This window comes from Dryas octopetala, chromosome 8, assembly GCF_963921425.1.
Source record: "Dryas octopetala chromosome 8, drDryOcto1.1, whole genome shotgun sequence".
In the NCBI taxonomy this organism is placed as follows: domain Eukaryota; kingdom Viridiplantae; phylum Streptophyta; class Magnoliopsida; order Rosales; family Rosaceae; genus Dryas; species Dryas octopetala.
Genome location: NC_141373.1, coordinates 12,177,155 through 12,249,243, shown reverse-complemented (window position 1 = coordinate 12,249,243; position 72,089 = coordinate 12,177,155). Strand labels below are relative to the sequence as shown.

At 35.1% G+C, this 72,089-nt stretch overlaps 5 protein-coding genes and 1 non-coding gene across 9 annotated transcripts; 5 read left to right on the top strand and 1 right to left on the bottom strand.

Moving 5' to 3' along the window:
* The first annotated feature begins 14,969 nt into the window (after positions 1–14,969).
* On the top strand, positions 14,970–23,355 carry LOC147277285 (uncharacterized). 4 transcript variants are annotated; one of them, XM_086254733.1, is made up of 14 exons: positions 14,975–15,182; positions 17,243–17,581; positions 17,864–18,199; positions 18,517–19,480; positions 19,564–19,776; positions 19,869–19,961; positions 20,045–20,161; positions 21,022–21,381; positions 21,896–22,146; positions 22,255–22,425; positions 22,506–22,610; positions 22,700–22,769; positions 22,849–22,947; positions 23,119–23,355. In XM_086254733.1, exons 2-14 carry the CDS (start codon positions 17,244–17,246, stop codon positions 23,203–23,205), a joined length of 3,204 nt encoding a protein of 1,067 aa, XP_086110859.1. In that variant the 5' UTR covers positions 14,975–15,182; position 17,243; the 3' UTR covers positions 23,206–23,355. The 4 variants fall into 4 exon arrangements, 3 of the variants coding, with proteins under 3 accessions (XP_086110860.1, XP_086110859.1, XP_086110861.1); XM_086254735.1 differs by having other exon boundaries at positions 14,978–15,182; positions 17,375–17,581; XM_086254734.1 differs by lacking the exon at positions 22,255–22,425 and having other exon boundaries at positions 14,974–15,182.
* A 13,380-nt stretch (positions 23,356–36,735) lies between these two features.
* On the top strand, positions 36,736–42,095 carry LOC147277283 (uncharacterized). Its single transcript, XM_086255618.1, is given in 2 exon segments — positions 36,736–39,097; positions 39,100–42,095. Coding segments are annotated over 2 exon segments (5,358 nt in total).
* LOC147277284 (small nucleolar RNA R71) lies at positions 37,240–37,346 on the bottom strand. Its single transcript, XR_015124129.1, has one exon. It is a non-coding gene; the product is annotated as a small nucleolar RNA R71 (small nucleolar RNA).
* Positions 42,096–55,778: 13,683 nt separating the features above from the next.
* Positions 55,779–61,493, top strand: LOC147277282 (bifunctional riboflavin biosynthesis protein RIBA 1, chloroplastic-like). Its single transcript, XM_086254305.1, has 7 exons — positions 55,779–55,951; positions 57,357–57,750; positions 57,868–58,089; positions 58,552–58,874; positions 59,258–59,387; positions 59,698–59,994; positions 60,850–61,493. Exons 1-7 carry the CDS (start codon positions 55,899–55,901, stop codon positions 61,117–61,119), a joined length of 1,689 nt encoding a protein of 562 aa, XP_086110431.1. The 5' UTR covers positions 55,779–55,898; the 3' UTR covers positions 61,120–61,493.
* A 1,707-nt stretch (positions 61,494–63,200) lies between these two features.
* Positions 63,201–63,746, top strand: LOC147277281 (uncharacterized). The gene has a single exon (XM_086255394.1). The coding sequence runs from the start codon at positions 63,288–63,290 to the stop codon at positions 63,675–63,677; it is 390 nt and encodes a 129-aa protein (XP_086111520.1). The 5' UTR covers positions 63,201–63,287; the 3' UTR covers positions 63,678–63,746.
* Positions 63,747–67,744: 3,998 nt separating this feature from the next.
* Positions 67,745–68,331, top strand: LOC147277280 (uncharacterized). Its single transcript, XM_086255395.1, has one exon. The coding sequence runs from the start codon at positions 67,806–67,808 to the stop codon at positions 68,178–68,180; it is 375 nt and encodes a 124-aa protein (XP_086111521.1). The 5' UTR covers positions 67,745–67,805; the 3' UTR covers positions 68,181–68,331.
* Positions 68,332–72,089: the final 3,758 nt, after the last annotated feature.

Below are 72,089 nucleotides of genomic sequence, written 5' to 3'. Positions count from 1 at the left end.
TTTCTTTTTTTTCGGTCACTGATTATACTATAACTGGTTGCCATTTCTATTGCTAAGCAAAACAGTTTTGTATCTTTAAATGTCTGTAACTAGTTAGCCAAATTTTTGTCTAACTTTGTATTTGTAATAGGCAAATAGAGAAAAGAAGGTAAAGATAAAAAATTTATTGTATGTGACCATAACACCATGTGGCATGATAACATGATGTTATTAATTCACTTAGATTATAACACGTGTACGATTTTAAAGATTTTTTTTAGGATTTATGGTTTTAGAAATTAATTATTAACACATTGTTACAATTTAATTAAATTGGTAATATCATGTCATCATGCCACGTAGTATTACGGTCACACAATAATTTTTTTGATAAAAAAATAAGGATGGTGTGCTTTTCGTTCGTTGGACAGGATCTTCTACTCAATCATAGGCACAATTGTCGCCCTCACATCCCAATTCCACCTCTGTTAGAACTTGAAGACACTACGACAACAATTTTTTAAAAGGGTCTAAAAAATGAGGGAATAATATTTAGGCATGTATTGCATGAACATGTGATCGAATGAAAGAAATATTGGGAGATCATGATTAACTTTTTAGTTTTCTTTTTTATCAGCCGAAAAACAAAAAGGTCCTAATAGGCCAATTGACTTGAGAAACACGGTGATAGGCCAATCTGCTTTTAATGAGCGAGCCACACGCTCAAGGTATGAATGTTTTTTTTTTTGGTGTTACTGTTGAACAATAACAACCAAAATATTGCATAAAAATGATAACAAATTTCAAGCTTATGGAGTTGTATGAGTCCAGTGGCATTAAGGTCGAAGTCTAGAGTCTGTTAGAAGAGCCGCCGAAAGTACATCTAGCTCATTTTGTTTTGAACAAATACAAATATATTAACCAAGAAAATAGAATAAAAATTGTAGTATATTCCTTACATCAACTAAGAAATAGAATTTATTATAACCAAACAGCCATCAACAAGCAAAACGAAAAAAAGAAAAGAATTATTACATGTGTTGTGCTCTGTTCCTTAAAGTCATCTATCATATAATAAAAAAAGGGTGATGCTATTTACACACCATTTTTTTTTCTTTTTGCACACACTTTTTTCACTTTACACCTATTTTTCTTTTCAATTTATTAAATTTCTCATTACACACCCTTAATTTTATTAAAATACCCTCATCAAAAAATTAAAAATCAAAACCTAAAACCCAGCCACCCAGTCCTCCGACCACTCAGTCCTTCCGCCATCGGCAAGTTGGCTGTCGACCTCCCTTTCTCTCTCCCCCTCTTTCCTTCATCTCTCTCCTCTATATCTTTCCCTCTCTCTCTTTGCTCTCCATTTTTCTCTTGTCCCCCTCTTCTCGGTCTTCCCCCATTTTCATTCTGTTTTCTTGTTTGATGCAGGGGATCTAGTTCAATTTTCTGTTATAAACAATTTGTTTTTTTTTTTTTTTGTGTGTTCTAGGTGATAAGAAATCTCACCTTTTAATTATAGATTAGAGGTGCTACAAATTTTCTGCTTCATGGACTTGCTTTTCTGCATATTAGAGATTGCTTTTCTTGTGCAATCTCAACCATTTTAGTTTTGGGAATTGCTTTTCTACAATCTGCTTCTTCAGATTGCTTTGCTTTTCAAATTATCTCAAAGAATTTCTGTGGGGGTTGAAGGGAATGGGATTGTTTTGATGTCTTAGATCTGTGAAGTCTTTTTTGGAGTTGGGGAGAGGACAAAGAGGGACATGAGAGAGAAAGGGGGAGAGGAGAGAGAGGGAAAGAGTCAGACAGAATGAGAGAGAGAGAGAGAGAGAAAGGGAGGCCAGCGGGATGGACCACCGGCGACAGTGGCGGCTGGGGGTTGGGACTTGGGGTGGCTATGTTTGTGTGGTTGTCCTTTATGGTCATTTTATGTTAGGTTAAAATTGTAATTTATTAAAATAGAAGAAAAAGGTGTGCAAAAAGAAAAAAAAACATGTGCAAATAACAGCACTCATAAAAAAAATCATAGCAAAAAAGTGTGAATGGGAAAGAAAATATAAGTTTTTTATCGAGCAAGATCATAATGATGAAGCTAACAAATTCATTTGAATAACAGATCGAAAAATAAAAGACACCTAAATATTTGCATGAAGAAAACCCACAACTATATTCAAAAATAGAGAAAGAGAAAGATGTTTAAAGGGGGGATGCTATAGAAATGTGAACACATATTTGCATTAAGTTGTTCTCTACATCCCCTAGATGGATTTTTTTTTTTTTTAAAGTAAACTCTTAAATAAAATAAAAATAGAAAATACATGCAACATTATTGATCAAATATCAATATCAAGGAAATAGAAAACAAAAAATTGCAGAAACTTACCCAATGGTGAAGCCCAAGCTTGGTGGAAGGAAATGTCAGAGGAAGAGGTGGGAGGGTGGAGAGTGGCTATGAGAGTGGTGGGAACAAACCACCGTTTTGGCCATTTAACAAGTGAAATCCGAAACCCAACATCTTTGTCACGTGATTCAACCTTTCTTCTTCTTTTTCAATTCAGTTTTTCTCTTTGTGGCATTTTCACAAACACTTGCAACTCGTCTTTGCCCCTCCATCTTCAAGCATCAACCATGGTTTCATGGGGTCAAGATTGTTCGCATAGGCTAAGTTTTCAGATTTCATAGGGTCAATTGACCCCTTTGACCTCATTGTAGATCCGGCCCTAGTTGTATCCATCCTAATTTCAACAATAACAATGATTGTAATTGTTGTGGCAATCTGTCCAATACAAAAGAAAAAAGAACACTCTAAACAACATCTCCCAATTATGACGCAAACTTCTTTATTATTTTTCTAAAAAAGTGGTGGACATTTTGAACATTGTAGAAGTGGATTGATTTAATATTAGAGAGTTTAGAGTGAACTTATTAATCACTCACTTTTTTTTTTATCAACTTTAGCGTATATATGGAACAATGATAATCTACATATCCTAAACTATTTTTCTTTTTATCAAACATAACGTGAGCTTTTTGATTTCTTTTTTGGGCCTAATTAAGCTCTTTGATTTCTATAGGGGTATAGATATATATGTTGTGAAGGTGATGATCAAATGCTATGAATATTGTAACAAAGAAACATTTCAAGTTAAGGAAATTACAGATTTGGTACACTTATTTTATATCTAGTTCAATTTTGGTTCATGATATTTTTTAAGTTCTGTTTTGGTCCACTAATTATTTCATTTATTCAATAAAAGTCCAAATTTTTTACTTTAAATCCTTTGGGAATGTCACTAGGTACAATTTGAAATGCACCAAGAGTATAAACATTTAAAATCCTTCAAGTTACAAACTGAAATTCTCAAGAAACGACTTGGGTTGCCCTTATGAACGACTTCAGATGTCCTAAGGAACGACTTGAGAAACTCTAGGGTATGACTTGAAAAACGTCAAAACATGATTTGGAATGTCATTAAGTACAATTTGAAATGCACCAAGGGTATGAACATTTAAAATCCTTCAAATTACAAACTGAAATTCTCAAGGAACGACTTGGAATGCCCTAAGGAACGACTTCAGTTGTCCTAAGGAACGACTTGAGAAACTCTAGGGTATGACTTGAGAAACATGAAAACAAGACTCGGAATGCCACTAGATCCAATTTGAAATGCACTAAGGGTATAAACATTTAAAATCTCTCGAGTTATAAATTGAAATTCTCAAGAAATGACTTGAGATGTCCTAATGAACGAATTCAGATATTTTAAGAAACAACTTAAGAAACTTTAGGATATGAGTTGGAAAATATCAAAACATGACTTAGAATGTCACTAGGTACAATTTGAAATGCACCAAAAGTATAAACATTTTAAATTTCTCGAGTTACGAACTAAAATTCTCAAGGAATAACTTGGGATGCCCTAAGGAACAACGAGAGAAACTTTAAGGTATGACTTATAATGTCATTAGGTACAATTTGAAATGCACCAAGGATATAAACATTTAAAATTCCTTGAGTTAGGAACTAAAATTCTCGTGGAACGATTTCAGATGCCTTAAGGAACGATTTCAGATGCCCAAAGGAACGACTTAAGTAATTTTAGGGTATGACTTGGGAACCGTCAAAACATGAATTGGAATGTCACTAGGTACAATTTGAATTGCACCAAGGGTATAAACATTTAAAATCCCTTTCTTTACGAATTGAAATTCTTAAGGAACGATTTCATATGCTCTAAGGAACGACATCAGAAACTCTAGGATATGACTTAGAAAACGTCAAAATATGACTTGGAATGTCATTATGTACAATTTGAAATACATAAGGGTATAAAAATTTAAAATCCCTCAAGTTATGAACCGAAATTCTTAAGGAATGACTTGGGATGCCCTAAGGAACGACTTGAGACACTCTAGAGTATGACTTGGGAATCGTTAAAACATGACTTAGAATCTCACTAGGTATAATTTGAAATGCACCAAGGTTATAAAGATTTAAAATCCCTCGAGTTACGAACTGATATTCTCAATGAATGACTTGAAATGTCCTAAGGAACGACTTTAGATGCCCTAAGGAACAACTTGAGAAACTCTAGCATATGAGTTGGGAACTGTCAAAACATGACTTGGAATGTCACTAGGTACAATTTGAAATGTATCAAGGATATAAACATTTAAAATCTCTCGAATTACAAATTGAAATTCTTAAAGAACGACTTGAGATGCCCTAAGGAACGACATGAGAAATTTTAGGATATGACTTGAAAATTGTCAAAAGATGACTTGAAATGTCACTTTGTATAATGTGAAATGCACCAAGGGTATAAACATTTAAAATAATTCGGGGTTGGAACTGAAATTCTCAAGGAACGACTTGTAATGCTCTAAAGAACGACTTGAGATGCCCTAAGGAACGACTTGAGAAGCTCTCGGGTATGATTTGGGAAGCTTCAAAATATGACTTGGATTGTTACTAGGTATAATTTGAATTGCACCAAGGGTATAAACATTTAAAATAACTCGAGTTACGAAATGAAATTCTCTAAGAACGACTTTGGGGACCCTAAGTTTCTTTGGGCATGAAATGTGGTATCACATGCATTACCGGTATTGCTTTCTTGAGCCACTACTCTAACGTCTAATCTAAGCGTGTAAAACACTTCGATATATCTCCACCTTTCAATACTATTTATATCAAATACAGCTTGCCCTAGCTCTTGACTTTTAATTTCTAGTCTTCTTGCTATTAATCCAGCTGTTGTACATTATACAATGGCTTTCAAACCTTTGCTCCTCCCTCCTCTTTCTCACTCATCGATCTCCTAGTTACTACAATGGTAATTCAATATATAAACATTTCACACGCATGCACGTGCATTGCCTTTATCATTTATTTTTATTTTTCATATGATTAATTTGTTGACATCCTTTATCTTTGAAGGTTTCATCTAATGATCATCTTGACGAGAACCTCAAGGCGAAGAGAACTAAGTTAACGTTAACTTTTTATTTTTGTATAATTTTGATGCATGCATGCATGCGATGCAACTAGTCAAAAACTTTAGGTTATTAATGGACTACAAGTCTTGAAATTAAGACTTTGCTATACATTAATACATATAAGAATGTGTGGCATGCTGCGACTCATCCACATATTAAACCTTATGATTTATAACAATTTCCTTATTGTTTCAACTTTTAGAAGCCTACATTATTTAAACTCTTACTATCGCTAGAAGACATAATTGCTTTTAGATGAGAATAGAGGACACCTTAAATAAAATCATGATTAATTATTGCTTCTTCTTTTTCAAGAAAACAATAGTGTTGAAAATTAAATATTTATAACACACCATACTTTGTGTTATATTTTAAATGGTCCTTCAAGAATTACTAAAAACTTTATAATACCTTTTGGAGTAGAAGAATGGCCTCTTTTAAATACCAAATGCAAAAGGCCTCCCTATAAATTTTGAAAATGCACTTGAAAATCTTACTAATATTCCAACAACAGTTAATTAACTACAGAAAAAGAAAATGGAAGTGAAAGTTTTTATTATGGTGATGACAATAATAGTATTGTTGCCGACGCCAGAAGCAAGGATAATTGTTGTGGGAGGAGAGTTGGGATGGGCTGCACCTCCAGACTGTTTAGGGTTGCCTATTTATCAATTTTGGGCGAACAAATATATATTTTTTGTTAGAGACATTTTAGGTAAGGTTCTTTTTTTCTTTTCTAAATTTTTAGTTTTTCCTCTATAAAAAATAATTTTGCAATATTTGATGTTTTTTAATAGTAAATAAGAAAAATCTCCTTCAAATTCTTATTTTTTACACTAAAATTCAGGTCATTATTTTTTTATGTATTAACATCCATCTGAGAAATTATTTTATATAATCGATACACTGTCATGTGGTAAAACCAACTTATGTGTTATTAATATTATATCCTACAAATATAAACATGTTGTCCAATAATACCCTTATACATTACACCACTTTGTGGTATATTAGTTATACACTCATACCCAATAATTTTTCCATCCTTTGACCACTTACCAACTCTTCCCACTTTCCATCTACAGATTTTCCAATTAGCATTTTTTTAAATTCAGATTTTGTAATCCCCTTATATCACCTCAACACCAGTTTAGACTTTTTTTTTTCCTTTAGTTAACAACATCTTGATTGAAATGTTTGTATTTACTCCTTATATTTATGGTGATTTAAATGCCGATGATTCATTATTGGGCGTTTTTATGAATGGCAATCATGAATCCCGTTTAAATTCTAGCAAATCCTTTTAGTTTTGCTTCTCCATATATGATTTTTTTAGGTTTTAATCATCATAACCAAATAAATAACATAGGCGCAAATTCCCATTAACCTACAAATAAAATTATAAATATAATGAATTTTATAGACAAAATTATAAATATAATGAAACTACAGACAATTCTCGTAAGCAAATATATAACTTAAAATAACTAAGGAACCTACATGACCTAGACCAACAAATAAATATAAAATAATATTAAAAAAATATATATATAATCAATCTACACACAATTCTTAGTTGTAGGTTCCTTCTCCTACTCTATTTGCCAACACTTTTAGATAGAGATTACATTCATATGAATTTACCTGTTTAATTATATTTTGGGGACGAAATCACACCATAAAATGTGTTTTAGATCGATTAAGTATTTTAATGAATAGCTTATATTAAGGCATTTTTGTAACAGGAGAACTAACGAAAATTAGAGAATGGCATACTATAAATAAACTAATTGGTCAATTACACTTTGCACCCCTCAAGTATAGGTCATTTTTCACTTTGGTACATAATGTTCAAAACGTTTCAATGTGAAACCTAAAGTTTATGAAAATTGCAAAGTGTCCATTCCGTTAATTTTTCTATTAATTTTGACTGCATATACCATATGTGGGATTCATTTACACTTATATAGACAGTAAATTTACGTCATGTGGACAAATAAAATAAACTAAATAAACAAAAAAGAAATTAGAAAAAAGCCTCTAAATTATTATATATTAAAAAATTTAAAAGATAACATTAAAACTAAATATAAAAAATTATCTCCTTCATCCATACCTCTCATTCCTTGCTCATCTCTTTCGTTCCTAGTTTTTTTGTTGTTTTTAATTTTTAATTGATTGTTCGTTTTCTAACCAATAAAATTTTAGCTGGTTTTTTTATTTTTAATTTTTTTTTTCACGTGGCGTAAATTTACTGTCCACTTTAATATAAATGAATCTTACACATGCTATATGCTGTCAAAATTAATAGAAAAGTTAACGAAATTGGCACATTGCAATTTTCATAAACTTTAGGCCGGTTTCACATTAAAACGTTTAAAACATCGAGTACCAAAGTGAAAAACGACCTATACTTGAGGGGTGCAAAGTGTAATTAACCATAAACTAATATAATATGGGTTATAGCCTTATAGGTATCTTATGTACCTTAGAATTTTGAATTTTGAATTTGGTCCTTACCTATTGATTCCCCATTTTGTGTTTGTCGAATATTAGTGAATCCTAACATGACTCATTTACTCAATCAGACAAAATGTTCCCAAGACTAACCCAACCTATTTACTAAAATTAAGTTTGAGTTGACGCAAGTATATACATTGAACCCTAAAATAATCTAAATTCTAATTATATTTAAACCAAACCAATCACTTATACCTTACTTATAAATTAAAAATTCAGTTGATCATGATACTAACAAAACATACTAAGAAATGAGAAAAATTAATTATTTTCTTCATTATCTTCGAAATTCATGTTTACCATTTACTATACTTGTTTATTATTCGTTTGAGCATGTTTGTTATATATGGGTTCGTGCCAAGTAATGATTAACCCAAATCCAAGTTTTCTAACTTCGTATTGGATTCGAATGTCATAAACTGCCGCCTCTAAACATTTCATTAAATTACAATTAGAGGCTAAATTATGGTTTTGGTACCGTAGTTTGGGCCAAGTTTCTCATTAAGGTACTTGTACTTTCAATTGTCTCAAAGATGCTTATATTTCTACCATTTTATCCTATTTTTTCACTCACCTTATTTTTATACCCCCTATTAAATTTTTTAAAAATAGCGTGAATAATGATAGCTAGTTTGATGGAATTTCTTGATTGTTATTCTCATCTTGAGTCACTTGATATGCGATCCCTATTATATTTTTACACCCCGTATAATATTTTTGAAAATTTAATATGGAGTGTAAAAATAATGTGGGTGAGAAAATAAGACAGAGAGGTGAAAATATAAGTACTCTTGTCTTAATTGCAGTACTGTAGTTTATTAATTGTTTCAATTGGTTAATTTTGTCATGTTTTTTAACCTAAAAATTTCAATTCACCCCAAAAATGCAACTTTTTGATGGAATGAACTCATGAGAGGCACATAAGGGAATAAATTAGAATTTTTAAGTAAACAAAATTGACGAAAATAGGTAATTGACCCACAAATGAAACAATTAATAAACGACAATACTAAAATTGTGACAATTGAAACTACATGTACCTTAGTGAAACTTGCTCAAACTACAAAGTCTACAAGTGCCAAAACCATAATTTGACCAATTACAAAAGTAAAAAGCTTTAAAATTCTTCTAACTCGAGATTGTATCCATAAAAATTATACCCTATATACTGTAATTTTTTAATTAAGTAGTTATAGGTTTCTTTATAGAAAAGCCTAATTTTATAATTAATAGTTTATGTCCTTACTATTTGTACTATAGCAAAATTGGGCCCATTGGGTTATAGCTAACTAATTTTATGATGATTTTCTTGCATAGATTTCAATAATAAAAATGGAAATATTGACTTGGCTGAAGTCAACAAGGAAGATTTCGAACATTGTAGCATCAACAATCCATATAATGTGTGGTATGAACGACATGCCTATCAATTTACTAAAAGTGGCAAGTATTACTTTATTAGTACCAACCGTGAGCACTGCATTGGAGGGCAAAAATTAACTGTTTCTGCCCACATCATGGGGACAGTATAAGAAAAACGGTTTACCAACATGTAATGTGCATTATCAATACAATATATGTAATACTCACCATGCATGGAGTGGAGATCGAATTGCACACTTGATCCAAAGGACCAGTTAATTAAAGAGCTCTTTAACTTTTACAATCATCAATACTATTTCTTATAGTATCCTTTTAAAAGAATAATTTAAAACTGGTCATCAATACTATTTCTTATAGTTTCCTTTTACAATCATCAATACTATTGGGCGTCATTGATGGCTTTGACACTGATCTTTAAGTCGTCATCAAGAACCTACTAATTAAAACTGGTTTCTTTTGGGACCTATAAATAGAGTTGCAGTTCAACAACCACCTAAATTGGTTTCTTTTTAGGCCTATAAATGTTGATAGCTCAAAGAGCTGATTGAAGTTAAAAGCATATGACCATTGAAAACCCATTCTTTCTCAAAGACTTGCATTTTGGGTTTGTTTCTAATTGATTTATTTTAATTTCCTTGTTTGGGTGAGTCCTTTTGTTGCCAAGAATTATTGTAATTGTTCCTAGTCTAATTAGAATTTTACTTTCCTAAGAGCATCACCAATAGATGGGGCAATTGATGGGGCAAAGTTTATTTGTGGTGCCATGTCAGATTTTGGAGCTCCAATGGATAGGGCAAACCAAATGTCAAATTTGACCCAAGAGAAAAACAAGACAAATTTGACCAATATTAAGAAAAAGAAAATTGGGCCCCACATATTTTTTAATAATATTTCACCTACTATTTTAAAAGAAGGAGCTGCCGTCGGACTCCACTTGACAACAGGGACCGTTGCAATTGAAAATAATATATCTTTTGAACTGCAATAGATACAACGTATACCTCCAAGTTTCCAATATATACCATTACTGCAACTCCATTTTTGTACGTAGCTTCCTCTTCTCCATTTTTAAAGTTCTAAATTTTATATCTTCATCTTCTATCTTTTCTTTTTTTTTTTTCTTTTTTTTTTTTTTAATTTTTTTTTATATCTCCATTTTTCATCTTTATTGTCTCCATTTTTAAAGTTCTAATTTCATATCTTCATCTTCTCATTTTTTTTAAAGTCATTATTTGTAATTTCAAAAGTTTATTGTATTTTTTAATTTTTAAAAGTAACAAAAGAAAGATAAACAATAAAATAATATTTAGTTCAAATCATTTGCCTTATCCATTGGATTGACAAATTTTTGAAGTAGTAAAATGGTATGTCAAATTATAACCCTAGCCGCCACCTCTGTTTTCTCTCTTCTCTCTCCTCAAGCCCTCTCACAGTCGCACACTCTAGGGAGGGTGAGGGGAGCTGGCCTTCCTTCCCCTTCCCTTCCCCTTCTCCCCCCAACTCAGGGATACTCTCCTCCATCAATAGTGAGAGTTTTTTCATACTTCCATTTTGGAAGTCTTTCCTACTGTATCTTGCAGCTTTGTTTTTCTCCTTTATTTTCAATTGTTTTGGCTTGTTTGGTGCTTTGATACTCTCAGGTTTTCTCGGATGCTCATCTCAAAGTGTTTGGTTGGCACTATTTTCACCTGTACCGGTCATGTTTCCACTGGTTACTACTGCTCAATCACCCACTATGAGCTACTACCGGCCTCGATTTAGAGTTGTTGGTAGGATCGTGGACCCTAACACGACAAGTTCACTAAGTCCTTCAGCGTCTCACTGGCTCTGTTTGGTGGCTATAATGTCTGCTCAACACCGCTGTGATATGATCTTGGAATTTCTGTAGGTTTTGATGCTCCACTTCTATAGGCTTTTGCCTTCTTGTAAGCCTTTGGGCTCTTTCTTTGTATTTACTCTGTCTTTTGGCTGATCTAATGCAATGAGATGCTTTATCAAAAAAAAAAAAAAAAGGTTTGTCAAATTGCCACATAAGTTAGTAACGTACAATTTTGCCATGCTCATTTGCCCCATCTATTGGTGATGCTCTAAGTTTTTGGGAGTCTTTTCTTGAAAGCAAAGACTTTCATTGTAAATAGTAGTTCTCTTAGCTAATTAGGTTTGATTTTCTTTAACTAGTGGAATAAGCTAGGTTTTTGTTTTGTATATATATAAAACCAAAATATGAAATGTAATAGTTAGCCTTTGATTATGAATTAGTGAAAATTGAGATGTTTTTATATATCTATGGTTCCTATTACTTTGATAGTTTAGTAAATTATTAGGTTATAGAAGTTGATGACAGTTGTGACAAAAAATTTTGTGAGAATAATTGGACAAAAAGTGTTGTGAGGTTAATGATGAAGTTGAGTTTGATCAAATTTTGAATGAAACAACAAGGTTGAAGACAAAGTGGTTCGAGCAAATCCGGAAGCCAAAAAGATTGAAGATTAATTGTACAAGATTTTTTTTTATTAGCTTTAGCGCATATATGGGACAGTGATAATCAATATAATCTCTTGACCAAAAAAAGATAATCAATATAATCTAAACTACTTTTTGGATCCGGATCCTCTCATAACCTCTTTAATCTCCAAATCTAACTAATCTTTCAATTATAAAATGACAAATATCCATTATAAGATCCTATAGTCTATAATAATTTAGAAGGATTATAACTTTTTTTTTTCTAAATTAAGAAACGTGAATTTTACAATTTGGCTTGGCTGGCCATAGTTTCAACTATTGGCTGCCATACTTTTTCTTTTCCTAGTAAGCTCTCTTTTCCTATTTCTCATATATATTTGCAAAGCTCTCTCTCTGTAAGTTTTGCAATATCATTATTGTTTGTCACGTATATGAAGAATACCTAAATTGCAAAATCGTCCACAACCCATAAAGCTTGCGATATCATTAATTTTGGCAATATCGAGGGGCTGGAGAAAACTAACAGGAAAATTTGAAGAATAAATATAATAAAGTTCAACAAGCAATCGCCATGGCTGTAGATCTCTGTCATTGCATGGACAAAGATGGAGAAGAGTGGGGAAGAGATTTCAAGGGGGCAAATTATTTTTCCTTCACATTTTTGTTGAATAAAATGGGAAAGGGTATTATTTTAACAAAGACGTTTACAAATTAGAAAGATTCAAATGAAAAAATAAAACACTTAAAATTATTTCAGCCATAGGATTTGTTATAAAACACTTGTCATTTTATAATTAAAAGATTAGTTAGATTAGAAGATTAGGGAGCTAAGGAGAGGATCCAACTCTTTGATTTTTGGGCCTAATTAATCTATTTGATTTAAAATATGTTTGATTAGCTATTAAATGTAATAAAAATGTATTACACTTTGTTAACATATAAGTATCTTTATTTTGAATTAAACTAATGGTATAGGAGTACGTATTCTTGGATTTTAGAAAAATAAATTCATTTTGTAAAAGTTATCGTATTTGGGTTTTTGTTCAATTACCTCAATTTATTATTATGAATATTGATTACCTAATATTTATCATTGAGAGCAAACCATCATGTAGGCGTTGGCACCAGAGATAATGAGGTAATTGGACAAAAACCCAAATACGATCGTTGATTTTTTTTTAATTAGATGCAAGTGTCACAAATTTTTGGAAATTAATAAAAACATTGAAATTCAAAATTATGAGTAATAAATGCCTAAATTTAGGGATTTCTAATTTATTTCCATTATTTATAGCAAGGGGCAAAATGGACATACAAAAATAAAAAATGGGTTAAAATCCAAAGACAAAAATCGTTGGGTTAAATCCAATATTGTATTGCCAAATGAGCTTATATCCAAAGCTCTCTAATAAATTAATTACCAATTACATGTTATACGAAACCAACTTAAAATAGAATGTAATTATTAGGAAAATCATAATTAAAGATTGTTTAATATAAGGAATTAATTGACACATGCCGCATTAAAACTAGCAATTTGTCAACTAAAGGACAAAATGAGCATTCAAAATAAATAAATAAATACAGCAAAAATAGAAATCCAATGTGTCAAGATAAAATAAGACCTAATTTGATAACCCAAAAACGGTGGGTTTAATCCAAAATTAACGATTGTTTTGGGTTTTTGCCCAATTACCTCTTAATTAAATTGGACAATATATTTAATTACTTTTGCATATAATAGTTTGTTACATGAGAATACTTCTTATTTTCTCCTAAGTTGGTTACAATCATAAGCAGATTAATATTTTTTATTTTATTTGGGGAGGGTGAATCTAATTTCGAACCTCTTCAAATATTAGGAATATAAATACTATTAAACTAATAGTTAGTTAGAAAACTTGACAACCTTGTGGAGAAATTATTCTTTATAATCGTATCAGAGCCATGTTTACTCTACCCTATAAGTATAAATTCGTCGTCCACCTATATTATTAGTATATATGAAAAATGCTTTTTTACAAATCACTCACCTGAATTATATCCCGATTTGCAAGTCACCACTTAAATTAAAAATTGAATCAATTTGCCACCTGAATTAAAAAAATTTGCAATGTTACGCCTCCGTCCAATTCCGTCAATATATATGTTAAAAATAAGGGTATATTGGTCTTTTCAAGTAAATTTTAAGGGATATTTTGGTCTTTTTGAATCCCATGAGATATGTTTAAGAGTGATACTATTCATACCCTAAAATATTCTTTCCATAAAATTTTTTCAAAAAAAAAAAAATATAGCAACTCCCTCCCTCCAGCCCCGACCCACCCCACCTCCCTCCGCCGGCGACTTCCCCCTCCCCCGGCGGCGACCCTTCTCTCCCATGTGCCCTATCTCTCTTTTTCTCTTTCTCTCTCTGGTTCCCTTATAGTCCCCCCACCTTGAAGAAGAAGCGATCATTCCAAATGGGGTTCTCACTGTCGATCTTGTCGATTTGGGTTCGGAGCTTGTTGTCGGAGTCGACCCAGGCGGCGGCATAGGTGCGCATGCGGCGCAAGGTAGCATGTGACGACTTGAGGCCTTGAGCGAAGGTGAGGTTGATCTCCAGCAAGTGCGTGGTCTCTCCTTCCCTTTCTCTCCTCATCGTCAACATTCTTCTCAAGTGAGATTGAAATGGACGGCTTGAATTCGGTGGGGTGGGTCGGGGTGGCGTTGGTGGGTAGGGAGTGGGGAGTGGCTGGGTTGCTGAGCTCCTAGCCTTTTTTTTTTTTTTTTTTTCATTTTTTGTTTAATTATTAATTATTTATATATTTAATAATAAAAAACTAATCTAAAATTGACGGACTTGGACAAAGGTGGTAGGCAAATTTTTTTTTTTTTAATTTAAGTAACATATTGATTCAATTTTTAATTTAGGTAGTAACTTGTAAATTGGGGTACAACACGTGTGGTGATTTATAAAAAAACATATGAAAAATCACTTCGTCTCTTTCTTTTTCGCTGACAATATAAGACGGTTAAGCTTAAACAATACCAAGAGGTCATTGCTTACATTTAAAGAAGACGGATCAGATAAAATAAAAGATTTTAAAAAAGAAGACGCTTTTGAGTCTCCATAGTCCATACGCCCTAAACATTTCTCTGCTCTACTCAGCTCTTCACTCTCATCCTCGAACCCGCTTGCTCTCTCTCTCTCTCTCTCTCTCTCTCTCTCTGCTGCATAGTGGTTCTTTTAGGCTGATGAACTCGTACCGTTTGCTCGTCCATTCGTTACGTCGTCTTCCTTATATCGTTTGCTGAATCCTCAAGGAGGCGTCGGTTCGAGGATTTAGGTACGGAAGCTTTGAGCATTTTGAGATTTTAGTGTTTCATACTGTGAAGTAAAGCAGCGTTAACTATTGTTTTTAAATTTCTGTTCTCATTCCCAAAATTGTTGCATAAAAATTCATAGAAATGAAATTTTTACAGAAGGGTTGAGTGACATTGGGTGACCTAAGGCTATAATGGGTTCTGCTTTGATTCTTTAGAAACCCTTTTAATGGGGTCTGAATTAGATGCCTCAAGGGCTATGTAGAAACTGATTTTTCATTAAAATGTTAAGAATTATGGCTTCATATCATTAAGTGAGAATTGGATTCTGCTCTTGCTGCCAATTGACATAATTTCCTTACTGAAATTATCTTAACCCTATCCAAATGACCTGCACTTTTGAGGAATCAAGGCTTGTCAAATTTAATAGTGCAAACTTTAGGACTCATTGGTTGTGTATTTCATTTTTACTGAACTATTCAAAGATGGTCTAAGCTGTGGAAAACCTATTGAATATTTGACTTAAGTCTTTCCAGACCCAGCAGATCGTGTCCTATTCGCCTAAGTTTTGTAACATTGAACTTTTATGTTTACTACAGTACATTCCTACAATTCTCTTGACCAATTTGAATTTCTGCATATTTCATTTATTAGTTTTTCATACTCTGATTATTAATTGAGCAAATTTGTATCTAAAATAGTGTGTGAAATTTTCTATAAAATGTACCATTTGTCCTCAAAGTTTCACATGTTTTGGTTGAAAGCTTGATTTGTTATAAATTTGAGAAACATCTTATTGTTAATTCTTTACTACCTGTTTAGAAAATGTCCGACTTTGAGCTGTAGATCTGATTATTTTCATTGAAACCTAGAAAAGATGTTAATGTCTCTGAGATTTGTATTTTCCCTGTTTGTTAGCTAAACTACATGGAAAATGAGTAGGTATTTGATTTGAAATGGTTGTTGAGCTGTAAACAAAGAATTATTAGAAACGTTTGACTATACTTGAATAAATTATGCGCACTTTTTCATACCAAATAACTTGCCGTGTATTGAGCTGATTAGAAGATGGGCCTTGTACGCGAGCTCAAATACAAGTAATGAGTAAACATATGCATGTATATCTTTAGATGATTTATATTGATGCTGTAGTGAAGACAGATGTGGAATTAGCAGTCATACATTATGGTATTGCTACCATGGTTTAGGTCATATTTTTGATTCATTTGATCCTATGTATAGCATAGTTTGACAGTTTGACACCTTTTTTGGTGAGAGTTGGGGCTACAATGGCTCAAACCAAAAAAAGCTACACTATGCCTCGCTGTCTCCAGGCCCCAATATGGTCCTCCATGATAAAAGGCCCAACACTAGACAGAGGACAACTAAAACTAGCAAATCCCAACTCAAGAGAAAGGCCCAAGCTAGCCATCCTGTCAGAAACCATGTTCCTTCCCTATATATGACAGTTTGACACCTTCAATTAGTGGAAAAAATGCAAATATACAGTTAATGTGTTACTAGCCAAAAGAGGGGGGCAATGCTCACCATAAATAAGAAGTTGGTGTGTGTAAAGTTTTAAATTGAAGCGAAGATATGAATTCACTCTGCAGAGTAGTCATTTATTGCATTGCTCTCTCCTATTTTCTGTTGCAAATTGTTGTGAACTAAAAAACAGATCTTTCCCTCTTCTGTCCATAACAAGATCACATTGCATAGGCATAGGCATATGCACTAGTCTATAGCTGGAATAGGTATGATAATACAAATCAAAGTCAAGAAATTTCCCTTCATATTCATAATAGTCTCGCTGGAACATGTTGTAAACCACTCAAGTAGACTATTTAAGATCTTGACTGTGATATACTGCTGATATATCTATTATTTGTAAACCACTAAAATAGACTATTTAATGAATTTGATATCTCCATTATTTGTAAACCGCACAAGTAGACCATATAAAATCATGAATTTGATATCCCCATGATTTGGTTATGCGAACTTTTTGATTGTATGACTTATAGATCTGTAAGTGAATGCACCATAGTTTGTTTGATTTGTGGGGATTATTGGATTGATTCAGAATGGATAAATCGTGGATGTTTGCGGATAGAATATCTAAAGAATACAATGATGGAGTTGAAAGTTTTCTGAAGTTTGGATTACTCCATGTGAGCAATCCTAATTCCATACGCTGTCCATGCCAAAAATGTAGGAATTTGAAAAATCATACCGCTAGGGAGATAAGAGAGCATCTGTATTTCAATGGCGTTGATCAAAGTTATCACACTTGGATTTGGCATGGAGAAGAACTTCCTAGAGAGCCCTCAACTAGAAGAAATGTACAGTTTCAAAGATGTAATTCAGAATCAGAAGAAGATGAGGTGGGTCCATCAGAAGTGGGCCCAAGTACCAGAAAAAGGTAAGCTTGTTTCTTCACCATTCTTATATAATAAGCATTTTGGTTTCAATCCTTTTTTTAGGTTCCATCTGTTCGACTTTCTATTAAGTAGTCATCTTAAAACAATCCTGATCATGTTTTAGTATGCATTGTATAGTGCATGTCTAATCCTAGTGATCGATGTTTGTCTAGTTTGATATCTGCATTATTTGGTAATGCAAACTTTTTGGTTTTATGAACAATAGACCATATGTGTATGTGTCATATTTTTTGTGACTAGTGGGCTTTATTGGATTGATCCAGAATGGATAAATCTTGGATGTTTGCGGATAGAAGATCAAAAGAATACGATGAGGGAGTTGAAGATTTTCTGAAGTTTGGATTATTGCATGCAAGTTATCCTAATTTCATACGCTGTCCTTGCCGGAAATGTGGGAATTTAAAACATCATACTGTTAGGGAGATAAGAGAGCATCTGTATTTCAATGGTGTTGATCAAAGTTATCACACTTGGATTTGGCATGGAGAACTTTCTACAGGGTCCTCAAAAAGTAGGAATGTACAATTTGAAAGATGTAGTTCAAAATCAAAAGAACACGAGGTAGGTCCATCAGACGTGGACCCAAGTACCAGAAAAAGGTAATCTTGTCTCTTTCACCATTTTATATATGCATAATAAGCATTTGGTCCCAATCCTTGTTTAGGTTCGATCTGTTTGATTAATTATTCTGCAGTCAACATACAACAATCCTGTTCACGTTTTTGGTATACATCGTACACTGCATCTCTAATCCTAGCGATCCATGTTCTTCTAATTTGAGATCTTCATTATTTGGTTTCTTCTCAATTATTGTCTTCATTTTGGGTATGCAAACTTTTTGTTTTTGCATAACCAATAGATCTTTCAGTGTACGTGTTGTAGTGTGTGATTAGTTGGGATTGTTGGATTGTTTCAGAATGGATAAATCTTGGATGTTTGCCGATAGAAGATCAAAAGAATACGATGAGGGAGTTGAAGATTTTCTGAAGTTTGGATTATTGCATGCGAGTAATCCTAATTACATACGCTGCCCATGCCGAAAATGTGGGAATTTAAAACTTCATAATGTTAGGGATATAAGAGAGCATCTGTATTTCAATGGTGTTGATCAAAGTTATCGCACTTGGATTTGGCATGGAGAAGAACTTCCTAGAGGATCCTCAACAAGTACGAACGTACAATCTGAAAGCTGTACTTCAAAACCAGAAGAAGATGAGGCAGAACCAGAAGAAGATGAGGTGGAACCAGAAGAAGTCGAGGCGGAACCAGAAGAAGTTGAGGCAGAACCAGAAGAAGATGAGGCAGAACCAGAAGAAGTTGAGGCGGAACCAGAAGAAGTTGAGGCAGAACCAAATGAAGACGAGACAGGACCGGAAGAAGATGTGGTAGGTCCATCAGTTGAGGCAGAACCAGAAGAAGATGAGGTAGACTCATCAGAAGTTGAGACAGAACCAGATGAAGAGGAGACAGGACCAGAAGAAGATGAGGTAGGTCCATCAGAAGTGGACCCAAGTACCAGAAAAAGGAAAGGCAGAAGTCCAACTAACCTGTGTCAGGGGTTCTCAACAAGTACGAATGTACAATCTGAAAGATGTAATTCAGAACCAGAAGAAGATGAGGTAGGTCCATCAGAAGTTGACCCAAGTACCAAAAAAAGGAAAGGTAGAGGTCCAACTCACCTGCGTCAGCTTGTGTCAAATAAGAGAAAGGGAGCAAAACTGGTTGTTGAGTTTAACAGTAAAGGACAACCATTTGGCAAGGTGGCAACACAATTTTCTAGCTACCTTGGAGTATTGGGACGTAAGATGGTTCCAATTTCGTATGCTACCTGGAAGAAAGTGCCATTAAAACTAAAAGACAAGATATGGTCTAAAATACAGGTATGTATGCTTTGTGTACATGAGTGAGTCTAAGAAATTAATTTTAAATTTCCTTTGTTGAATTTGTTGTGTGGATTTTGTAGATGTTATACGAGGTAGAGGGTGTGTATAAGACTCGTGTTCTGTCTTCAATTGCAAAAAGGTGGAGAACATTCAAGAATGCTCTCACCACCAAATTTATACTTCCATTCAAACATCAACCGGAGTTCCTTAAGCATCCCCCTTCCATGTATGATTTCATTAAGCAAACACATTGGGAAATTTTTGTGAGTGCTCGGATGACCGGAAAATGGATGGTATGAACCACATGTTTGATTATTTTATTACAAAGTATTAAAATTATAGTTTATGTGGTGTTTTGCTTATTTTCATTGTCTCAATTATATAGAGACTTAGTCAACTCCAAAAAGAGAGGCGGGCAAAGAATATATATAACCACTGTCTCTCTAGAAAGGGCTATGCTGGATTGGAGGTGGAACTAGTAAGTGTTGGTGAGATGTCATTGTATTTTACTAATAACTTGTTATTTTTTATTGTCTAACTTTATTGTATTTATGTTAATAGCAACATTCTTCTGGAACTGGCGAAGGAATTGATCGCTCTGTCCTATGGAAAGCGGGACGAGTGAATAAAAAAGGAGAATATGCCAATGATGCCATTAGAGAACGGGCTGAAAAAATAGTAAGTGGTTTCGCTTTAGTGTGTTTAGATTACCTGTTAAGGTTGCTAGGAGGAGGAGAAATTTAAGTGATAGGGAATTTGTTGAATTTTTTGACTTAACCTGACTTTCCATCCTTCACTTCCTGATAGAAGAGTTTGGGTTGGGCAGCGATCTGGGTCTTTCTCTTTGAAATCCTTCTTTATTTTCTTGCTAGATGACCCGAAGCTTCTTCTCTTCGGTTCTTTGAAGTTCATTTGGAAGTTGGGGGTGCCTACCAAAGTTCAATTACTAGCTTGTTGGTGGTTCATGGAGAAACCAATACCTGTGATATGCTTCAAAAGAGTTGGCCCTACACTTCACTTTCTTCTCATTGGCTTGACTCTTAAATACTGTGGGTGATTCTTCTGACCATCTCTTCTTGCATTGGTTTGGGTAGTTCTGACAAGCTGCTCCTCTATTCTGGATGGATTTTTTTTTTGGGAATGGGAGTTAAGAAGAAGGCTCTATCCCTGTGGTGTTTGTGCTGTCTTGGCCTCTTTTTGAGTGGTGTGGTGTGAAAAGAATAGAAGAATCTTTAATAGTAGGGAGGAAGAGCTGAGTTCACTGTGGGATAGAGTTAAATTCCTTGCTTCCCTTTGGGCCTTTCTGTCTAAATGTGTTAAGGATGTTCCTTTTAGCTTGATTTATCTGGATTGGTCTGGTATTTTGAACTAAGTTGCTGTTGAGTTTAGTTTTGTCTTGGTTTTGGGGGGGTTTGTTTGGTTTCTATTTGATGCATTCCTTATGGACTTCTTGTCTATCCTGCTTTGTATTTTCTTGTCTCTTAAATAAAATTTGTTGTTTCTTAAAAAAAAATGATTGTGTTTTACAACTTTTGCAGGATGAGTTAATGAAGCAAGTTGAGGAAGGGGAGCTATCCATCGTTGGAAGCCAAGATGTTCTTTCCTTGGCTTTGGAGACTCCTGAACATCCAGGTCGAGTTAGGGGTGTAGGACATTTTGTCACACCAACCTCTTACTTTGGACTGGCTAAACATCGTTCCTCGACAGACGAGATGAAGTTAATGAAGGAGAAAGTAGATTCTTTGAACGAGACTGTGGAGAAACTAGTAGCAGAAGTGAGGAGTATGAAAGATCTTAGACAAACTGGTCAAGGTATCTCTCATTCTGAGAAGGTCAACTGCAACCCAGACTCAAGGGATTACATGGAAAAGGATAGGCCAGGTGGATCTTCGCAGAAGGTATCCATATTGTTTAGTGTGATACAATTTTATTTATTGAAGGCATGTGGATAAGGTTTTTCTTGTTTTTTTTTTTTTTTTTTTCTGTTTTTCTTTTTTTTTGGCCATTGTCTTTTCTGTTCAATTTTGAGTATTTTGACCATTTACTTTTGCATGAAAGATAATGCATGTTGGTCTTGGGCACCATTGATAATGTGCCCATGGCGTGATGTTTCAGAGAAATCCCAATGCGGTAGACAGTAGAGCATTGAGTTTTGTTGGCAACCAAAAATGTATGTGTGCCTGTTGTTGCCAATTCTAGTTCATTGCTAACTAGGTCTTGTTGGCCAATCCATTGGATCTTATGTGGCTTGGTCTAAACAATTTTCTCGATGGATGTGCTTTTTTTTTGTTTAATTTTTCCTCTACTTTTTTCTTTTCAAATATCTTGATGGCTGTTGAAGTATGTTTTTCTGTTATTTTATGTTCTTGAAATGATTAACACTAGTTGATTTTCGTTTGCTTTCAATATTAGGGTTCTTTAATAAAACCTCACAAGGTTTCAAGTAAGCAACTTTCTGAACAAGCATACAAACCGCCCACATCAGTAAAGTCTCTCCTTAGGTATGCAGAGACCCTTATGGGCGCAGATGGGACCATACAAATTCCATTGGAGTCTGGTGTAGTTGCCATGGAGTTGTCTTACATCTATCTAGCAAGGGACGATGTAATACAATTTTGTAAAATGAAAGAAATAACAGTGACAACAATACAAGCTTACATGAGGTATGCAAATATTTATCTCTAAGTAATCAATAACCATTATTTTAGTGTAGTAAAATAATAGTTATTTCTTTTTCCAATAAGAAATAATAATTATTTCATTTGAAATAGGATACTACAAGATGAGTTGGACAAGTCAAATCTAGTTCAAATGTATACATTTACCGATCCTTTTGCTCTCTCTGAAGGAAGTGGGCTTAAAAGCAAGAGAGCTCGTGCACTTGCAGAGAGAATGGAAGTTGTTAGACCTGGCCAGTTTATGCTTTTCCCATATAATGCTTTGTGAGTTATTTGTTTGATTGGATTACATGTTTAGGCTTTAGTATTGTAATATATTAAGCATTATTTACTTCTATATGTAGGGGGCACTGGATGTTAGTGGTCGTGGATCCACATAATAACGTTGTCTACTTCTTGGATCCAACTGAACACAATCCCTGTCAAGACTTGAAGAATCTTATACTAATGTAAATATATTGTTTTCTTTTTTTACATATATAAGTAGTATTTGTCAATCTAACAATTTCGACTAATATGTGTTTCACTTCTATTGAAGTGCTTATAAGATATGGGCTGCTCATTTGGGGAAGAAGGTTCGAAATGGCCTAACTTGGAGAAAGGTCAAGGTAAGCAATTATTTTTAGCATTTTTAATTGCAGAGTATAATTAGATATGGTATTAACCCATTGTTCTTTTGTTATGTAGTGTCCTAAACAATCCAGAAGTTTAGAATGTGGCTACTATACAATGAGATATATGAAGGACATTTTTGGTTCTCACGAACATGGTCCAATTACAAACGTGGTAAGACACTTAGTTCCTAAAATTGAACTAATTAACTTTTATTCCAATTCCAATATGGCAACTGAAAATTGTTTACGAACAAGAAACTTACCATTCCAAAAAATTGACTATGAACATTATTATGGTAGTAAGTGGTGCGTACATTGATTGTCTTATGTGCCATTTTTGTAGTTTGAAGAAAGAGATGCCTACACTGTGGCAGAGATTGATGAAATTAGATCGGAGTGGGCCCTCTTTGTTTGGCAGTTTTGTGAATAGTTCATGTATTGTTTGTTTTACTACATATATATTTTTGTTGTACTTCAACTTGTGTTTTTCCCACTACAATTACTTAACGAAATGAATTTTCATTTCAATTGTAAGAATGCATGTGCTACTGGTGGGATATATTGTCATAATGGAGCTAAGTGTCTCTCAGCTATTTTGCTTGGATGTGTATTTTAGTATTTATCACTGAATCCCAACCAAACATAGTGTATTTTAATTTTTCTTTTATTTTTTTAACATTTACCCCTTGAACTATAAAAGGGGTACGACTTCCAAATGCTTGATGTGATAGAAACTAACATCAAGTAAAACGGCTTCTTCTTTAGCCACCAAGAAGCTTTAAGTTGAGCTCTTCCTGTTGTTCATACCAGTTCACAGAGCTCAAGTCAAGTGGTACCTCACTGGTAGACTTTTCCCTCCCTACTCCGATTGCTAGTCATATGGTTGGCTCTCTTTTTGACTCTCATCATATTATAGGGACTACTCAATGTCAAAAAAAAAATTAAAAATTAAAAATTTCTAAAGATTTTGGTTTTATTTGCAACGGCTAGTTCACCTAAACTCCCATATATAGTTGTTTCAACGTTTGTTTTTCTTCACACCCATTATCTTTATACAAATCTTTGTCCAAATTAAGCTTTTGTTTCCAAATTTCTTAATGCTATCAAATTGGGTAATAATTTAAAAATATTTAAAAATAATAAAAATTAGTACCATTTTAAAGATCTAAAAATATAAACATGATATTCAACAATATTCTTATACGTTGAATTGGTTATACAACGTGGTGATATATCGGTTCTACCCAATAATTTTTCCTCTTCGAGATAACAACAAAGGTATAAAATTTCAAATTATTGGGTCCTTAATAAAAATATGGAGGTCAGAAACTCCTCTATTTTCACTCCTCCCCCACTGGAGGCTCTGGAGCAGTGGAGCATTCACAATTATTATTCCACCTGTCTCATATTCCAAAGGCCAAAGGGTCTACAAAACTTAAATCGAAGAAAAAATATTCCTTAACAATAACCTTATTTATTATATATTTTAATAATTTTCCTTTGCTCATTACTTTAGTTTTAAAAATATAGATTATTTAAACTCATATGCTCATGGACTTGATTGCTTTTGGACGGGGAGAAAGGGCAACTTAAATAACATCATGATTAATTAGCTTCTTTTTTTTTTTAAGAAAAAAATAACATAGAAAATTAAATATCTGTAACAGTTAATACTTTATATATGTTATATTTTAAATGACCCTTGAAGAAGTACTAAAAACCTTATGATACTTTTGGAGTAGAAGAATGGCCTCTTTTAAACACTAGATGCAAAATATACCAATTTATAAAACGTGAACTATAGAAGGTCTCCGGATAAATTTTGCAAATGCACTTTTAAACTAATTAAATTTAGAAAAAATAATAAATGACATTTAAATTGATAAAATATTTCAATATTACATAATGGTCGATGTAAATTTTCTTTTCTCATAAAAGTCAATGAGTTTTGAAATTATATCACACTTTAGTCACTAAGCTCAATCCACTTAATGATGTCATGTATTTTGGTGCATTAAAAAATACCAATTTGCCCATTTTTTTTTTTTTCATTACTAATGAGCGTAAATTATGATGTTGCCCTTGATTTAATTTAGGGTATAAAAATGAGATTTAGGGTATACAAATGGGGTGCATTGTATATAAATGAGTTAGGGTTTAGAATTAGGGGTTAGACAAAGTCCAAAACTCGAGAGCTAAACTCTAAGCCGTTTTGTTGTGTAACAGTCAAATACAAACCTAATACAAATCTAAATCTAAATAATATTGTATGTTTATTAATCTATTGTAATTTATTTATTTTCATTTTGGTCAATAGTGACTAAAACAAAATTATGAAAAAGTGTATTGATTAATATGTAATTGTGAAAAGTTTTATTGATTTATTTGAAATCGACCACATAAAAATAATGAAATTAAGTTAGATACTATCATGATTAATTAGTTTCTTTTTTTTTTTATTAAGGAAAAAAAGAACATAGAAAGTTAAATATTTATAACACTTAATAATTTTGTATATGTTATATTTTAAATGGCCCTTGAAGAATTACGGAAAACTTTATAATACCTTATGGAGTAGAAGAATGGCCTCTTTTAAACACTAGGTGCAAAATATACCTATTTTATAAAGAGTAAACTATAGAAGTTCTTCCTATAAATTTTGCAAATGCACTTTTAAACTAATTAACTACGAAAATTTAATGAAAGTTTTTGTTATAGTACTGGCAATAATAGTATTGATGCCCCCCTACGCTAGAAGCAGGGGGAGTGTTTGTGGTGGGAGAAGAATTGGGTTGGGCTCCACCTGTGGACTGTTTAGGATTGCCCATTTATCAGTTTTGGGCAGCCGAATATAAATTTTTTGTTGGGGACATTCTAGGTATATACCGTATATTTATATAGTTACTAGCAAATTAATAAAGAAAAAAGGAATGAGTGGTCCAATAACATTTGCTTTGGTTTTATTAATCTTCAACTTTATTAAAAGTATTCTAGAAATATTTGAATTTTCTTTTGCTAATTAATATTGAGGGAATTAACATTCGGTAAGTAGTTATATACATAGTTAACAATCATTTGGTCTAGTGAATGATATACAATTTCTATTTTGTGGGATAAGGTATATATTGAGTTCAAATTTTATGGAAGATAATTATTGACTAAAAAAAATAGACATAGTCAAAATATAAACGAGTAAGGAGCCATTTTTCACTTAATTAAGGTCCTATATAAAATAGTCAACTCCAGCAACATAATAAAACTATAATAGGTCCTATATATAATTTTCCTGTTTGATATCATTAACAAACTAATCTTAAAATTATGGAGTTTGAAAGTTATAAATTTCAACTTTAAATTCAACCAAAATAGGTGTTAATTCCCAAATTCTAAGAGAATAAGATTTCAATGAAAAAACACCACCCACCACTGCCATCACCACCACCATCCCATTACCACTACCACCACCACTATCACTACCTCCACACTCCAACACCGCCTCCACTATCCTTGCCTACGCCGCTATCACTGCTTGCTACCATCACCAACAGCACCACTGCCGCCACCACCACCACCCGCATCATATTTAAATTTCATCATGTTTAAAATTTACAAGTTCAATGAATTTAAATCTCATCTTTTAAAATTCTGTCATGTTGAAATTGTGTAGCACTTTTAAACTTGTTCATCCAAAGATATCAGATTTAATCCCTAGGGTTTAGGGCTAAAGACCTATACCCCAACTCTCTCAAACCCTAAATTCTAAGCATTAAACCATATCTATAGTAGTATACCCTAAAGCACAATATATAAAACCCATCGCAGATGAGCTACAGATGAGCTACAGACAATTACTTCAATGTTATTTAATTTGTTTGTTTTTCTTGGGTTGGATTTAGTTTAGAGCTTAGGTCCACTCTTAAGACAAAATATAAACTCTAATAAATTTCACTATGACTAAATGAAAGTTACCATAATGTCACTCCTTTAATTTATTTCTTCTTAATTTGGTCTTTGGATTTTGTTTAAGGTTTAGGGTTTAGTCTCCGGGAAGTTTTTTTTTTTGGGATTAGGGGGAAAGGAGAACTAATATGGATGCAGAGGGAGTAATTCAACGACTCTTCCAATTAGACTACCCCACAATTGCTAGTCTCGAGGATTTAAGGAAAAAATTTCAAAACGCAAGCCATAAAACCTAATAAATTAATCCCACTATAACTAATTAACAATGACCTATTGACCTCAATGTCACTCCTTTATTTTGGTTTTTGTTTGGTCTTAATTTGGATTTTGTTTAAGGTTTAGAGTTTAAGGTTTCATCACCTCCATGATTTAATTAAGCCAAAAATTTCAACTTGAGCCCTAAACCCTTATAAATCATAATGTAACGAAATAACAGTTAAATCAATATCACTAAACTGAATGAAACCTACGTTCATTAATAAAGAAACAACATGTTTATACTTAATTTTAACAGTAATAGATTGATTAATTAGTCAACTTTGAAGCTTGCCTTGATAAAATATAATCCACCTAATGTGTTTAGTGTTAAAAATTAAGGTCCACATAATTTTATAAAGATGTTAAACCGACCCACGTTTTAAAATTACTAGGTGTGTTCTACAAAGCTGACCGCTTAGCCCCTTTAGTGAGCAATCCTATTACGCTCTTTCGGTTGATAACAAAAATTCTAGACATTGGTTAGAGCTAACAATGACCTGATCTCTTCTGCCAGATAATTAACCATAAAGCACACTTGAAGAGAGTCTAACTCCACGAAAAGAAAAAAAAAAAAAAAACCCAAATCTACAACAAGTTGCACGCCCTATTTGACTGCTAAAAAACCCAAAATATGAAACCTCTTAATTAATCCCCAATCAATAGCGTAGTCTCCCAATTGATCGAACATCAGTCATTCTTGATTGATCAATAGGCAAAACCACAAGAGGCTTCTTGTCAATCTACTCCGGCTAGAACCTTAATTATCTCCTCCATAGCTGGAACCTTTCTCTTCCTTCTCATTTCAAGGTAAAGGAATTAATACCATGCAGGCTTAGAAAAATGCATGACCACATCCATTGCAAGAGGCATGACGACACTTAAACCAAGAAAAAAAAGCTATAGTTTATGATGAAACCCTAGACAAATCCTCTTTAGAATCAAGAAAGAGACAAACTCTCTCTAAAAGAAAAAGACTCTTCAAACTAAGAAAGTCAAATCACTAGCGTACGAAAGCCTCGGATACGAAGACTATTGTAGACGAAAATTTAGAACATTTTTTCCTCTCTAGCGGCTAGGGTTTTTCACACAACTATAATAACTATAATACATATTGTAATTGAAAAACCTACCCATTTATACTGAACGTTGGTAGTGGTAAGTGTAATTCTTTCTTTTATTTTTTACTTAATTATTTCATTCGGGTTACTCATATATATTTTAAATTGTATCTTCAACTTATTTGCATACCATTAAAACTATACCTATATATGTAATTATTTAATTAATCAATTATAGATTTTTAGGTCCGTTGACTTTAGGTACTAAATTGTAATTTTTTTCATTTTAACTACTAAAACGTTTATGTTATTTCACTTTAGACACTAAATTTTAGTTTAGGTACCAATTTTAAAAAATATGGTTACACTGAGCTGTGACTGTCTAACAGTCATAATTTTTTTATTGATTTGTTGTTTTTTTTAATGTTTGCAAGACTTAAACTTTAATATTTAGTTTCTGAATTATAGGTTTCATTCCCCAATCCTAAATCAAAAACATTAAACTCATATAAATTTAAATTTTTATGAATTTGAATAGTCACAACTGTGATAGTTCGATAATCACAACTATATAGCAAACGGATTTGTGACCTATAATCCAAAATGTCTTGCTCTAGATTAGTACCTAAACTAAAAAAAATTAGTGTCTAGTTTGTTGCTTTGCTGAAAAACTATTGATATTTGGTATTTAATCATAATTTTCTATAGATTTTTTACCAAAAAAATAAATTATAGTTGGGGTTTAAGCCTATTTTTAATTAATTGTCATTAATATTTACACAATTCGAAGTTTGGCCTAGCCCATTGGGTTTCAGCTAATTAATTTTTTATAATGATTTTTTTAAATAGATTTCTACAATAGAAATGGAAACACTGACGTGGCTGAAGTCAACAAAGAGGATTACGAAAAATGTAGCATGAACAATCCATATAATGTGTGGTATGCGCGACATTTCTATCAATTCAGTAGACCTGGCATGCATTACTTTATCAGTACCAATCGTGAGCACTGCATTGGAGGACAAAAATTAGCCATTTTGGTCGATATGGCGAACTACCAAAAAAGAAGCTTTTAACGGCCTCTGCATTCTTTGAAAAAAAAAAAAAAAAAAAAGTGGATTCTAATAACATGATTTTCAGCTGCCATTTGATTTATAATAAAGGAAATGAGGTGGGCATTATGGGCCTTTTCGACTACACATAAAAAAGAAATTTAAATAAAGATGAGGATCTAGATTAGGTGAAGGTGGATAAGATGTACCAATGTGGGATAAAGTGCTTGAAATAAATATCTTAACCATCTATACTACAGGCAAGAATGCTTTCAATATTTCATCTATAAAAAAATAAAAGAATGCTTTCAATATTGTGGCGCTTATTAAAAGTCGTTGACATTATTGACAGCGCGCATACCTTTAGTCTATCGGCCTATGGCCTCCAAGCTTAGACATTTTTAATTAATAAATTAAGATGGAAAAATATTAAAATTTAGGCTAAACTTTACTTTTGGTATTTGTAGTTTGGGTATTTTAGTCTCTATAGTTTTAACAGTTCTTATTTTGATCTTAATACGTACTTTATAGATCATTGCAATTGAAGGACATGTTAACATTTTTATCCCTTAATTCGTTAAATTATCATTAAATCGCTAACTGTTTGTAAATGATATGACCAAAATTGTAAATGATTTATAAATTACATGATCAAAAGAGCAAAGAATTTGCGATTTAATAAACGAAATGTTACTTGTTTCTAAATTGCTATAATTTGTAAAATGAAGGACCAAAATTAAAAAAATTAAAATTAAAATTACAAGGACCAAAATAAAACTTGATCCAAACTATGGGACCACAAGGGAAATTTGACATAAAATCAATATAGAAAATAATTCCGATACCTTAACCCACAAGCTAAGATGACCCGTTACACTAACTGGTTTAATCACACCGTCCGCTAGAGTACTCTAACACCAATCCAACGGGTTCGTAACTTATGAATCCGTCCACTCACACGTATGCTCACTAGCCCAACATTGTGTGGAAACATTTAAAAACCATTATAAAAAAGTAAATAGTAATATTAATGAAGGTGGAAGTTTTTGTTATAGTATGGCAGCAGTAATAGTGTCGATGCATACTCTAGAAGTGCTAGCTAGTAATTGTGGTATGAGACGACTTGGGTTGGGCAGACTGTTTAGGGTTGCTTATTTATTAGATTTGCCTTTTTTTGTTTTTTTTTTTTTGCTTTTTCTCTTATTAAAATAAAATAAGAAAATAGGATAAAGTTTATTAAAATGACTTAGACCTTTGGGTCTTGTGTCATTTTAGGATATGAAATTTTGTGTGTATTAGAACATATAAACTTTCATTTTGTGTCAACGTGATATAATTCGTCAACTCAATCACATATTCCATTCATAACAAATCATGTTCATGACACATATATGGTTACTTTTTGTTAGGAATATATGGCTGTTAAACTCACACTGCAAACACAATCACACACACAAAATAGACACAGAGATTTATAGTGGTTCGGCTAAACTGCCTACATCCACTTTGAGCACACACTTTCACTATCTGAGAAAGATTTACAAAGAAGAGGAGTGGCTCTCTCTGCACACTCAACTCTCAGCTCTCAACACTCTCTACTCTCCGCACTGAGTTACATACATGGTCTTCATCAAGGCTTCTTTATATAAGCATGGGAGGAGGCTATTTGGTCAAGGCTCCAACCACAACTGTCCATCACATTTAATATTGGGTTGAAAGCATGCACCGGCCTACTACTAGGAATGGTTAGGAATTTCAACAATTCCAACTCTGCCATATAGCTTTGTCTCCACATCAATAACAATCTCCCACTTGGAGACGAAGTCACTTCATGAGTGATTAGTGATGAGTGGTGTGCTCAAATCTATCTTCAGGCTAGAAGACCAACTGAAGCTGAGCACAGCTTCAGTTTCTCAATGGTAACAGTTTTTGTCAACATATCAGCTGGATTCTTGCTGCCTTGGATCTTCTCAAGTGTCAGCACCCCATCCTCCAGGAGAGATCTGATGAAGTGATAACGAAGTCCAATATGCTTGGTCCTAGAATGAAATGCTGAATTCTTGGCTAGATGTATTGCACTCTGACTATCACTGTGCAGAACATTCTTTATCTGTATGAATCCCAATTCTGTTAACAATCCCTGTAGCCATATCATCTCCTTACTGGCCTCTGTCACAGCTATATACTCTGCCTCTGTAGTGGATAGAGCAACAATCTTTTGTATCTGCGAAATCCAACTAACTGCTGTAGTGCCAACTGTAAAGACATAACCAGTAGTACTTCTTCTGCGGTCTACTTCTCCTGCAAAATCTGCATCTACATAGCCTTGAAGTTTCAAATCGTTTTTCCCAAAGCATAGGCATTTGTCAATAGTGCCTCGTAGATACCTTAGGATCCACTTCACTGCTTCCCAGTGAGTTTTTCCTGGATTGGACATGAATCTGCTGACAGCTCCCACTGCATGGCCAATGTCAGGTCTCGTACAGACCATGGCATACATAAGACTTCCAATGGCTGAGGCGTAAGGGACCTTAGCCATGAAGTTTCTCTCCTCTTCTGTCTGGGGAGACTGATCTTTAGATAACCGGAAGTGGCTGGCCAGGGGTGTGCTAACTGCCTTGGCATTGCTCATGTTGAACCTTTTCAGGACACGGCTAATGTATTCAGCCTGAGACAACTGCAAGGTACCCTTTTGATTGTCTCTGGTGATCCTCATGCCAAGGATCTGTTTCACTGGACTCAAGTCTTTCATGTCAAATTCCTTTGACAATTGCTGCTTCAAATTTTTAATCTCGTCCATGTCTGAACTAGCTACTAGCATGTCATCAACATAAAGTAGTAGAATGATATAACTGGACTTGTACCTCTTAAAGTAGCAACAATGATCAGCGTTGCACCTATGGTATCCTTGCCTCTGCATGAAGCCATCAAACTTCTTGTACCATTGCCTTGGGGCTTGTTTCAGACCATACAAGCTTCTTTTCAGTTTGCACACGAGATTCTCTTTTCCTTTCACAGAAAACCCTTCGGGTTGGTGCATGTATATTTCCTCTTCCAGGTCACCGTGAAGGAAGGCAGTCTTCACATCCAACTGCTCAAGATGCAGTCCCTCTGAAGCAACAATACTCAAGACTGACCTAATAGTGGTCAATTTTACAACTGGTGCAAAAATATCGGTGTAGTCAATACCTTCTTTCTGCTGAAAGCCTTTGACTACCAGGCGGGCCTTGTACCTCTTTGAGCCATTGTGCTCTTCTTTCACCCGGTACACCCATTTGTTGTGAAGGGCCTTCTTTCCCTTGGGCAACTTAGCTAGCTCCCAAGTCTTGTTGGAGTTGAGAGAATTCATCTCATCTTTCATTGCAAGCTCCCACTGGCTAGCATCTCCTGCCTGACATGCCTCATCATAGCACTCAGGCTCTCCTCCATCAGTGAGTAACAAGTAGTTCATATACTTCTTGTTTGGCACATGAGGCCGAGAAGATCTCCTAGGTCCAGGAGTAGGAGATGGGGGTTGTGATGCATCAATCTGCTGAGTACTGCTCTGCGCCACATGTTTTTCTGGCTCGGGGCTCACGGGACTATCTGGGGAATAATCCGGATCTACATACATTGGATCACTTTGATCTGAGTCACAAGGATCTGTTGCAGCATGTCTGTCCTTGTACATCACCCTTTCGTTGAAGATCACATCTCTGCTCCGGATTACTTTCTTGTTTTGGTTATCCCAGATGCGGTAACCGAATTCATCCCCGCCATAACCGATAAAGGTGCCTTTCAGGGATTTGGGATCAAGCTTGCTCCTGGCTTGATCACTGATGTGTGCGTAAGCTACACAACCGATCACTGATGTGTGCGTAAGTGTGAAAGTTCTATCTCTTTACCGCTCCATACCTCCTCTGGTATCCTGTGCTCCAAAGGTACTGAAGGACCTCTATTGATTAGATAAGCTGCTGTGTTGACTGCTTCTGCCCAAAATTGCTTTGGTAAGCCTGACTGCATACGCATGCTTCTTGCTCTTTCAGTCAACGTTCGATTCATGCGCTCAGCTACACCATTATGTTGTGGTGTACCCGGCATGGTTCTCTCCATTCTGATGCCGTGCTCATAGCAGAACTTCTTAAAATTGGTGTCCTCGTATTCACCACCGTTGTCGGATCTCAGCTTCTTAATCTTCAAACCTGTCTCATTTTCTACCATTGCTTTCCATTTTCTTAACATATCAAAGACTTCTGACTTATGTCTCAGAAAATAAACCCATACCTTCCGAGAGTGGTCGTCAATAAAAGTCACGAAATATGACTTTCCACCAATGGATGAGACGTTTGTCGGTCCCCAAACGTCGGAATGGACTAGCTCAAGTTTCTCCTTCTTTGGGGATCGAGCACCTGTCTGGAAGCTAACTCTCTTTTGTTTTCCTAGTATGCAATCTTCACACATGTCTGTTCCAACTGATTGCAGACCTGGTAGCTTCCCTTTCGAATGCATGACTTTGAGTCCCTTCTCACTCATGTGACCAAGTCTCTGGTGCCATAGGTTTGAGTCTTCTTTTCCTGTGGCAACTGAGATTGACCAGCGAGAATCCGCTGTCATATAGAGGGTGCCACTCTTATTTCCTCGAGCAATTGTCATTGCGCCCTTTGAGATTTTCCAAGTGTCACCGTGGAAGGTTGTAGTATGACCTTCATTTGCCAACTGCCCCACTGAGATTAAATTCTTCCTTAGGTCGGGAATGTATCTGACATCTTTCAGCTTCCATACAGACCCGTTCAACTTAATCTGCACTTCACCTTTGCCAATAATATCGCAGGGACAATCATTACCAAGATATACTTTTCCAAAATTACCAGGTACATACCTTTCAAGCAACTCTTTGCATGAAGTGGCATGAAATGATGCTCCAGAGTCTAACACCCAAGAATCCTCCTTTCTCTCCAAAGAGCATATCAATGCATCTTCTGGTTCTGAGGTAGTGCCAACATTCGCTTCTGCCTTTGTTTCTGGTTCCTTCTTCGGAGCCTTGCACTGATTTTTGTAGTGCCCGGTCTTGCCACAATTCCAACACTCTATGGTCTTAGAGTTGTTGGAATTATTGGGATTCCTGGATCTTGATCTTCCATTCCTGGATCTCCCACGATTATTTTGTCTGTTGCGACCATTTCCTTTGTTTGAACTTCTACCTCTGCTTTCCACATTTAAAGCCGATCCAGAAGTGGAAGCACCATATGACTGCATCCTGATCTCCTCCGTCAAAATCATACTTACGGCATCATCGAATTTTAATTTTGATTTACCTGCGGAGCCACTTATTGCAGTAACTGTGCCTTTCCAACTCTCAGGTAACTGCCCGAGAATTAACAAGGCTCGAACTTCATCACTGAATGTGATTTCAACTAAACTTAGTTGATCTGTCACTTCATTGAAATCATTAAGGTGCTGACTAAAACTACTTCCTTCGGCCATTTTCAGATTAAATAACTTTTTAATCAAATGTACCTTGTTTGCTGCAGACGGTTGTTCATACATACTGGAAAGGGCTGCCATTAAAGATGTTGTTGTCTTCTCGTTCTTGATGTTGAAGGCAACAGATTTCGACAACGTTAACCTCACAGTGCCGAGAGCTTTCCGGTCAAGCAACTGCCAATCGAAATCCTTCACGTCTGCTGGCTTTTCTCCCAAAGGCAAGAATAGATCCTTCTGATACAGGTGGTCTTCCATTTGCATCTTCCAAAAGCCGAAATTTGTACCGTCAAATTTCTCAATTTTGGATGTATCCTTGTCGGATGCCATTGCTTCCACTTAATACGGGTCTCTCTAAACTCGCTGATAAAAAATGGTTCACGGATGAACAGTACCCGCGGATGAATAGTGTCCACGGATGAACAGTACCCCCTATGAACAGTACAACTATTGTATGAATAGTGTCTGCTGATGAACAGTACCACTATTGCGTGAATAGTGATCACACCCCCAATTTTTTTTTTTCTTCTTTTCTCCTCCCTTATTTTTCTTGCGTGTGCGCACTGCCAGACCAGGAGAGTCTTCTCCTTTCTTCTCTTTTCTTTCTTTGTTCTCTCCCTTTCTCTGCTTCTTCCTTTTGGTCACCTCTTCTTGGAGAAAATTTGCATTGGGCAGAGGCAATTAAGCAACGGAATGAAAGGTTGAGATGGATGAGTAGATAGAGCAATGGCTAGATGGGGGCAGCGGCGAGATGGGAGCAGCAGCAGGTCTCGGCTTCGCGGCGGTGAGGTGGGAGCAGCAGCAGCAGGTCTCTTGGCGGCAGCGGCATAGTGAGCGATCGGCAGCTGCGGGGAGCGATTTATAGCTGCGATGGGCGATCGGCGATGCTGGTGAGGATCTTCACGGTCGAGACGCAGTGGTGGTGTTCGATGGAGCTATGAGTGAGAATGATGGGTGTCTAATGTCTCTGTCTTTAAGCCTATTTTAATTGGTTTTTGTAAGGTTTTTTGGGTTAAATAAGGACTTATTACTTTGTTTTCTATACTTTCAGTTTGCTGGGACCACTGAGGGATTTTTGAATGAATATTTGCTGACAAGGCTAGGTGATTCTCCTAATGAAAGAAGGACTCCAAGTCAGCCCCTATTTCCTAGTGGTGCCGCAACCTAGTCCAAGGGGAAGGAGATTACTTGCTGAAAACGGGACAATATATAATAGGGCAGAGGCGTGGTTAAAGAGGATTCTTGGAGGGCGTGAAGGAGGCTTGGACTGAAGACGTTGGCTGGAAGGAAGGACGCCACTTTGGAGAAGAGCAGTAGGCAGTTTGGGTGGTTTTTGCCATGACTTTTATTGGTTTTTCTTGATGGATTTGTGTAACTAAATATATTACTAGGGCAGGATGAAGCCCTAAGATGATAATCTAGTTCTATTGTTATTTTATCTTTGGTTGTTTTCTTGATAGTGGGATTCTTATTCACCGATTCATACTCGAATAATTACATGGATGTTTGATCACCATCTGGGTTGTTAATTGAGTTATTTGATGCAAACTTATGTAGATACCATACAGGGTTTGGGTTTAGCTTCATGTGGATAAGGTCTGTATATGCTTTGGGTAAATACCATACTCTTGGGATGTGCATGGCTAGTTAATAAATTCTTTGAACTCAAAAGACTCTTTTGCATGACAGATTTGTTCTAAATACCATAGGCGACTTGCATGTGAAAGTAATAGACTTGTTCTAAATACCATAGGCAAGTCGTGTCCAAAAGGATAGCCGACACTATTAATTAAGTGAACTGAAGATAAGGTGACTAGAAGTTAGATAGGATTTTTAGTGGTGGATTCTTTGCTCGAGTATTTTATTTAATTGATTGTTAACGTTACTTTGTTATCTTGTTGCTTTGCCCATATCTTAATTAAATATTGTCTTATTTATTTATTGTGAATCTCAATATCTCCGTTTAAATGAGTTGATTAACCAATCCTTGTGGTTCGACCTCGTACTTGCGTAACTCTATTCTACTACGGACTTGTGCGCTTGCGAGTAATTTAATTTGGGGTTTTTATTTGTCTTTTCTTTTAGGCATTTCAAAAATACATATCAAGTTTTTGGCGCCGTTGCCGGGGATTGCGTCTAATTCAATTCATTAAACTGTCCTTTGCATGGTGGATGACTGGTACACGATCTTCGGATTGTGAACTTGTAGAATTTCAGCCGGAGATTGAACAAAAGCTCAAGGAAATTCGCAGGAAACGTAGAGAGGATATAGAAGAGGAGATTCGTCAGAGGGAGGAAAGGATGGCTCTTGTACCCAACGAGACAATGGGAGACCTTGACATCCCAACAATTCCGACATCACCATCGAGCATCATTCTCCCTGCGGCAGCCAGGAATTATGAATTAAAAAATATTCATTTTAACATGATTCCTTCCTTTCATGGTTTAAATAATGAAGATCCATTAGTTCATATTCGTGACATTTTTAACATGGTTTCTAATATGCCTTTGACAGAAGGAGTCACGGAGGAGCACTTAAGGATGAAGATCTTTCCTTACACTTTGAAGGACAAGGCAAAGATGTGGCTGAATTCTTTGAGGCCGAGATCACTAACCAGCTGGACTGAGATTCAAAACAAGTTCTTGGAGAAGTTTTTCTCAGCCCAGAAAACCGATGCATTAAGGGACAAGATCATGCAATTCAATCAACAAGCAAATGAGTCATTTTCTGAGGCATGGGAGCGATTTAATAATTTGTTAATTCAGTGCCCTCATCATGGTTTGCCTTCCCTTGTTTTAATGCGTATATTTTATAAGGCACTGACCGTTTCTAGTAAGGCTGCAGTGAATAACTATGCAGGTGGATCCATTAAAAATAAGACCACAGTTGAATGTCAAACTCTGTTTGACAGCCTAGCAATGGAAACGCAACATTCTGATGCGAGAGAAAGGTGTGCTGGAGTGAATGAGAGTAACCATTCGAATGTTTTTGCTTCAAAGGCGCAGGTTGATTCCATTGCCAGCAAATTGGATGCGCTACTTGCTATGAATGGGAGGACGCCATCACAAGAAATCTGCGCTATTTGCGATGTCATTGGTCATGCCACGATTTCTTGTCCCAATGGGGTTGATTTTCCGGAGTTTGTACAAGAACAAGCAAGTTTGGTGAATTCCTACAACCGAAATGTTAGGACTGACCCATTCTCAAATACATATAATCCTGGCTGGAAGTATCACCCTAACTTCTCATGGAGCAACAATAATCAACCACAAGCTCCACGTAACCCTCCCTTTCAGCAGACTCAAGCTCCAGTAGAGCCGAAAAAACTTGGGGTGGAAGACATGATGCAGCAGCTTATGCAAAATCAAATTCAGATGCAACAAATGTTTCAAGAGTCTCAAAAGGGCCAGCAAGCTAACACCAAAGCCATAGCAAGTCTGGAGACACAAGTCAGCCAACTAGCTTCTACTTTGACCGAAAGGGGGATGGGTAGACTACCTAGCCAGCCTGAACCGAATCCAAGAGGATTAGAGCATGCTAAGGTTGTCCGGACTCTAAGGAGTGGTAAGCCATATGATCGGAGAGAAGAAATTGCAGCACAAAAGCAAAAGGAAGCCGAGGAAACCATACCTGCCGCTGCACCTGAAAGTGGCGAAATTGAAAGCCCAATAAATGTTGCATCCGAGTTGCCTCTTGTCAACAAATATGTGCCTACTTTACCCTTTCCTTCCAGGCAGCAAAAACAGAAGCAGAGTGAGCACATGAAGGATATTTTGGAAGTGTTTAAGAAGGTTCAAATTAATCTCCCATTATTAGAAGCCATCAAGCACATTCCCACATATGCCAAGTTTTTGAAAGATGTGTGTACGAACAAGAGAAGATTTGTGGACCATGAAAAAATTGAACTCACTAAGGAGTGCAGCGCCGTCCTCTTCAATAAGATGCCCCCAAAATTACAAGATCCAGGGAGTTTCACTTTGCCTTGTATTATTGGTGAATCTAAGTTTGATAAAGCTTTCTTGGATCTTGGTTCTAGTGTGAATCTTATGCCTTTTTCTATTTTCTCGCAGCTTGGCATCGGAGAGCTAAGAAAGACGTCTGTCTCACTACAGCTAGCGGATCGTTCAGTCACTTATCCTAAGGGCCTTGTCGAAGATGTGTTAATTAAAGTGGAGCAGTTTGTGATACCGGCGGATTTTCTGGTGCTTGACATGGAAGAAGATAGGAATCTTCCCATTTTACTTGGCCGGCCATTCCTTGCTACTGCTGGTGCATTAATAGACGTGCAGCAAGGTACTCTTAAGCTCAGAATTGATGGTGAATCAGTGGAGTTTCGAATGTTTGGCGCCTTAAAAAAACCCAGTGATGTGGAGGAGTGTCATCGCGTGGATGTTCTTGACCCGATTATACATGCTCAATTTTTAATTTCTTCAGCAAGTGATGAGCTGGAGACATGCCTTACGTGCTCTGAGTTTGAAGAATTTGCTGAGGATGAGACACTTGAGGTAGTGGCTGCACTTGAGGCGACACCCCTGCAGCGCCACGATGGAGACAAGCTGTAGAACCTCTTGGCACGCCACCACCAGCTGCTGTACCTTCCGTAATTAAGCCACCAGTATTAGAACTCAAGTCGTTGCCATCTCATTTGAAGTATGCATTTTTGGGCGAAGCTGACACATTGCCAGTAATCATAGCATCAGATTTGAGCAAGACTGAGGAACTGAAACTGCTGCAGCTTCTAGGAGAAAATAAATCAGCTCTCGGCTGGTCCATTGCTGATATCAAGGGTATAAGCCCCGCGGTTTGCATGCACAGGATCTTTTTGGAAGAAGGGTCGAAGCCCACCATAGAAGCTCAGCAGCGTTTGAATCCAAATATGAAAGAAGTAGTCCGAAAAGAGGTACTCAAACTCCTGGATGTAGGCGTGATATACCCCATCTCTGACAGCCAGTGGGTTAGTCCTACCCAAGTTGTACCAAAGAAGTCAGGAATCACAGTGGTTGAGAACAAAACTGGGGAATTGGTGCCCACTCGAATGCAAACAGGATGGCGAGTCTGTATAGATTACAGGAAGTTGAACTCCTTAACCCGGAAAGATCACTTTCCCTTGCCATTTATTGACCAAATGTTGGAAAGGCTGGCCGGACACTCGCATTATTGTTTTCTTGACGGGTATTCAGGTTATAATCAAATTGCTATCGCTTCCGAAGACCAAGAGAAAACAACATTCACCTGCCCTTATGGTACCTTTGCCTACCGGCGTATGCCATTTGGCCTATGCAATGCTCCAGCTACATTCCAACGGTGCATGATGAGTATATTCTCCGATATGGTCGAAAGAATAATTGAAATTTTCATGGATGACTTCTCTGTTTTCGGTTTCTCTTTTGATAACTGTCTTGGAAATTTGAAGATGGTTTTGGAAAGGTGCAAGGAATTTAACCTTGTTCTCAACTGGGAAAAATGTCACTTTATGGTGAAACAGGGAATTGTGTTAGGACACTTGGTTTCAAGTCGCGGGATAGAAGTAGACAAGGCGAAGATTGATTTAATTGCCAATCTGCCACCACCCACATCAGTCAAGGCTGTACGGTCTTTCTTAGGACACGCGGGTTTTTATCGGCGTTTTATTAAGGATTTTTCCAAAATCAGCCGACCCTTGTGCAATCTTCTTTCTAAGGACACTCCGTTTCACTTTGATGAATCATGTTTACAAGCTTTTACCACTTTGAAATCTCTTCTCACTTCTGCGCCGATTATGATAGCTCCAGATTGGGGTCTTCCATTTGAATTAATGTGTGACGCTAGTGACTACGCAGTGGGTTCTGTTTTAGGACAGCGGAGGGACAAGCTGCCACATGTTATTTCTTATGCCTCAAAAACCTTGAACGATGCACAACTCAATTACTCCACTACTGAGAAAGAGATGCTCGCTGTCATTTTTGCACTTGAGAAGTTTAGATCCTATTTGCTTGGCTCTAAGATCGTTGTTTATACTGACCATGCTGCATTAAGGTACCTTATGTCCAAGAAAGATGCAAAACCAAGGCTCATTCGGTGGGTGTTATTATTACAAGAATTTGATGTTGAGTTACGGGATCAGCAAGGTGTGAAGAATGTGGTCGCTGACCATCTCTCCCGTCTAACTCACACTCATGAAAATGAAGACACCATTGTGCCATTGCGTGAGAGCTTCCCCGACGAACAGTTGTTTGCGGTCCAACATGTCACACCATGGTATGCGGATATCGCCAATTATCTGGCTGGAGGGGTGATGCCTCTTGAATTAAGTACCCAGCAGCGAAGGAAGTTTCTCCATGATGTCAAGTTTTACTTTTGGGATGAACCGTATCTCTACAAGTATTGCTCTGATCAGATGATAAGGAGGTGTGTGCCCGCTACTGAACAAGCAAGCATCTTACAATTTGCACATGATCATGCATGTGGAGGCCATTTCGGCTCAAAAAGGACAGCAGCAAAGATCCTACAGAGTGGTTTTTATTGGCCTTCCTTATTCAAAGATGCTCACACATGGTGTTCAGCTTGTGATCGGTGCCAAAGAGTGGGCAATATTTCTAATCGCAATGAGATGCCTCAGCATGGGATTTTAGTAATTGAATTGTTTGATGTCTGGGGGGTGGATTTTATGGGGCCTTTTCCCTCTTCATATGGCAATGAGTATATTTTAGTGGCTGTGGAATATGTCTCCAAATGGGTAGAGGCAGTGGCTGCCCCAACTAATGATCACAAAGTTGTTTTGAAACTTTTACAAGGCACCATCTTTCCAAGGTTTGGGACCCCTCGTGTCCTCATCAGTGATGGGGGGCGACACTTCATCAACAAACCTCTAAAGAATCTCTTGTCGAAATACAATGTCACTCACAAAGTTGCTACCCCATACCACCCACAAACAAGTGGCCAAGTTGAGGTTTCCAACAGAGAGATAAAGAGAATTCTAGAGAAGACAGTGAGTACTTCCCGCAAGGATTGGTCCCTTAAGCTTAATGATGCGCTGTGGGCATATCGGACAGCCTATAAGACACCAATTGGCATGTCCCCATTCCGTTTAGTTTATGGAAAGGCATGTCACCTTCCTATGGAGCTTGAGCATAAGGCGTTCTGGGCAGTCAAGCAACTCAATTTCGACTATGGTGCTGCTGGTGAACAGAGGAAGCTCCAGCTCAATGAACTTGATGAAATTCGTAATGATGCGTACGAAAATGCTAAGATATATAAGGACAGGACCAAGCTCTTTCATGACAAAACCATCTTAAGGAGGGAGTTCTTTCCTGGACAGAAAGTGTTGCTCTTCAACTCAAGACTTCGCCTGTTTCCAGGCAAGCTCAAGTCGCGGTGGTATGGTCCCTATGTTGTGGTACATGTTTTTCCACATGGTGCTGTGGAAGTAAGACACATTCAGAATGGAACAACCTTCAAAGTGAATGGGCATCGCCTAAAGCCTTACCTGGAATCACCATTCAACATTGAGAAGTCCTCAATACCTTTGGCCGAACCATCACCAGCACCTTAGCCATTCGATATGTCAAGCTAATGACGTTAAATTAAGCGCTCCTTGGGAGGCAACCCAAGCATTTCCTTGTTTATTTCTTTGTTTGTTTGTTTTACTTTTCATTTTTTGTTGTCGTTAAATCCTGCACTTACTTTGTTCTTTTTCAATTTTCAGTGGTCTGTTGCTACCTTCAGTGTGAGGACATAAAGTTTGGGGGGGGGCATAAATTTCCACCACCGACTCCAATTGGGAAGAAGCCAGTTCATGTTCCATTGCCCCAAGGGATTTTCGTGTCATTTGTGCGCGTCTGAGGTAGTCGGTGGTGTTCTCCAGCAAATGCTCTAGAGAGGATGATGCTGGGTTGAGAAAGGCTGTTATCACGGGCCAAGGTTGAAGGAAGTCTGGGGGGGGTTTCAGTTTGAGGCCCATGTGGCCCACCAGGTGTTTAAAGGTTTATATTGGTCACGTTTATTAAATATCCAGCTTTAGTTATCAAGTTTTGGCTGGATATTTTGGGGAGCAGAGGCGACGCGAGGAGGCTAGGGCATGCCCTTCGCCTGCGCGATCTGAGCAGCACCATCGACGCCGTCGACGCCGTCTACCCGCTCCTTGGCCGTCCTCCGCAACGCACAGCCACCAGGTGTTTTCTTTCCCTCATCTCCCTGTTTCATTTCTGTCCTTGCGTGACTTTCTTGTGTCTCTCATTGAGGACAATGCTCGGTTCAAGTTTGGGGGAATTAATCAATGGGTTTGAGGGTGTGATTCTTAATGGGTATTACTCTGATTGATTCTGTTTTCCTTTGGTTCAATTTTTATTGGCCCCAATGCCGATGATAAGAAATTGCTTGTTTGTTTACCATTATTCTTACTTCTATTATGTTGAACGAAATGGGTATTGCTGGGTATTGTTGTGTTCTCACATGATTACTTGGTTAATTATGTCTCCCATGGTAAATCGAAAACTTGTTTTTGAGCACTCTACCAAGTTGGTGCAAATTCTTGTTAGTCTAAAGGCACATGTTATTCTACTTTAATGTCAGACATACTCTAGAACTTGTTCTAAGTATCACTTGAGGCGAAATCCTAAATAAATGCAATAGCTGGGAGATGATTTGGGCCATCTTTGTACTGTTTTTAACCAACCCGTTGTTCCCTCATTACCCCTGTAAACTTCCCATTGTGCGCCTATTTCTTTGACAGCCCCCACATCTCTACTTTACTACTCCTCAAACATGTTTCTTGTTCCTTATCTAGAGAACTAGTGAGTTAAAGAAAAAAAAAGAAAGCAAGGTGTGTGGCAGCAAAGGAAGTCCATAGGAATTGAGCCCTGTGTGATTTGTTAGAAACAAGTTTGGGTGCTGTTTCATTTAAAAAAAAAAAAAAAAAAAAAAAAAAGAGAAATGTAATGAAGTGTGACCAAAGAAGTCACGACCCTAGGGGATCATTGAGGTAAAAATCAGGAGGATCTAGGGTGAAGAGCCGTACAAATTGGGCCAACTATATTGCTTCCAAAGTGTTGCAAATTGTGAGATGTTTCTAAGTGTGCTCAAATCTTATGCATAATAACAAATTCCAAATTTTCTGTGCTGCCACTTTATGCTCATTTAGTTCTCTAGACTTTGAAGTTCTCATTCTCATGTCTTTGCTTAGCCAAGTACCCCATCCAGTGCTACAACCATTGCAAAGCCCTTTTGATCCTGTGATGTTGCATTTATTTACATTAGTGGAGAGATGATATAAAGAGCAAGCTTATGGGGTATGAAATTGTGGCTGTGAGTAAAGTGTGTGCGCATGTGCTTATTGGATTGCAAGTTGTTGTTCTGATTTTGGCTATTCACATACACACTTTAATTTGACTATGGTGAGATATTGTTAATCTTGGCATCATGTGTAGAACCCTTACAATGTTTAGGCAATTCCTTGGGCTGTTAACATAGTGGAATTTTGAGGCAATTTGGGGTCTGTAACTAGTTCTGTTTTAATTGGGTTATTGTGTGTTCTGCTCGAGGACTAGCAGGAATTAAGTTTGGGGGAATTTGATGGGTGTCTAATGTCTCTGTCTTTAAGCCTATTTTAATTGGTTTTTGTAAGGTTTTTTGGGTTAAATAAGGACTTATTACTTTGTTTTCTATACTTTCAGTTTGCTGGGACCACTGAGGGATTTTTGAATGAATATTTGCTGACAAGGCTAGGTGATTCTCCTAATGAAAGAAGGACTCCAAGTCAGCCCCTATTTCCTAGTGGTGCCGCAACCTAGTCCAAGGGGAAGGAGATTACTTGCTGAAAACGGGACAATATATAATAGGGCAGAGGCGTGGTTAAAGAGGATTCTTGGAGGGCGTGAAGGAGGCTTGGACTGAAGACGTTGGCTGGAAGGAAGGACGCCACTTTGGAGAAGAGCAGTAGGCAGTTTGGGTGGTTTTTGCCATGACTTTTATTGGTTTTTCTTGATGGATTTGTGTAACTAAATATATTACTAGGGCAGGATGAAGCCCTAAGATGATAATCTAGTTCTATTGTTATTTTATCTTTGGTTGTTTTCTTGATAGTGGGATTCTTATTCACCGATTCATACTCGAATAATTACATGGATGTTTGATCACCATCTGGGTTGTTAATTGAGTTATTTGATGCAAACTTATGTAGATACCATACAGGGTTTGGGTTTAGCTTCATGTGGATAAGGTCTGTATATGCTTTGGGTAAATACCATACTCTTGGGATGTGCATGGCTAGTTAATAAATTCTTTGAACTCAAAAGACTCTTTTGCATGACAGATTTGTTCTAAATACCATAGGCGACTTGCATGTGAAAGTAATAGACTTGTTCTAAATACCATAGGCAAGTCGTGTCCAAAAGGATAGCCGACACTATTAATTAAGTGAACTGAAGATAAGGTGACTAGAAGTTAGATAGGATTTTTAGTGGTGGATTCTTTGCTCGAGTATTTTATTTAATTGATTGTTAACGTTACTTTGTTATCTTGTTGCTTTGCCCATATCTTAATTAAATATTGTCTTATTTATTTATTGTGAATCTCAATATCTCCGTTTAAATGAGTTGATTAACCAATCATTGTGGTTCGACCTCGTACTTGCGTAACTCTATTCTACTACGGACTTGTGCGCTTGCGAGTAATTTAATTTGGGGTTTTTATTTGTCTTTTCTTTTAGGCATTTCAGAGAACAACCTGAACCTTGCTCTGATACCAATTGTTAGGAATATATGGCTGTTAAACTCACACTGCAAACACAATCACACACACAAAATAGACACAGAGATTTATAGTGGTTCGGCTAAACTGCCTACATCCACTTTGAGCACACACTTTCACTATCTGAGAAAGATTTACAAAGAAGAGGAGTGGCTCTCTCTGCACACTCAACTCTCAGCTCTCAACACTCTCTACTCTCCGCACTGAGTTACATACATGGCCTTCATCAAGGCTTCTTTATATAAGCATGGGAGGAGGCTATTTGGTCAAGGCTCCAACCACAACTGTCCATCACATTTAATATTGGGTTGAAAGCATGCACCGGCCTACTACTAGGAATGGTTAGGAATTTCAACAATTCCAACTCTGCCATACAGCTTTGTCTCCACATCAATAACACTTTTAAGAGTTAAATTCATCAATTAACATCAATTGTAAGTAAAGGCCAACTACTCACATGTCATACACGTGATCTATTTTGGACGAAATATGAAATTGTACCATGTTGACACAAAATGAAAGTTTATATCCTCTAATGACACAACAAAATTCATATTCTAAAATAGTTTAAGCTTTTTTAGTAAATTTTGACCTAAAAAGTAATGATGGTGTATTCCATAAGACTTTCAAGACCAAATTGGTAAATTTTGACCTAACAAGACTTTCTTTGTCAATTTGATTGATAAATAGGATCGCAAAACGTGGTTTGAAATATTCTTTCAAGTAATTCTTTATTTGTGTTAGATCCCATCTTGTTTTTGTTCAAACAGAGAGACATGCAACATTCAATTTCTCCAGGTTTTACGAATAAGACCAAATGGATGAAATTCTTGGAATCCTTTTTTAGTCTCATGACCGTAACTGACACATAATATTTTGGACAGCAAGAGACGATTTAGTTTTCTTTTGAGTTCATCAAAAGTATTTTATGTCCTCCCTCTTGTTTCAAGAATTCTTGCTTGGAACTCTAATCTCCTTAGAAAGATTAATCCGCGATAGAATGTCTAGTTCCTACACAATTAGAAATTAGTTTTTAGTTCTGATTCTTTAAACATTAAAAAGACTAACATTTAGTGGCCAAAGAAAAAAAAAAAAAAAAGGACTAACACTTGTCTAGCTTCTTTCTTAATTTTATTTATGAATTATCATAATTCATGCTTACATTGTTCAAGATGTAAACACCATTATTATTAAACACTATTGGCAAATGATGTATGAGAGAAGGCTTGATGATATCTTAAGAATCATACACACAATATTGTGTACGTATTTCAGTCCTTCATCTAGATGTGATTGGATATACTGATGCGGATTGGGATATTTGGTTCAGCTAATAACAGATGGTCTACAATAGGATACTTTATTTTTGTGGTGTAATAATTTAGTAACCTGGCATAGTAAAAAAAAAAAAAAAAAAGTTGTGGCGAGATCAAGTGCAGATTGAAGCGGAGTTTAGAGGTATGACTCATGGTGTATATAGGTTGCATGCCATGGCCGGATAAAAAAATTGTTGACTGATTTAGAGTTCAAGTAGCTTAAGAAGGCTGAATCTAGCTATATTGTGATAATAAGTTTGCTATTGAGATTGCATATAATTAACCCTATGCAGCATGATAGAACTAAAAGTGTGGAAGTTGATCGACATTGCATTAAAGAAAATTTAGTTAGAGGCCAAGATAATTAGCGTCCCATTCATTAAATCGGAGGATCGGTTAATTGGCTAATGTACTTAATTACTAAGGCAGTGTCAAACAAGATTTTTTTAGACTCACTAGACAAGTTGGGCATGCGTGATATCTATGCTCCAACTTGAGGGGGAGTGTTGCATGAGTCCTAGCCTAGTTAAATAGACTTTGTATATTTTATATTTTGTATTTTTATTTCCTTAGTTTCCTTGTATATCTTTTCCCTTGTACCACTAGGTTATTATTGTATTCTTACACTTATATATACCTCCTATTTAGAAAGGAATAAGATTGATCATCATATTTTTCCATAAATTAACCTAGAAATTAACTTGACAGATGATCGATCCTTCTTCTCCACTTCTAGATTCATCCATTGTTGCCTTGCAACCTTTTATAGACAATAAATGTTAGTGAATCAATCAATCAAATTATATATAAAGACTTACTAATTAACGTACTATTAGTATATATTGAACTATTTATTCACAAGGCCGGTCATACGTACGTACCTTTGTCCCAAGATTTCTAGATGAGTCAGGCATTCTCATCTTGTCCTCCCTCTTCTTCCCTCCTCTGATGATATGAGGTCACTGTTACTATCCACATCAATGGGATCGGATGTGGGTGCTTCAAAAGCAATATATATTGAACTTCCTGAGTTCCTGTTAGCTTTCGTGGTTGACAGGCTTTATGATGTTGTGTTTCAAAGACCATTTAGGACGTTCCTGTAGAAAGAAATGTCCTTAAAACTAGCACCAAATTGAGCTTAAATCATCTTATCAAAATTTTAAGGACATCTCTTTTATCAATAAAAGTGAACATCTCCTTCATTATATCCCCCTATAATTCGGTTTTTGTAGCAGTATTAGCAATATATTAATTGTATGCATGCATGTCTCGTACTCTAGAATGTGAGCCATTCCAAAGGCAAAGAAACTTCACATAATTTTTATAAAATAAAAAATATAGAAAAAAAAAAGAAAAGAAAAATAATGATGTAACATTATAAAAATTCCAACATATACTCAATAGTCAATACCATTTGCTTCAATTTTTAAAAGGGCATATTTTAAGCCTATAACTGGCTGCGTGCTTTTTGGATGAGGGCAGAGGCCAACTTAAATGATGTCATGATAGTTTTATTGTTAAAAAAGAGGATAACACCAACAATTTTAAACTATAGAAGTTACACGTGTGTTTCTTTTTTTTAGTCTGTATGCTACAGAAATTCTGTGTCTATAAATTTTTGAACTAATGTTCCAACATAGACTACAGAAAATAATGAAAGGATCATTTTTTGTTATAGTGGTGGCAGCAATAGTAGTAATATCGTTGCCTTCGCTAGAAGCGGACGAGTTTGTGGTAGGAGGGGAATTAGGTTGGGCTCCACCTCCAGACTGTTTAGGGTTGCCTATTTACCAAATTTGGGCATCACAACATCATTTTATATGGGGAGACATACTAGGTAAATTGTTGGTAATTATAAGAAAATAAAGAACAAAGGGACTGAGTAGTCCAATAAATTTATTTGCTAGCTTTACTCGGTCTTTGAGTTTCTTTTTCATTAAAACATATTTTGCAGTATTTGATGTTTTTTGTCTAATTAATATGTGATGTCTTTAGTATTGCAAAATTCGACCCATTTAGTTTTTTTTCTAATTTATTTTTATGATAAGTTTTGTTTTTGCAGAGTTTTATAATAAACATGGAAAGACTGACCTGGCTCAAGTTAATGAGGATGATTTCAACCATTGTACTATCATTAATCCTTATAATGTGTGGTACGAACGATATTACTTCCGAATCAATGTATCTGGCACGTTTTACTTTACTAGTACCAACCCACATCACTGTATTGGAGGACAAAAATTAATAGTTCGTGTGTAGCTTTCAGAGTTTACAATGGACATTATGGACTTGGGAATTAAAAATGTGTTTATACACACACACAAAAAAAAAAAAATTGGAAGTGTGTATTTGAGTACATATACTATATCATAATGATTGGGAACTTCTAAATGTTTCATTCATCAGTATATCGCACTTGTATGCTTACAATAAAGTCAAAATTAATGAGTTATATTTTGACAGTGTAAGTTAATTTCAAGAAAAAAATTTCATAGAATTCTAGCATGCCTATATGTATATCATGTAAGTTGATGCTAAATCCTATATTCAAGTTTAATAGATATCTATTCAAAAAATATTAATAGATAAGATGGTTGTCAAATAGATTAGTGAAAGAGTGTTGCTATTTTGATCTCTCTAATTTTTTCCCCTAAACTTCTTATTCTACCATTAATGAAAAGTCAAAGAAAAAATTAATCTCAACACTCCACCCCACCCCAATTGCGACCGCCGGTTACTTCTATCTCTCAGAGAGAGAGAGAGAGAGAGAGAGAGAGAGAGAGAGAGAGAGAGAGAGAGGGTGGGGGTGGGGGTGGAGAAGGAGTGTTGAGACTTTTTTTTTAACGGTCTAACTGAAATTTTTTAAAATGGTGGTCAACAAAAAGGAAAATGGGGTTAATAACAAATACTTATAGTGAAATTAAAGTGAGTTATCTTTTTACAATGAATTATTTTATTTTATTGATTGCAATTTGAATAATGTTTTGGATTCAAGGAAAATATATTTTATTTCCTTTTGGGTTTAATAACACTTAATTTGATAAGTAACAAAAAAAGGGTAATTTTAAAAGTTGATATGCACTTTAAAGTTGAGAATTTAATTTTCGGTACTTCCATATGTACATATTGAACCTGCATTGTCCCCAAACCCACAATTACCTAAAAAGTAGAGGTTTATGATGGGTCGGGCCGGCCGGCCCAGATTCGGCACAAGCACAGCATGTTTAAACTTGGCCCAACATGTTATTAAGTGGGCCGAGCTACTTACGGGCTGGGCTAGGCCGAGATTTTTTATCCCGTTAGGCTGGCTCGGCACAAGCCCGTCATGGGCTGGTCCAAGCCTATTACGGGCTGGCCCATTTATATTAATTTTTCTCAATTTTTTTTCTAATTTTAAAAACTAATATTTATCACCATAAATAAAATTATGTATTTGAATTAAAAGATTTAACAAAAATTAAATAGAACATTATATATTCTACTCCAAAGTTATTCATTATTAATTGACAATTTTTTAACAATAATTTTATCATAATGTTTGGTTACAAAATTGTTTTTTTATGTGGCTATATTTCAATGTACAACTAATTGTTATAAGTGAAATATTAATTTCCTTTTAATTTTATTAAAATAATGTAACAACATAAAAAAATTAATTAATTATTTTTATTAAAATTTTAAAATAAATAATCGAGCCAGCTCTGTCCGGCACGACCCGTTATGGACCGAGCCATAGGTCAGGCTGGACTTAAAATTTAAGAAAATTAGGTTGACCTGACTCGATTATTAAATAAACCAGTCAAAACACGGCATTATGCACGAAAGGGGGCTTATTTTAAATGAGTCGGCCAGCCCCTTGTACGCCTTTAGTCAAAAGGCAATGGCCGAGGTTACAAGATGCCCAATACCAATTCTTAATGGCGTAGAGTGTTAGGCTCATGAAGAAACAAGTGTTGCGATGGATACAAACCCAACCTTGGGCAATGAAAAAGTTGAAGTAGAGGAGGTAGTCTTAGGCTTATTGTATAATCAAATAGTTTGAGTGTTAGCCTTCATGAAGAATTTCTGATCAAATTGTGAGATATAAGCCTTCAAATTGTAAGATATTTTCTGATTAAAATTTTTTATACCAAGTTTATTAGTGTTTTGGTACTAATATATAATTTTCAATTTTTTTTTCCTCATACACTATTAGATTTATAATATGCTCTTAAAATTAAAAGTTAAGTAATAATGAGTAGAGAAAAAATAAGTTGAGAAACTCAATTTGAATAAGTATTGTGTATTGTGTATTTACAAAAGAAAAAGAAGAAACAAACTAAAATATAGTAATGGTCATAGACTCATAGTCAATGAAGGGGTGCGAGACAAGTAGGAACCTAGCTAGCAAGTTAGTTGTTATTTTTTTAATTTTTGGTTTAGGAGTCGACTCATGCATCCAACCCCCAACGAGCATGTTGGCCCCCATTCAGTGGATATGGACACAACTTCAGCCTTACTTTTATATTTCTAAATTGCTCGTCATCTTGTACGTGTGGAATTGTCAGAAATGTCAATAAGCAACATGCTTATTCCTGTGTTTATTACCAGCTGAGAGTTTTATAATATAAAAAGCTTATTAGCATAAATGTCCTTTAAAAATAATTTATTTTTATTTTGCCCTTTTAAAGTTTAATCTTCTCGTTTTGCCTCCGAATTTACAAACTCTTTTAATAAGTTATATTTCGTCAAGTCTGTAAATAACTTCGTCAAAAAAGCTGATGTGTAGCTCATTCACATAAGCGACATGTCAAATTTTTTTTAATGGAGCTATTGACGGAATATAGGGTTTATAAAGTTCGGAAAACAAAGTGAAAATAAAAAGTACTTTCAAGGAGTATTTGCTTAGCCTAATATAAAAGGATTAATTTATCATAAAAAAATATGTAGTAGACGTTTGTGTCATTAACAATAACTAGCTGTGGTGATTTGAGACCCTAAAAAAAAAAGCTGTCGTCATTTGAGTTTGATGGTTTAGGTTATGGTTTTTATAATTTTAGATTGGTTTTGGTTTTCATGAAAAAATAAAAACAAAACAAGATTGATTTTGGTTAAGTTTTGTAAGAATTTTGAGAAACAAAGTCAAACACTCATTATATAGTATCTCAAATATTATGAAACAAAATATTATTAGACTAGTTACTAATTAGTAACGACTCATTAATTAGCCGTGCGAGCTTGAAAGTGACCCATTTGTAGAGAACATCATTTGTAATGTTTACAACTTGACCAAATAATATTCATATTTAATGTCAGCAATAAATTTCTTATAATTCGAGATTTGGGGGCAGATATAGGGTTGGGCATTAAACCTGGAAAACGGAACCCAAATCAGTTTCGTCCCATACCAAATAGGTTCTATCCCATTTTTTTTAGGGTTTATTTCATATTTAGTACCTAAACTTTGACCATTGTCTTAATGTGGTACCTAAACTTTTATTTGTCCCAATTGAGTACCTAAGCTTTTATTTTGTGTCTAATAGGTACTAAAATGAATTTTTGTTAAAATTGTCAATAAAAATTAGGGGCAATATAGTCAAAGTATATTTTAATTATTTTCTTTATATGTTTAAAATTATTAAAAAAAAAAACACACAACAAACAAAAAAAATTAAAAATTAAAAATAAAATATAAAATATAAATTTTTTGAAGTGACTATATTGCCCCTAACTTTTGTTGATAATTTTAACAGAAATTCATTTTGGTACCTATTAGACACAAAATAAAATTTTAGGTACTCAATTGGGACAAATAAAAATTTAGGTACCACATTAAGACAATGGTCAAAGTTCAGGTACTAAATATGAAAAAAAACCTTTTTTTTTACTTTTTTTTTTTTCAGTATGAAATTGAACTGAATCAGGGTTCAATGGGATGGTATCTCGGTTCCCACATTTCATTCCCGATCCCTTATCAAACCGAATGGAATTAATTTTATTTTCTTATTTTATTTTTTATTACGTGTCGACCTATGGTTGGCTGTTTGGGTAAGTCTATTCTTCTAATATAGACTTGACCACAGCCAATAACACCCATACTTAATCCACCCATTCTAGCGCCCCCCCCCCCCCCCTTTTTCATTCTTTTTCTTTTTTTCCCTCATTTTTCTCTCTCTCCCCGCGACGCACTTCTTCCCTTTTCTCTCTCGGTAGCCACCATCTCTGGCAGCTAATGATGATGGGAACACCACCATTCTCTCTCTTTCTTCCTCCTCTTTCTCCTAATAGCTTTTGATTTTCCAGAAACTCAACCAAAACTGACACCCAGCCCCGGACCCGATTGTGCAGTCGCAGCGGCGATCGGCGTTTTCGGCTGAGTTGAGACTCTGGACCACCTGGGTTCTCTTTCCCAAGTCATGACGAATTCAACCAAGCCCTTCCCCTACCCCAATTCTCACCCACAAAGGAGAATCGAAGAGATGAGTTGGCGGTGATTTACATTTGATATGAATTTTTATTTTTTATGTCATCCTGAAAATTGTACCGAATCAAACCGATCTCGGCGGTTTCGGATACAAATCTTAAAAATGGCAATACATAACCATCATGTCCCGACTACCTATTTCGATTTTGGGATCGGTAAATGGTCCATATTAAATTGTCCCGTACTGTGCCCAGCCCTAGGCGAATATACTAAAGAAATTTCTTAATGTTTTGGGGTAGAACGTCAGTTATAACCTCTTGGTCAAAATGGTCTTGATCCACTGACAAACTTATTATTCTTCATTGGTGGGTGTAAAAATAAAGTAGGTGGAGAAATAGAACAGGGGGTAAAAATATAAACACTCATTAAAACATTATTCATACTTCAATGATAAATTGATATTTTTCAATTTATAGTGGAAGTAATTTGGTTACAAAAACCCAACAATTGTGTTTTCCCAAGTGATGAAAACAGAAAACATGCACAAAGGAGCCAAAATGTTTCAAATTCGGCCATTCATAGGTATCTCATACTCATATAAAAGTTAACATATCCCAAAATTGTGTTTACTAAACATATGAAAAAATCTCATACCTATCGGCATTCTCAAACTCCAAAATTTGCCAACCAAAAGAGACCTTATGTTAGGGTTTATGGAAGCTTTTGAATAAACAAAAATTAGGAAAAAAATATGGGTGTCGTTATTTGTACCCACCTTTTTTATTAGTATATCCAACAATTTAATGATATGTTAATTTATAATTTTATCTTAATATAAATTAACGGTTAAAGATAAATATTTAGGGCCAGTTTGGTATTATTGTGTGAAAAAACAGCTGTGAGGTAAAACAGCTGTGAAGTAAAGTCAGCTGTAAAGTAAAGTGTTTGGTAAAGTATGTTTTCAAAAGTGCTGTGAGTGCAAAAAACAGTATCAAAGTATTTGGTAAATGTTAATGTAAAAGTGCTGTGACTGTGTATAATTACTAAAATAGACATGATGCTAAAAGTGTCTTTCACTTATTTGTTTGGTAAAAATAAAATGTGTTTTACTTGTTTTTAAAATTTTTGGCTACAAATTTTTATTAGCATTAATTTTTCTAAGAACAACATTATTAAATAACTATGTCTATTATTTTTTTAGGTATATTATAATTTTAATCGTGCAAATAAAATATCATAATTAATTATCACAATATAAAATATAACTAACAATGGACATATTTTTTAATTTAAAATAAACAAATTAAAAATATAGAAATCAATGAGGATATTATGGGTAAAATAAAATATTCATTGTTGCTGTGATTCACTGCAGTTTTCAAAAACACATAGAAACCTGCTTTATGTTTTTGTTGTGGGGAGTTGAGAATTGTGAGAAAAAGTAGTTTTTAATTTTTTTACCAAACACCAAAACTGTTGTAGGTGATTGAGAATTGTCATCCACAGCAGCTTTTGGGTCTTCTACCGCAATCCCAAACGGGGTCTTAATTTAAAAATTTAAACAATTAGTATACCCAACACCAATATTATACCCAACAAAAATCAACCCAAAAGAAAAGCATTTTCTAACAGCTAGAGAGCAAAATAATCAAATTTGGCAATCGTCATTCCACTCCCAAAATTCACCCATTCACCACCGCCACCGCCACCGCCACCGCCACCCCCTCCACCTCCATTGGATTTGGATTCATTAGAAGAACAAAACAACCTTAGCTTCTTGGTTAATAAAATCTTCTTCACTGATCTCCTCCACTGAAGTCGAATTGGAAATTTCACCTTCTTCCACATCTTCAACCACTTTGGCACATCTTTCCCCATCACACCCCCTAGGGTTTCTTCGATTTCTTTGAAATTGTTCCACCCAATACAATTAGATCCAGCAATGACCATATATATATAAATTTATTCAATTTTATGAAAAACAAATATTTACACAAAATATCTTACACACAAATTTTGATTTTAGGCTTATTTTTTTAATTATATTTCTGCCAGAAATTCGAATTATGATCGATTAAAAGAAAAGAAAACCAAGAAAAAGAAAACAGATTGAAGTTTGTGTAAAAAAACTTGTTGGATTCACATCCGAAAGCCAGGGTAGTTGGGAGGCGGTGTGATGATGGTGATATTGAGTGTGTGTTTTTTTTTTTGGTCAATGAGTGTGTTTGTTGGGTATACTAAGTACAATTGATGGTTGTTATGTCCAGTTTTAATAAGAATAATTTAGAAAAATATGTTAAGTATATTAATAAATTTTCACATTTGTTAAAATTATGTTGAGTATACTAATAAAAAAGTTGGGTACGAATATCAATACCCAAAAAATAATTTTAGTCCATATATTTATAAAACAGGGACTAAAAATTAATTTTTTCCCAAACAAATTTGTAAAATGTAATAATACTGTTAAGATTTTATTCTAACATCCATATTCATATTCTTGCATTTGCAGCTCAGACGCATATACTCCCTGGCCCAAAAAAAAAAAAAAAAGTGGAATCCACCTTTGATTTTATTCAATTTAGACGCAGGCACTGACCATTGGACCACACCATCTAAGCGAAAAAGAAAAAAGAAAAAGATATAAAATAGCCATCGTACCACGCCTTCTGATTGGTTGGGGACAAAGCTACGTCACCCGCGCGTAACAAACCTCTCCTTTGTATATAACTCGCCGTCGCTGACTCGCTTCATTCATCATCTATTTCCTGCCCACCTTCCTCTCTTTTGCTTCATCTTCTTCTTCCCATTATATAAAGGAAGCCATTTTAGTTGAAGGTTTCAAAACAAGTCTGGTTTTGGACTTTGGCGAGGCTTCACCAACAAACCAATGGCTTCCATCAGCGTCTCATGTCCTTCTACAACTGTCCTTTCTCGACCACAGTGAGCCTTTTTTGCTTTTCTTAATTTTATTTCCTCAGCTTTGCATCTGTTATATTTATTATTTGAGTTAAACCCCATCTGGGTTTTGGTGTTGTTTATGTTTTATGACCGATTTTTCTTATATCTTTCCCTTTTTTTCTAGTTTGATTGAAATTTGCTTATCAAATTTGGACTTGGGCTAGATGTTATTGCTTTGAACTTATTCATGTTGTAGCTGCATATACCTTACTGTTTTTCAGTCGGAAAGCAATTATTTTCCACATATTATGGCATGATTGATTTGCCTCGTATGGACCTTTTTTGTTTTGTGATTGTTGTTGTTTATAGGTAGGAATTTTCTTTAGTTGGTCAGATCCCATATTTTCATTTAGTAAGTAATTTTTAGTGCCGAGATAATGCAAGTTCAAAAAAAAAAATTGTGTTAAAAATCTGGGCAGTTTTTGATTGTCTGCTTAGAAAGTAAGTAGTCTTGGACAACCATCTATAGAGTACAATCAAAATTTGATATGTTTTGGAATGAATAAAAAAAAGATAGATAATATCATAAAGCTGTACACTTTTCTGGATTTACTTACAAATAAAACATTTTGGAAGCTTTAATAGACGTGTTTTTGCGATGTAAACTCTGAGAACTGAACTTTTTCTAGAAAACCGAGCCAAACTGTCCCTGTTTCAACTGTTCTTTTAATGTAATCGAGTAACCGAAAACTCAATTCTACTATGACAGTTGCACAGGGATTTACATTTACTCTAGCATGTTGATTTTAAGGATCTTAAATAACCTAAATTCAGTTATAGTATTCGGTCTTTTTTACTCTCTATCTCTCTCTCTCTCGCCCTCTCAGTATCTCATAAATAAAGCAAGACATTTTTATGTGTGGTGATTGGCCGGGCCTTAACTCTTAAGAAAAATTGTAATTTATGCTAGACTTCTTGTGCTAAGGAAAGGAATTATACGAAAACTAGTCCCCTTCAAAAAGGATGTTAGGAAGTCATTGGTTTAACCCCAACTATTTGTTGTCAGCTACACAATCTACTCACACCATTTTGCTATATTTCCTATTCTACTATCATCTTGATTTCCACAACTTTCATGGAAAATTTTTAGAAATATAAATATATTCATGTTCAGTAGGCTCTACACTGCCCATCAACTCAAATAGACTATCCTCTTTTATTTAGGGACAGAAAGGTTTCAACTAAAATATATACTTGGCACATATTCGGATTTATAAGTTCCATAGAATTTTGTCCTTGTTTTATGTTCAGATTTTTGTACTGACAGTTGAACTCTTCTTTGGATGCTCTAACCGAACATGTAATAATTGTTTTTACCTGATTTCGTTATCCTTTCACGACCACTTTTTTTATCTCTTGGTACTTATTGGCAATTTGTCTTGTGTAGGGCATGCAAAAACTTTAACTTGTTCAATGGGTTGCATGCTGTAAATCTTTCTCTGTCTAATGGGAACACAGCCAATATGGCCTTGATCCAGATGGGCAGTAAACTGTCCTTGAGTAATAAGGGTGTTTCTAGAATTAGAGCTACAATGGTATCTGAAGAAGGTGACCTTTTGTATTCTAACGGCAATGGTGTAGTGGCAAATAACACTCTCATTGGTGATCAGTCAGTTGGGATTGAGAAACAGCCTGATGCAGTAGCATTTGGAGCACTTTCAGCAGATACTGCTCCAACAACTAGTGGTTTTCCTGTTGATAATGATGAATTTGATTTGGATCGCCCCACAGAAGGATTTGCTTCCATCCCAGAGGCCATTGAAGACATTCGCCAAGGAAAGGTAGCTTATTTCCTGAGCTTTTATCTTGTTATACAGACTTGTGGCACTGTACTCTATGTTTGCCAACTTTTTTTGTTGAAGTAGATTTCTATGAGTAATTGGAATTTAGCTTTGCAGATTGTAGTGGTTGTAGATGATGAGGACAGAGAGAACGAAGGAGATCTGATCATGGCAGCACAACTAGCAACACCTGAGGCTATGGCTTTTATTGTGAAGCACGGAACAGGAATAGTTTGCGTGAGCATGGAAGGGAAAGATCTGGAGAGGTTGCAACTCCCTTTGATGGTAACACAAAAGGATAACGACGAGAAGCTTCGTACAGCATTCACTGTGACAGTGGTATGTACTGTTCTTATATGACATTTACTATGAATTTTTTAAATTTTCCTTTTCAATATTTGACATTTAAGCCTACAAGAGATCAGCAATTCCTCATCCCAGCAGGGGTAACATGCAATTTTCAAATTTGAGTTCTCTTAGGACTGTGCAGAGACAATGCAGTTGCTTCACAATAAATATGTTAGAACATGCCAATGTACAAGAGATTTGAATTTGAATGCTAAATGAAGTAAGATATATCAGCAAAGCAGTGATCACAAAAGTGACTACAATAATAAACCTATTGAAAAGATTAACTCTCCTTTTAAGAATATTTACCTGAATGTTCCACTGATAATATAGGGTTCCAAATGACTCAATTGCAATGTTGTGTTTTATGACGGGCTTTGTAAGTGATCAGTCACTGATGTTTACATTTGTAACTCTTTCTCAACTTTGATTTTGTGTAAATCAATGTTTTAGGATGCAAAAAATGGTACAACCACAGGGGTATCAGCAAGTGATAGGGCAACAACAGTTTTAGCTCTTGCTTCTAGAGATTCAAAACATGATGATTTCAACCGTCCAGGTCACATATTTCCACTAAAGTACAGAGAGGGTGGTGTTTTGAAAAGAGCTGGACACACTGAAGCTTCTGTTGATCTTGCCATGCTAGCTGGACTGGATCCTGTTTCTGTTTTGTGTGAGGTTGTTGATGATGATGGTTCAATGGCTAGATTACCAAAGCTTCGTGAATTTGCACAGCGGGAGAACTTGAAAATTGTATCCATTGCTGATTTAATAAGGTAAAATTATTGCCCACTTTGGGAAGAATTTTACCGTTTACTAAATTAACTGCAGTTGCTTCAAGAAAGCCTACATTTTCACCTGCATATGCATGCATATATGTGTGTATATATAATATATATATATATATATATAGAAGGGGCCTGTATATATATATATATATATGTTATGCATTAGCACATAGAGATCAAACAACTTACTCATGTCATAGATTCATCCCTATTCTTCTGTCCGGTCAATGCATAAATAAATTTATGTATATATCGACTATTTTTTTATTTTTTTTAATTCTTTATAAAAGCAATTACTTGCCATCGTATTTGTTATGGTGTTGCCTTGAAGCATAAGCGAGTTAACTGTTCTAGTAATTGGACATTGGCAGGTATAGGAGGAAGAGAGATAAATTAGTTGATCGTTCCGCGGCTGCACGGATACCTACAATGTGGGGACCATTCACAGCCTACTGTTATAGATCCATCTTAGATGGGATTGAACATATTGCAATGGTTAAGGTGAGCAATGCATGTTCCTTTGATATTCAGTTTATTTTTAATCTATTTATCTCATTGCAATGGAAAACATGGTTAGAATCAGTTATAATCACTTTTAACACTAGAATACTAGAGTTCTGTACTTGAAATAATTGTCTGGTTGATAATGAAGTTACCTGGTTACAAGAATGAAAATGGTGTGAAGTCTGTGCCAATCTGGTCCTGTTGGGTCCTTTGCCTGAATGCGGCATCCAGAATTATTATTATTCTTTTATCTTTTTTGCATTACTATAACAACTTTAATATGTAACTACATTTTTGGTATAACCAGGGTGACATTGGGGATGGACAAGATGTTCTAGTGAGGGTGCATTCAGAGTGCCTCACAGGAGATATATTTGGATCAGCCAGATGTGACTGTGGGAACCAGCTGGCACTTGCAATGCGGCAGATTGAGGCTTCCGGAAGGGGTGTCTTGGTGTACCTACGTGGTCATGAAGGAAGGGGCATTGGTTTGGGTCACAAGCTTCATGCTTATAATCTACAGGATGCTGGACGTGATACAGTGGAAGCCAACGAGGATCTGGGATTGCCTGTTGACTCGCGAGAATATGGCATTGGTGCCCAGGTACGCTACTTCACAGTATAACTTCTGTTTAGGGGCATTTTGACAGTCTGGTGAATTATTGTTTCAGTTTGCTTTTAAAGTAACTGTTATTTCTTTATTGAGTATTTGAGTATTTGATTACTCATCAAGCAATGTTGATTCTATGTGGTCTTTGATTACGGGCTTATGTTTTGAAATCTTACAACAATTGATTAGTCATAAGTCAACAATTTTTTAAGATTGAATTCTATTAATTTTATTGGATAGTTGAAACACAAAACTGGAAACTTCAAAGTTTTAATATATATATATATATATATATATACAAGGGCCTTCCAATGAGGGATCCCCCTGTGGGGCCTACCCGAGTCATTCTGTGTCGATCCGAACCATTCATTTTTTACATCTCCATTGATAGATCATCCTTGTAAAAAATTAACCAAATCGGAAATCATTTGACAATCTAACTTTGATCAAACAAATAGACGAATTAAATATTTTCGATGAAACCGTTCATTTGTTTGATCAAAGTTAGATAGGCAAATGATTTTCGATTTTGTTAATTTTTTGCAAGGATAATCTATCAATGGAGATGTAAAAAATGAACGGTCCGGATCGACACCAAAAGACTGGTGTGGGTCCCACAAGGGGGATCCTCATTTAACACTATATATATATATATATATATATATTTCTAAAAATTTGGAGGAATAAGTCAGTATCAGTTATAAAAAATTCCTGTAATACATTTGTTAAGAAAAATTGTTATGTGCCTCAAATACTTTTTCATTTTTTTAAACGAGAAGTAAACTTGTATCTCGAGGACTACTTACTACCTTGTCTTTGTAACACTGATCTATTGGCTTATTTTTGCAGATACTAAGGGATCTAGGCGTTCATACAATGAAGCTGATGACGAACAACCCTTCCAAGTATGTTGGGCTAAAGGGTTATGGTTTAGCAGTTTCAGGCAGGGTCCCCTTGGTAACTCCCATAACGAACGAGAATAGGAGGTATTTGGAGACTAAACGTGCTAAAATGGGTCATATCTACGGGTCAGAATTTAACGGCCCCTTGAGCAGTTTTATTGTTGGCAATGGGAAGCAGAATGTAGACATTCCATCTGATGCCATATCAAACTCATAAGCCCAGTTACCTGACAGTGACACAAAGATGGTGTTGTCATTTACATGACATTATGATTTGATTAATTTTTTAGACTCAACCTAGAGATCAGAGCATTCCTCATAAGCTTAGTCAATAATTCTCATTAAAATTTTGTAAGTGCAATGTGTTAATGCTTGTAGCATTCTGTAGCATTCTTTGTCTCTGTGAGGTGTAACCTAGGCAGAAGCCCTGTTTGGCGACTTTATGAGTTTGTTTCAGCTCTTTTGAATGATTTACTCGGGTCAAGTGTAAGAATGCACTGCATTTACAATATATAGTATTCATGTAACAACTCTAGACTCTTACTATCAAGAAATGGGGTGCTTACTTTGTTGCCCTTCTCCTTTTTGTTTCCCTTGGTGACAATCGAATAGACTTTTTTAATTTTATTTTTTTCCACTTAAGCGAAAGGAAATTCATCACAAATACCAGCCAACAATTCGAACCCCACCACTCAAATTTGCTTCATGGAAGATATGATGGAATTGGATTGAGGAGATATTGGATGTCATAAATGACGGTCCAAATGAAATGAATGACAAGTTTAGAACCACCTACAGACTTGAACCTTGGATAAACATTGACTGAACCATCAAAATTGAGTTTCACTTGATGAAGAGCCGTGGACTCCATCAAATAAAATGGGTACGACATTTGTGTTAAGAAATGGCAAAGACTTAGCCTACCATAATAAACACAAACACGGACTGTCACATGAAGAAGATTCAAAGGGTTGAAGATCAAGCAATAATGAATTCTCGTTCTGTTGCCAGCAAATCCCTTTTGATTTGCTTCTACGCATATGAATTTTTTTTTTTTTTTGGGATTTTAATATTAATCATCAAATTTTGAGAATTAAAGAATCTACACAAGTATGAGCCCTATTGAAATCGTTAAATTTCAAGATTAATCAGTACAACATATTGCACATGTATTAAAAATATACAAATTAAATATGTAAAAGCCAAGTACCCACTCCTCATTGTAATGACTTACAACACTAACTTTAGACTAAACTGATTCATAACATAGTCTCTCTTCAAAGACTTTAGTATATCCAAAATCGTTAGGAACCTACATATGTGTGAGACCAAAAGAAATTGTAAAAGATTTCAATAAAAATTAAAAATTTAAGAAAAGCTATGCATATTATTTCTTTCGTTCTTTCTTTTTGAGAATCAAGTTTTTAGGACATAAATAAAATAATAATGGTTGGTATGTGGGGAACCTACTATATCATGAAGGTTGGGCATCAATGGTGGGCACCATTGCATACAATACGTGAAGGTTGGAAAACTTGTCAATGGTGGACGTCTATGGTGTCTTCTGAAAGTCTTTCTATGTTATGTGATAGTTACGACTTGCGAATCACTTTGAAAAGAATATGTTTTTTTTAAGTTGTATATGCATTTTTTTAAGTTATAGACGATAAATTTTACATTGTAAATGCATGTTTTAAATTGTAGATGCAGAGAAGAGGTCGCAGATGTAGGTTGCATATGTAACCGTCGAACAATTGGCAAGAACTAAGTGATTGGTAAACAGTTTGACCTTCTACTAAATTTTTGGACCAGCTAAACTTTAGGTTAAATTTCTTTTTCATTTTAAATTTCTAATTAAAATACCCTTGAACAAAAAAAGGGAGAATCCAATTCAATACGGCTACTAAGAATATGTTCAGGGCCTTTTTCCATTGAGCCAGAGAGGATCCGTTTGATTAAAACAACCAAAAAGCAAAGCTTTACATGTGCTTACCAAATTAAAAGAACAGCACATGATTGTGCCAGATCAACTGTGATCTGGGCCATAAGAAAACTAACCGTTGCACGCTTTACTTTACATCCAACGGTCAGAAATCAATCCCAATACCCGAACCGCGTTGGGCCTGACTCGGTAACACGGTTTCGAACCAAATCCAACTAATGTAAAATATTACTTCCATCCTAAGCACAAAATCTCCACCGTTCAATTCCCTTCGACATAAATCCAACGGCGAGCTATTAACCAAGCCTCATCAGCGTTTCTCTATAAAATGCTCCCCCTCTATCTTCTCCTTAAACCCATCATTCGCTAGCTCTCTGCCTCTTCAAAACTCTCTCTCTCTCTCTCTCTCTAAACTTTCTCTTTCAAGTTTCAAGACTCTAAAAATGGCTGGCTCCAGCGCTGTACTTGTGGTTCTAATGGCTGCACTCTTGGTGGCCTCAACAAGAGCACAATCTCCGGCACCGTCACCAGCCAAGTCGCCATCGGCGGCTAAATCTCCGGCGCCAACTCCTGCACATGCTTCTGCGCCTTCTCCACTGAGCACTCCACCGGCAGCTGCGCCTTCCCCACTGAGCACTCCACCGACTGATGCTCCTTCAACGGCGCCCGATGTCGACTCTCCACCTTCTCCTCCTTCATCCTCCCCAATCTCTCCGGCCACTTCTCCCTCTTCGGAGGCTCCTGCACCGGCCAATGACGGTGCCGTTTTGAGCAGGTTCACCGTCGCCGGATCTCTGGCCGTTGGGGTTGTCGCTGCTGTCTTTGTTATGTAGAGCGGGGGGGTTTATGGACTTTTAATTATCAATTGATTGTATTCATTTGATTGATTTATCATTTATGTATTTATAAATTCTTTCATTTAAATTTGTACCAAACTGATGATATTGGAATATAAAGAGGCACATTTTTCTATTCATTTCAATACTTATTTCCAAGTTTGCTCTGCATGTTACAAAATTACAAATGTCTCTGGTGGAAGTCTTTTATTTATTTTTTATTCATTTATGGTGACTTTAACTCAGATAAAAAAACAAAAAAAAACTCGTAATTAAATGGTCCTTACTCTTTTAGCCAATTGCCCACACCTTTGTTATTGGGTATGCTGAAGCTTTAACTTTTACTTAATGAAAATGAATCAAGTTTGGTTCAATTTTCGTGCTCAAGTTTTTTTTTTGCTGGAAGATGTGGCAAATCAAAACACAATCAACAAGTTTGTAGACCATCTCGCTGAACATTCAACAACAGAAATCAGGGCCCGCCCTGAGATTGGCGGGATGAGCGACCGTCTTGAGCCCGTTCGAAAATATGGCCTCTTATAGGAAATTAGCCCATTAATTTAATGAAAAAATAGAAGTCTTTAATTCAAGTAAATTTGGGATTTATTGGGCTTTTATCTATCTATCTATCTTTACTAATTACTATTATAAAGCGAGAAGAAGAGTTTGATGTTACAGGCTTCACAAAAAATAAGATTGCTTAAATTACCCTTCATTCAACAAAATAGTTACATTAAAACAATCTAATAAATGAGGGTATAGTTGTAAAATATAATAATTAAAATAAAAAAGATACTCCACTACCTTAAAATGTGGAAAGAGTGATAAAAAGTTATAAAATAATGAGAACAAAATAAAAAAAATGAAAACACAATAAAAATATCAATTGACACATGCAAAGCACGTGCAAGAGACTAGTATATATATATATAAAAGGGAGAAAGAGGAATTTGGTTAAACATTAAAAAACCCAACCTTGTTCTTTGTTAATTAAAAAACAAAATAAAAAACAATATTTTGAGGGCAAAATAGTAAAATAGAATAATTATAATTGAAAAATAAAACGAAATACAAAATCACATCCTTATTTTCAGCAACCCACTCCCTCCACCACCTCTTTTTTTGGACAAATAAACTATTGATTAAAAAACTTAGTTGCAGCCTTGCAGGTTTAGAAAGGTCAATTGGCATGCATGTAAGAGACTAGTTAACTAATAAAACAAGGGTCTCTTTCTCATTTTATTTATAATGGTTTTCTTTAATGCATAATGTTGAGATTGATTAGTTTAGATTATCATAACCACAATTTTATATTTTTTTGCCAATGAGGATGGAGCGTAACAAGGCCGTTCCTAATATTTATGGGGCCTTGTGCAGAATTTAAAGATGGGGCCCTTATTACTGTACATTTTGTTTCCAATATATTAATTAGATGCCTATTTGTAAGATTTAGTTACAATATAATACATTAGTATTCAGATTAATGAAATGAGCCGACAACATTTACAAAGAAAATAAAGAAACTATGTTTAGTACTGAGTTAGAAAGCAAATGCAAACTTTAAGAAATAATAAGACATTTGCACAATTCTTTAAAAGTATGACAATATAAAATAGAAAATCAATATGTTTGAAGTTAAGGATACAGAGCTAAATTATAATTTTGTTAACCCTAACAATATCAAAGAAAAACATTGAATTAACAAAAATCCTAATTCAAAATAAAGAGTAAAATTATCTTTCTCATGGCCAAAATATAAAACTTATAAAATGATTTATTAAAGGCCAACATTTTTTTTTCGTTATCTTCTATGGTTACTTTTACTATTTTTAATTAGTATGACCCCAGATTATTAGAGTAAGTTGTGTCACGCTAGTCCTTTTTGTAGGGCCTTGGTAGTTTTTTAACACGCAAGTTAGAGACACGGATCATAAAACGAATGCTCAACAAGTTATCTGTTTATTTCAAAGTTTAGTAAACAATAAAGCCTATATAACTTTGCTCCAAAATATAGGGCCCTTTACTGTGGTGGGCCCTATACTGTTGCACCACTTGCACCATGTCAGATCTAGCCCTGGAGCGAGACATGGTGGAGGTGCCAAAGAAGGCTTTACATATATAAGAAGATGAAAGGTTTTTAAGTCGTGAAGATGAAAGGTCAATTATAAAAGATAGCTTAATTAAAAAATAATAGTAATAAATAGAAAAATGTTTGTGGTAGCTGACACATTATGCCAAGTATCAGGTATGTGGTATCTCCATTTAACTCAATTTCACTTGTATCCTATGTATAAACTGATGAAAATTGGAAAAAAAAAAAAAAAAAAAAAAGGAAAAAAAATGATCTTAGTCTATTTGTTTTACCCTGAAAATAAATTTGATATATGTGATTTCAAAACTCCACATTTGGTCTCTGTTTTATATTGTTTGCAATGTTGTATATGTACCAAACATTAAAATATTTCTAAAATCGAAAGTAATGACTTGTTTAAACTCTCGAATTTTACTTAAGAATAACCAAAAATCATGATGTAACATGATTTTCAAAGAACAATTTAAAGAGCTCTACAACTTAAAGTTCAAACCCTAAAAATTTTATGAGCCTCAAATCTCTTTAGCAAATAAAAATGAAAACGAAAATTAAAATTAGTTTTACAAAATCCATAAGATGGTTTTTCAATCCCTCAACAAAATTTTCTTGAGAACAATAATTTATCCCCAAATTAAAAATTTGAGCTTTTGTTAAAATTGTGCTAAGATTGCAAAACAAAAAACATGCACAAAGACCAAATATGTTTTCGGATAAAACACAAGAACCAAAATCGTTTTTCCAAGAACAAAAAAAAACTCAAAAGCTCTAGTTTTTCTCTTTGTTGCACCATTAGATGTGGGAGAATATGATGGAGGAATTTCATGAATTATTCCTTCAGAATGAAAAAAAAGTATTGAACTCAAAAAACTCATATATCACATTTTATTAAATCAAAATCTTTCAATTTTGAAAATATTGTACAAATACAGCTAGCGTGCTTATAGGATGTGTTATTTGACCACCAAAAAAAAATTTCAATTTTACATTTAGATTTTGCTTCATGTAGCAATGTATGTAGTAGCTTTATCTATTTCCATCAAATTTTGTTAAATCAAACTACATGGCATTTTCGTTATTTATTTCTATTTTTTCAGCTTCTTCTTCATCAAATTTTTCGTAAAGCCTGAAAGGATCCGTTTGTTGTTCTTAACAAATAAGAATATACTTTTGGTCTATGTACTTTCATGAAATTTCTACTTTGGTCATGTTCTTTTAATTTTGATAGTTTCAATCTTATACTTCAAATACGATAGCAATTAAGTCTCAATCGTTAACCTCATTTAAATTGATGATGAAAAATCTGGCGTGCTTTGCATGTGAGTGGCATTTTGAACATTTTACTTTACTTGGATGCCTATGTAAGCCATACCTGCCATCCTATGTAATCATTTTGTAAAAATAAGAAGTTTCAACATCAAATTGAATATGTTAAATGACAAGTATAAGCTTAAATAGGCATTTAGATGAACTAAATTGTTCGAAATACCAATAATTAATGTGCGAAACACGTGCTTTTACGTTGGATTTTCCATCAACAATTTAAACGATGTTAACTATTTAGACTTAATTGCTATCGCATAAAAATTACTAGATTAAAATCTCCAAAAATAAAAATATAGGACTAAAGTGGAAATTTTGTAAAATTACAAAGACAAAAAAATGTAATTTGGCCTAAATTAATTAAGAAAACAAAAGAATATGCCAGCTAGATCATCTTAAATCTGCGCGGTAAGGGAACTAACCGTTACACGCTTCACTTTACATGAACGGCCAGAAAGCAACCAGACAAGCAGCCCAATACCGAAACCGCGTTGTGCCTGAGTTAGTAAGTTGGGAACATACTAACACGGCTCCTAATTACACGGTAAAATTTGCACCGTTTGATTCCTCTGAACATAATCCAACAGTGAACTATAAACCAAGTGTCCCAGCAACATTCTCTATAAAAAGCCCACTCTCTCTTCTCCTTAAACCCATCTTTCGCTCTCTGCCTCCCAAACTCCCTCTCTCTCTCTAAACTCTCTCTCTCTAAAATGGCTCGCTCCAGCGCCGTACTTCTGGTTCTGATATCTGCTCTCCTGGTGGCCTCAACAAGAGCACAATCTCCGGCATCATCACCGGCCAAGTCTCCGGCGCCGACTCCCGCACATGCTTCTGCACCTTCTCCGTTGAAGACTACTCCACCTGCAGCTTCGCCTTCTCCACTGAGCACTCCACCGACTGATACTCCTTCAACGGCGCCCGTTGTCGACTCTCCACCTTCTCCTCCTTCATCTTCTCCAATATCTCCGGCCACTTCTCCCCCTTCGGAGGCTCCTGCACCGGCCAATGATGGTGCCGTTTTGAGCAGGTTCACCGTCGCCGGATCTCTGGCCGTTGGGGTTGTCGCTGCTGTCTTCCTTATGTAGAGCACAAGTATAGTCGGGATTCACAGATGTTTACTTATCAATTCATTGTATTAATTTAATCTAGTAGGGATTTATTTATTATTTATTAAATTATTATAATTAAATTTGTAGCACACCGATGATTTGGGAATATAAAGTGACACATTTTTTCTATTTATTAATTTAATAGTTATTTTCAAGTTAGCTTGCATCTTTCAGAATTTTCCTTCTAGTTTTGCGTTACATATCTTCAAACTCCTTATAATTTTCTTTGCGGAAAATATTAAAGAGACATTTCTTTATATCATCTAGTGTATCATTTATCTATCTAATAGAATTGAGCCCCATTTATATTAATGGATTCTAACTCTATTAAAAAAATAATACACTAAATAGTACAAAGAGATAGTCTCCTCAATACTACCCTTCTCTTTTCATTTTCAGGCTACTTTAATTCTCTTTGGTCAAATATGCATGTCTCGCCAAAAGTAACGTATTAGTGACGACTTTGGGTGACAAACTTTGATGAATGATTGGAACAATATGCCAAGAGACTGCCTTGGAAGAAATGTTAAAAGCTAAAATCACCTAGAGCCTCAGATACCTCACTAGACACAGCTTAATTGACAATTTATAGCACTATCTTCGAGCAACCTTCCATCATCATATGATTCATATCTCATTATTATAACCCTCAACGTACCTTACCTCATGAGAAACCTTGTCACAAGACTCGTCAATATTGACTTTAACTCAGGAAAACAAGGAGGGACCCAAATGGAGGTGAAGACGCAGGGACCAAAATAAATTATTAAGTAAAATGTTCTCATCCTTAATTCAGTCACTCGATTTGAAAAAAAAAAAAAAAAAAAGAATAATTCTAGTTTTTGCTCATTCTTGCACTAGTTGATGTTGGAAAATATGGAGTTATTCATAAATTATTGGGTTATGTTTTTTCAAAGTCTAATTCCTAAAATAAAAGGACAGGTTGTCGTGAGAAGCCGGTCCACTTTAATGAAAAGCGCACGACACGAAACTCATCAAACGCTAAGTGAACAATAACGAGTGCTCAGCACTGTTCACCAAGTGTTTGTCAATTGTCACGGTTCGACAACCATTGTGCAATAATGATTAGTAACTATTTGAAACTGCATAAAAATAATATTTATAAATATATCTTTTTTTATATAAACAGGTCAAAAATTAATGAAACCAACATAAAATACAAAATTCAAGTTTATACGGTCACATCCATCTGCGTTAATAAGATCTCTACAAATCAATGCACATGTTGTGCACATGGAAAGACATTTCGTTATCTACTTTATATTTTTTCAACTTCTTAATTCTTCATCAATTTTCCAATTTTTAATTGTCAATTTCCATATAGAAAATTAGGATTAAATACCAAATTTCAATAATTTTTTGGTATAACATGAAGACCATATAATATTTCAATTGAACTATCAAATTTAAATGTAGTTTTTTAGATTAGGTGACAAATATGTTGACCCCTTTGATTTAAGCTTTTTCCACTTGACATTTTTATCATTTGGCCCACATATAATGAGTGATAGTTAAAATTTATAAGGTTTTGACAAAATTTCCCTTGAGGCTTTTATATTATCTTGAAAATTTACTAATGTAGTCTCAACTTCTCATTTAGTTGTGACTGTACGACACTCACAACTTCAAATTTAGTTGTGACTGAACAACAGTCACATCTAAGTTGTGAGACAGTCACAGTTAATTGGTGACTTAATTGAATTTTATTTTGAGAAATTATACTACAATATAATATAAATAGAGGTCAAAACAATACTTTTACTCAAAATAATATATAGTATAGTGGTGTGAGTTGTCTCTTTCAATTTACCAAGACAGTCACAGTTAAGTTGTGACTGAATTGATTTTTTTTTTCTTTTTAATACAATATAGTATAAATTAATGTAATATTTGTGATATAATATTATTTTTATTATTTTTATTTTAGTGTCATGTGATGTAATATTTGTAAATTCTAATAACTTTTACTTTATTAAATTTGTTTGACTTTTCAACTAGTACTTAATTTAAAATATTATTTAATTTTGGTACCCAAACTAAAAAATTATTGAAATTTAGTAGTTAAAATCAAAAATTAATTACCCTAAGCTACCTTTTACTTATTGTTTTGAGGCTCCTGCACCAACCAATAACGGTGCCGTTTTGAGTAGGTTCACCGTCGCCGGATCTCTGGCCGTTGGGGTTGTGGCTGCTGTCCTGGTCATGTAGAGTAGACTCAGACTTCTAATTATGTAGTATTTATTATTTATTGAATTATTACATTTAAATTTGTAACACACTGATATGGGAATATAAAGAGGAGAGAGTTTTTCAATAGTTATTTACAAGTTTGCACTGCATCTTTCCTTTGAGAAATTTCCATATAATTAAGTGGTCATTACGCTTTACCCAACCAGTACTAGCTATTGCCACCTTTGTCATTTGGTACGTTGAACCTTTTACTCGCTTTAAAGAAGCAATGCTGCTATTTATACCCTTAATTTCCCCACCTTATATCCCTTACTCTTTACGCATCCATGTTACTTTTAATTTTATACAATTTCTCAATACACACTCCCTAATATTCTAAAAATTCCCTTAATGTCTCTTAATCAAAGCCAAAAACCCAATTGTTCGGCCACAAAAACTCTATATGAACTTAGCTTGAACCTGACAAAAGTCAATAAGAATTATTTTTAAAAAATATATTTTCCTTGTTGTTTTTATTATTATTATTATAATTTTTGTGTTAACTATGCATCGAAAAATTAATAAAGCATGGTCGGCCCAAAATCGGAACCTGAAATTTTGGGCTTGATCTGGCCCGGCCCAACCCATATTACATCCCTACACCCCAAACCCCAAAATCGTGTGCCACAACCTCAATTGGTAGAACAAATGTTGTCATAGCTGATGGACTTGTCGAACTTGCTGTAATCAACAGTTGTCGGATCGAAGCTCTCTCAGTTGGAGCTCTCACACGTTTGTCATTGATAGTGCTACTCGCACTCCTATATTTAATAGAGTTCGTGAATTACAAGATACTAACAATCTTTTAAATTAACTAAAAGCACCCAAACAAAAATAATTACTCAAACCTAGGGGTGTGATTTGGATTGGAAAATCCGAATCCGACCGATTCCTATCCGAAAATTTTCAATTTTATTCCGAATCCGAAAATGCCGAATCTGAAAATGCCGAAATCCGAAAATTCCGAAAAAAATTGGATTGGAATTGGAATGTTTATGCAAATTCCGATTCCGATCCGATATTTCTGAAATTATGCCAATTTATTTCATATTTATATTAATATTATATATTTTATCATGTATTTAGTATGATACATATAACATATATTTTAAAAAAGATGACTAATACTATTAATATAAATATATGTACATTATAAATATATGTGTATCATAATAACATAAATGGTAAGTTGGTAACACAAACACCCACATTTTCCGTACATGTAATTACTATTTTTTTTTTATTAGGGAGGGGAATTGAAGATATGGGGCAATTCTATAGTTGTTCCAACTGGAATATCCCACCAATTGTAATTACTAATTACTAAATATTTAAGCTTATTATATTCAAAATTTCAAACATGATATATATATATATGAGTAACATGTATTTACTAGTGACATTTATTTTAACAATGTTGGATAAGGTCCAAAGATTAATCCCCCACCTCTAAGATATGTGCTATTAAGCCTATTATACATTCATAGTGACATTTATTTCTCTTATATATTATGTGTGTTATAATATATACCATTAAACATATATAATATATACCATACATAATTTATTTCGCTTATAACATACATAATATATACCATACATAATTTATTTATCTTATAACATACATAATATATA

Bases quoted from the DNA above. Each gene is read 5' to 3' on its own strand.
- LOC147277281 (XM_086255394.1), top strand. From the start codon at position 63,288: ATGGCTGGCTCCAGCGCTGTACTTGTGGTTCTAATGGCTGCACTCTTG.
- LOC147277285 (XM_086254733.1), top strand. From the start codon at position 17,244: ATGGATAAATCGTGGATGTTTGCGGATAGAATATCTAAAGAATACAAT. The intron at 17,582-17,863 runs GTAAGCTTGTTT...GGATTGATCCAG, and splicing joins GGCCCAAGTACCAGAAAAAG to AATGGATAAATCTTGGATGT. The intron at 22,426-22,505 runs GTGAGTTATTTG...TTCTATATGTAG, and splicing joins CTTTTCCCATATAATGCTTT to GGGGCACTGGATGTTAGTGG.
- LOC147277282 (XM_086254305.1), top strand. From the start codon at position 55,899: ATGGCTTCCATCAGCGTCTCATGTCCTTCTACAACTGTCCTTTCTCGA. The intron at 55,952-57,356 runs GTGAGCCTTTTT...TGTCTTGTGTAG, and splicing joins ACTGTCCTTTCTCGACCACA to GGCATGCAAAAACTTTAACT. The intron at 59,995-60,849 runs GTACGCTACTTC...TTATTTTTGCAG, and splicing joins AATATGGCATTGGTGCCCAG to ATACTAAGGGATCTAGGCGT.
- LOC147277280 (XM_086255395.1), top strand. From the start codon at position 67,806: ATGGCTCGCTCCAGCGCCGTACTTCTGGTTCTGATATCTGCTCTCCTG.